At 47.6% G+C, this 69,620-nt stretch overlaps 4 protein-coding genes and 1 long non-coding RNA gene across 7 annotated transcripts in view; 1 reads left to right on the top strand and 4 right to left on the bottom strand.

Annotated features, from left to right (window-relative positions):
- Window positions 1–12,239: 12,239 nt before the first annotated feature.
- On the bottom strand, window positions 12,240–42,195 carry LOC122372808 (prophage side tail fiber protein homolog StfR-like). Of its 2 annotated transcripts, none has more exons than XM_043350403.1 (9): window positions 42,028–42,195; window positions 41,293–41,439; window positions 39,882–39,991; window positions 38,211–38,321; window positions 14,806–16,112; window positions 14,184–14,275; window positions 13,745–13,854; window positions 13,107–13,186; window positions 12,240–12,712 (listed from the first exon to the last, which is right to left on the bottom strand). In XM_043350403.1, the coding sequence occupies exons 2-8, from the start codon at window positions 41,355–41,357 to the stop codon at window positions 13,134–13,136; spliced, it is 1,848 nt and encodes a 615-aa protein (XP_043206338.1). In that variant the 5' UTR covers window positions 41,358–41,439; window positions 42,028–42,195; the 3' UTR covers window positions 12,240–12,712; window positions 13,107–13,133. The 2 variants fall into 2 exon arrangements, with proteins under 2 accessions (XP_043206338.1, XP_043206337.1); XM_043350402.1 differs by having other exon boundaries at window positions 41,293–41,570; window positions 42,028–42,123.
- On the bottom strand, window positions 18,241–21,018 carry LOC122372809. Its single transcript, XR_006254935.1, has 2 exons — window positions 20,749–21,018; window positions 18,241–19,062 (listed from the first exon to the last, which is right to left on the bottom strand). It is a non-coding gene; the product is annotated as an uncharacterized LOC122372809 (long non-coding RNA).
- A 1,319-nt stretch (window positions 42,196–43,514) lies between the features above and the next one.
- On the bottom strand, window positions 43,515–46,442 carry LOC122372813. Its single transcript, XM_043350409.1, has 2 exons — window positions 45,079–46,442; window positions 43,515–44,434 (listed from the first exon to the last, which is right to left on the bottom strand). The coding sequence occupies exons 1-2, from the start codon at window positions 45,633–45,635 to the stop codon at window positions 44,092–44,094; spliced, it is 900 nt and encodes a 299-aa protein (XP_043206344.1). The 5' UTR covers window positions 45,636–46,442; the 3' UTR covers window positions 43,515–44,091.
- A 17,102-nt stretch (window positions 46,443–63,544) lies between these two features.
- Window positions 63,545–68,449, top strand: LOC122372810. The gene is made up of 3 exons (XM_043350404.1): window positions 63,545–63,838; window positions 66,836–66,964; window positions 67,448–68,449. Exons 1-3 carry the CDS (start codon window positions 63,796–63,798, stop codon window positions 67,600–67,602), a joined length of 327 nt encoding a protein of 108 aa, XP_043206339.1. The 5' UTR covers window positions 63,545–63,795; the 3' UTR covers window positions 67,603–68,449.
- A 54-nt stretch (window positions 68,450–68,503) lies between these two features.
- The window catches only part of LOC122372807 (putative nuclease HARBI1), a 5,958-nt gene continuing 4,841 nt past the window's right edge, over window positions 68,504–69,620 (bottom strand). For both annotated transcript variants that reach the window (XM_043350401.1, XM_043350400.1), the window contains exon 4: window positions 68,504–69,620. This exon is cut by the window's right edge and continues 101 nt beyond it. In XM_043350401.1, the coding sequence (XP_043206336.1) occupies window positions 69,100–69,620 (521 nt within the window). In that variant the 3' untranslated portion in view covers window positions 68,504–69,099.

The raw sequence follows: 69,620 nt of genomic DNA, 5'->3' as shown, positions 1-69,620 counted from the left end.
CCCGTAAACCTCGTAAAAAATCCGTGATTCGCCCTTGTACGGCCAACAACGGGGCGCTAGGTAAAAATGGGTATCAATCGAAAGCTCTCGTTTACCCAGACACAGTCCTGCAGGAAAATTCCACTTTTTCCCCATAGGAAAGTTTTTACGGGAAAATCAAAATTTTGGGTCAATGGGGGGTCCCCCCCGATTTCGTTCAAAATCGGCACACAGGTGCCCCACCACCAGCCGAGAAACTTTCCCCAAAACGGTCCCCGTTGCATTGACGTTTAAGGCCCGTAAAGCCCCCTAGACTCGTAAAATATCCGTAAAATCGCCTTTGTACGGACAAAAAAGTGGTGCTATGGTAAAAATGGGTATCAATCGAAATCTCTCGTTTACCCAGACACAGTCCTGCAAGAAAATTCCACTTTTTCCCCATAGGAAAGTTTTTACGGGAAAATCAAAATTTTGGGTCAATGGGGGGTCCCCCCCGATTTCGTTCAAAATCGGCACACAGGTGCCCCACCACCAGCCGAGAAACATTCCCCAAAACGGTCCCCGTTGCATTGACGTTTAAGGCCCTTAAAGCCCCGTAAACTCGTAAAAAATCCGTAAATTCGCCCTTGTACGGCCAAAAACGGGGCGCTAGGGTAAAAATGGGTATCAATCGAAAGCTCTCGTTTACCCAGACACAGTCCTGCAGGAAAATTCCACTTTTTCCCCGTAGGAAAGTTTTGACGGGAAAATCAAAATTTTGGGTCAATGGGGGGGTCCCCCCGATTTCGTTCAAAATCGGCACACAGGTGCCCCACCACCAACCGAGAAACTTTCCCCAAAACGGTCTCCGTTGCATTGACGTTTAAGGCCCGTAAAGCCCCCTAGACTCGTAAAATATCCGTAAAATCGCATTTGTACGGACAAAAAAGTGGTGCTATGGTAAAAATGGGTATCAATCGAAAGCTCTCGTTTACCCAGACACAGTCCTGCAAGAAAATTCCACTTTTTCCCCATAGGAAAGTTTTTACGGGAAAATCAAAATTTTGGGTCAATGGGGGGGTCCCCCCGATTTCGTTCAAAATCGGCACACAGGTGCCCCACCACCAGCCGAGAAACTTTCCCCAAAACGGTCCCCGTTGCATTGACGTTTAAGGCCCGTAAAGCCCCCTAGACTCGTAAAATATCCGTAAAATCGCCTTTGTACGGACAAAAAAGTGGTGCTATGGTAAAAATGGGTATCAATCGAAAGCTCTTGTTTACCCAGATACAGTCCTGCAGGAAAATTTCACTTTTTTTCCCATAGGAAAGTTTTTACGGGAAAATCAAAATTTTGGGTCAATGGGGGGTCCCCCCCGATTTCGTTCAAAATCGGCACACAGGTGCCCCACCACCAGCCGAGAAACTTTCCCCAAAACGGTCCCCGTTGCATTGACGTTTAAGGCCCTTAAAGCCCCATAAACTCGTAAAAAATCCGTAAATTCGCCCTTGTACGGCCAAAAACGGGGCGCTAGGGTAAAAATGGGTATCAATCGAAAGCTCTCGTTTACCCAGACACAGTCCTGCAGGAAAATTTCACTTTTCCCCCATAGGAAAGTTTTTACGGGAAAATCAAAAATTTGGGTCAATGGGGGGTCCCCCCGATTTCGTTCAAAATCGGCACACAGGTGCCCCACCACCAGCCGAGAAACTTTCCCCAAAACGGTCCCCGTTGCATTGACGTTTAAGGCCCGTAAAGCCCCCTAGACTCGTAAAATATCAGTAAAATCACCTTTGTACGGACAAAAAAGTGGTGCTATGGTAAAAATGGGTATCAATCGAAAGCTCTCGTTTACCCAGATACAGTCCTGCAGGAAAATTCCACTTTTTCCCCATAGGAAAGTTTTTACGGGAAAATCAAAATTTCGGGTCAATGGGGGGTCCCCCCGATTTCGTTCAAAATCGGCACACAGGTGCCCCACCACCAGCCGAGAAACTTTCCCCAAAACGGTCTTCGTTGCATTGACGTTTAAGGCCCTTAAAGCCCCGTAAACTCGTAAAAAATCCGTAAATTCGCCCTTGTACGGCCAAAAACGGGGCGCTAGGGTAAAAATGGGTATCAATCGAAAGCTCTCGTTTACCCAGACACAGTCCTGCAGGAAAATTCCACTTTTTCCCCATAGGAAAGTTTTTACGGGAAAATCAAAATTTTGGGTCAATGGGGGGTCCCCCCCGATTTCGTTCAAAATCGGCACACAGGTGCCCCACCACCAGCCGAGAAACTTTCCCCAAAACGGTCCCCGTTGCATTGACGTTTAAGGCCCTTAAAGCCCCGTAAACTCGTAAAAAAATCCGTAAATTCGCCCTTGTACGGCCAAAAACGGGGCGCTAGGGTAAAAATGGGTATCAATCGAAAGCTCTCGTTTACCCAGACACAGTCCTGCAGGAAAATTTCACTTTTTCCCCATAGGAAAGTTTTTACGGGAAAATCAAAATTTCGGGTCAATGGGGGGGTCCCCCCGATTTCGTTCAAAATCGGCACACAGGTGCCCCACCACCAGCCGAGAAACTTTCCCCAAAACGGTCCCCGTTGCATTGACGTTTAAGGCCCGTAAAGCCCCCTAGACTCGTAAAATATCCGTAAAATCGCCTTTGTACGGACAAAAAAGTGGTGCTATGGTAAAAATGGGTATCTGGGTAAACGAGAGCTTTCGATTGATACCCATTTTTACCCTAGCGCCCCGTTTTTGGCCGTACAAGGGCGAATTTACGGATTTTTTACGAGTTTACGGGGCTTTAAGGGCCTTAAACGTCAATGCAACGGGGACCGTTTTGGGGAAAGTTTCTCGGCTGGTGGTGGGGCACCTGTGTGCCGATTTTGAACGAAATCGGGGGGGACCCCCCATTGACCCAAAATTTTGATTTTCCCGTACAAACTTTCCTATGAGAAAAAAGTGGAATTTTCCTGCAGGACTGTGTCTGGGTAAACGAGAGCTTTCGATTGATACCCATTTTTACCATAGCACCACTTTTTTGTCCGTACAAAGGCGATTTTACGGATATTTTACGAGTCTAGGGGGCTTTACGGGCCTTAAACGTCAATGCAACGGGGACCGTTTTGGGGAAAGTTTCTTGGCAGGTGGTGGGGCACCTGTGTGCCGATTTTGAACGAAATCGGGGGGACCCCCCATTGACCCGAAATTTTGATTTTCCCGTAAAAACTTTCCTATGGAGAAAAAGTGAAATTTTCCTGCAGTACTGTGTCTGGGTAAACGAGAGCTTTCGATTGATACCCATTTTTACCCTAGCGCCCCGTTTTTGGCCGTACAAGGGCGAATTTACGGATTTTTTACGAGTTTACGGGGCTTTAAGGGCCTTAAACGTCAATGCAACGGGGACCGTTTTGGGGAAAGTTTCTCGGCTGGTGGTGGGGCACCTGTGTGCCGATTTTGAACGAAATCGGGGGGGACCCCCCATTGACCCAAAATTTTGATTTTCCCGTAAAAACTTTCCTATGGGAAAAAAGTGGAATTTTCCTGCAGGACTGTGTCTGGGTAAACGAGAGCTTTCGATTGATACCCATTTTTACCATAGCACCACTTTTTTGTCCGTACAAAGGCGATTTTACGGATATTTTACGAGTCTAGGGGGCTTTACGGGCCTTAAACGTCAATGCAACGGGGACCGTTTTGGGGAAAGTTTCTCGGCTGGTGGTGGGGCACCTGTGTGCCGATTTTGAACGAAATCGGGGGGGACCCCCCATTGACCCAAAATTTTGATTTTCCCGTACAAACTTTCCTATGGGGAAAAAGTGAAATTTTACTGCAGGACTGTGTCTGGGTAAACGAGAGCTTTCGATTGATACCCATTTTTACCATAGCACCACTTTTTTGTCCGTACAAAGGCGATTTTACGGATATTTTACGAGTCTAGGGGGCTTTACGGGCCTTAAACATCAATGCAACGGGGACCGTTTTGGGGAAAGTTTCTCGGCTGGTGGTGGGGCACCTGTGTGCCGATTTTGAACGAAATCGGGGGGGACCCCCCATTGACCCAAAATTTTGATTTTCCCGTACAAACTTTCCTATGGGGAAAAAGTGAAATTTTCCTGCAGGACTGTGTCTGGGTAAACGAGAGCTTTCGATTGATACCCATTTTTACCATAGCACCACTTTTTTGTCCGTACAAAGGCGATTTTACGGATATTTTACGAGTCTAGGGGGCTTTACGGGCCTTAAACGTCAATGCAACGGGGACCGTTTTGGGGAAAGTTTCTCGGCTGGTGGTGGGGCACCTGTGTGCCGATTTTGAACGAAATCGGGGGGGACCCCCCATTGACCCAAAATTTTGATTTTCCCGTACAAACTTTCCTATGGGGAAAAAGTGAAATTTTCCTGCAGGACTGTGTCTGGGTAAACGAGAGCTTTCGATTGATACCCATTTTTACCATAGCACCACTTTTTTGTCCGTACAAAGGCGATTTTACGGATATTTTACGAGTCTAGGGGGCTTTACGGGCCTTAAACGTCAATGCAACGGGGACCGTTTTGGGGAAAGTTTCTCGGCTGGTGGTGGGGCACCTGTGTGCCGATTTTGAACGAAATCGGGGGGGACCCCCCATTGACCCAAAATTTTGATTTTCCCGTACAAACTTTCCTATGGGGAAAAAGTGAAATTTTCCTGCAGGACTGTGTCTGGGTAAACGAGAGCTTTCGATTGATACCCATTTTTACCATAGCACCACTTTTTGTCCGTACAAAGGCGATTTTACGGATATTTTAAGAGTCTAGGGGGCTTTACGGGCCTTAAACGTCAATGCAACGGGGACCGTTTTGGGGAAAGTTTCTCGGCTGGTGGTGGGGCACCTGTGTGCCGATTTTGAACGAAATCGGGGGGGACCCCCCATTGACCCAAAATTTTGATTTTCCCGTACAAACTTTCCTATGGGGAAAAAGTGAAATTTTCCTGCAGGACTGTGTCTGGGTAAACGAGAGCTTTCGATTGATACCCATTTTTACCATAGCACCACTTTTTTGTCCGTACAAAGGCGATTTTACGGATATTTTACGAGTCTAGGGGGCTTTACGGGCCTTAAACGTCAATGCAACGGGGACCGTTTTGGGGAAAGTTTCTCGGCTAGTGGTGGGGCACCTGTGTGCCGATTTTGAACGAAATCGGGGGGGACCCCCCATTGACCCAAAATTTTGATTTTCCCGTACAAACTTTCCTATGGGGAAAAAGTGAAATTTTCCTGCAGGACTGTGTCTGGGTAAACGAGAGCTTTCGATTGATACCCATTTTTACCATAGCACCACTTTTTTGTCCGTACAAAGGCGATTTTACGGATATTTTACGAGTCTAGGGGGCTTTACGGGCCTTAAACGTCAATGCAACGGGGACCGTTTTGGGGAAAGTTTCTCGGCTGGTGGTGGGGCACCTGTGTGCCGATTTTGAACGAAATCGGGGGGAACCCCTTATTGACCCAAAATTTTGATTTTCCCGTACAAACTTTCCTATGGGGAAAAAGTGAAATTTTCCTGCAGGACTGTGTCTGGGTAAACGAGAGCTTTCGATTGATACCCATTTTTACCATAGCACCACTTTTTTGTCCGTACAAAGGCGATTTTACGGATATTTTAAGAGTCTAGGGGGCTTTACGGGCCTTAAACGTCAATGCAACGGGGACCGTTTTGGGGAAAGTTTCTCGGCTGGTGGTGGGGCACCTGTGTGCCGATTTTGAACGAAATCGGGGGGGACCCCCCATTGACCCAAAATTTTGATTTTCCCGTACAAACTTTCCTATGGGGAAAAAGTGAAATTTTCCTGCAGGACTGTGTCTGGGTAAACGAGAGCTTTCGATTGATACCCATTTTTACCATAGCACCACTTTTTTGTCCGTACAAAGGCGATTTTACGGATATTTTACGAGTCTAGGGGGCTTTACGGGCCTTAAACGTCAATGCAACGGGGACCGTTTTGGGGAAAGTTTCTCGGCTGGTGGTGGGGCACCTGTGTGCCGATTTTGAACGAAATCGGGGGGGACCCCCCATTGACCCAAAATTTTGATTTTCCCGTACAAACTTTCCTATGGGGAAAAAGTGAAATTTTCCTGCAGGACTGTGTCTGGGTAAACGAGAGCTTTCGATTGATACCCATTTTTACCATAGCACCACTTTTTTGTCCGTACAAAGGCGATTTTACGGATATTTTACGAGTCTAGGGGGCTTTACGGGCCTTAAACGTCAATGCAACGGGGACCGTTTTGGGGAAAGTTTCTCGGCTGGTGGTGGGGCACCTGTGTGCCGATTTTGAACGAAATCGGGGGGGACCCCCCATTGACCCAAAATTTTGATTTTCCCGTACAAACTTTCCTATGGGGAAAAAGTGAAATTTTCCTGCAGGACTGTGTCTGGGTAAACGAGAGCTTTCGATTGATACCCATTTTTACCATAGCACCACTTTTTTGTCCGTACAAAGGCGATTTTACGGATATTTTACGAGTCTAGGGGGCTTTACGGGCCTTAAACGTCAATGCAACGGGGACCGTTTTGGGGAAAGTTTCTCGGCTGGTGGTGGGGCACCTGTGTGCCGATTTTGAACGAAATCGGGGGGGACCCCCCATTGACCCAAAATTTTGATTTTCCCGTACAAACTTTCCTATGGGGAAAAAGTGAAATTTTCCTGCAGGACTGTGTCTGGGTAAACGAGAGCTTTCGATTGATACCCATTTTTACCATAGCACCACTTTTTTGTCCGTACAAAGGCGATTTTACGGATATTTTACGAGTCTAGGGGGCTTTACGGGCCTTAAACGTCAATGCAACGGGGACCGTTTTGGGGAAAGTTTCTCGGCTGGTGGTGGGGCACCTGTGTGCCGATTTTGAACGAAATCGGGGGGGACCCCCCATTGACCCAAAATTTTGATTTTCCCGTACAAACTTTCCTATGGGGAAAAAGTGAAATTTTCCTGCAGGACTGTGTCTGGGTAAACGAGAGCTTTCGATTGATACCCATTTTTACCATAGCACCACTTTTTTGTCCGTACAAAGGCGATTTTACGGATATTTTAAGAGTCTAGGGGGCTTTACGGGCCTTAAACGTCAATGCAACGGGGACCGTTTTGGGGAAAGTTTCTCGGCTGGTGGTGGGGCACCTGTGTGCCGATTTTGAACGAAATCGGGGGGGACCCCCCATTGACCCAAAATTTTGATTTTCCCGTACAAACTTTCCTATGGGGAAAAAGTGAAATTTTCCTGCAGGACTGTGTCTGGGTAAACGAGAGCTTTCGATTGATACCCATTTTTACCATAGCACCACTTTTTTGTCCGTACAAAGGCGATTTTACGGATATTTTACGAGTCTAGGGGGCTTTACGGGCCTTAAACGTCAATGCAACGGGGACCGTTTTGGGGAAAGTTTCTCGGCTAGTGGTGGGGCACCTGTGTGCCGATTTTGAACGAAATCGGGGGGGACCCCCCATTGACCCAAAATTTTGATTTTCCCGTACAAACTTTCCTATGGGGAAAAAGTGAAATTTTCCTGCCGGACTGTGTCTGGGTAAACGAGAGCTTTCGATTGATACCCATTTTTACCATAGCACCACTTTTTTGTCCGTACAAAGGCGATTTTACGGATATTTTACGAGTCTAGGGGGCTTTACGGGCCTTAAACGTCAATGCAACGGGGACCGTTTTGGGGAAAGTTTCTCGGCTGGTGGTGGGGCACCTGTGTGCCGATTTTGAACGAAATCGGGGGGGACCCCCCATTGACCCAAAATTTTGATTTTCCCGTACAAACTTTCCTATGGGGAAAAAGTGAAATTTTCCTGCAGGACTGTGTCTGGGTAAACGAGAGCTTTCGATTGATACCCATTTTTACCATAGCACCACTTTTTTGTCCGTACAAAGGCGATTTTACGGATATTTTAAGAGTCTAGGGGGCTTTACGGGCCTTAAACGTCAATGCAACGGGGACCGTTTTGGGGAAAGTTTCTCGGCTGGTGGTGGGGCACCTGTGTGCCGATTTTGAACGAAATCGGGGGGGACCCCCCATTGACCCAAAATTTTGATTTTCCCGTACAAACTTTCCTATGGGGAAAAAGTGAAATTTTCCTGCAGGACTGTGTCTGGGTAAACGAGAGCTTTCGATTGATACCCATTTTTACCATAGCACCACTTTTTTGTCCGTACAAAGGCGATTTTACGGATATTTTACGAGTCTAGGGGGCTTTACGGGCCTTAAACGTCAATGCAACGGGGACCGTTTTGGGGAAAGTTTCTCGGCTGGTGGTGGGGCACCTGTGTGCCGATTTTGAACGAAATCGGGGGGGACCCCCCATTGACCCAAAATTTTGATTTTCCCGTACAAACTTTCCTATGGGGAAAAAGTGAAATTTTCCTGCAGGACTGTGTCTGGGTAAACGAGAGCTTTCGATTGATACCCATTTTTACCATAGCACCACTTTTTTGTCCGTACAAAGGCGATTTTACGGATATTTTACGAGTCTAGGGGGCTTTACGGGCCTTAAACGTCAATGCAACGGGGACCGTTTTGGGGAAAGTTTCTCGGCTGGTGGTGGGGCACCTGTGTGCCGATTTTGAACGAAATCGGGGGGGACCCCCCATTGACCCAAAATTTTGATTTTCCCGTACAAACTTTCCTATGGGGAAAAAGTGAAATTTTCCTGCAGGACTGTGTCTGGGTAAACGAGAGCTTTCGATTGATACCCATTTTTACCATAGCACCACTTTTTTGTCCGTACAAAGGCGATTTTACGGATATTTTACGAGTCTAGGGGGCTTTACGGGCCTTAAACGTCAATGCAACGGGGACCGTTTTGGGGAAAGTTTCTCGGCTGGTGGTGGGGCACCTGTGTGCCGATTTTGAACGAAATCGGGGGGGACCCCCCATTGACCCAAAATTTTGATTTTCCCGTACAAACTTTCCTATGGGGAAAAAGTGAAATTTTCCTGCAGGACTGTGTCTGGGTAAACGAGAGCTTTCGATTGATACCCATTTTTACCATAGCACCACTTTTTTGTCCGTACAAAGGCGATTTTACGGATATTTTACGAGTCTAGGGGGCTTTACGGGCCTTAAACGTCAATGCAACGGGGACCGTTTTGGGGAAAGTTTCTCGGCTGGTGGTGGGGCACCTGTGTGCCGATTTTGAACGAAATCGGGGGGGACCCCCCATTGACCCAAAATTTTGATTTTCCCGTACAAACTTTCCTATGGGGAAAAAGTGAAATTTTACTGCAGGACTGTGTCTGGGTAAACGAGAGCTTTCGATTGATACCCATTTTTACCTCCTTGTGACGTCATTTCTAGGGGAAAACGGGTCATAAAGGTTTCCCTCTACCGGGGCCTTTTTTCCCCCTACCGAATCTGTGCTGTGCTGAACCTGTGCTGAATCTGTGCCAACTTCCGTTACATCAATTTTTCAATTATGGCTTACGACGAAGATTAGGATGCCACGATGATACGATTCAAACGACATATAACCGAATTCAATTATGATTGTGATAAGTGATAACGATATTAGCCGTTTTCACGACGGCCATCTGGTACACATTTGGTGCAGATTAGGTGCAGATTCGGTCAATCAGCTTCATTGTATTTCTTTAAATCTGTCTGTTTGGGTTGCACAAATGCTTATTGAACATGTTTTCACATTATCAAAGTTCAAACATTATTTTCGATGAAAAAACGGAATTAAATTCATGATATGAAGATATTTGTTGTAAAATATATTTGGTGCAGATTTGGTTAAATTAGGTGCATTCGCCAGATAGCCCGTCGTGAAAACGGCTAAGCGGCTATTATTCGAACCAAACGATTGCTTTAGCAGTTAGCTTGTGCTGCATGGAAGTTACAGGCCTTTGATAGTACGAACCATGTTTGTGTGTCGCCACTGTTTGCATCGTCTTCTTGTATTTTGATATTGCAAATCTTGAAAAAGGCAACCTGCTTAAGTCGAAATATTTGGTTTTTAATAATCTTTCACCTCAGTGTAGCCCGAAACTAAAACGAAAAATCATTTACCTGAGGAAGATATAAAAATGGCACATGGTCAGTAGTTGTTCACCGTTCCATGCTTCTATCCTCAGGATACTGAAATCCTTCTCCTCCACACCGCCACCCCCCTCCGGGCTGGACAGGCAACTTTATCTCATGCGGGCTGCTCCCTTGGAGCGGCACCGCTGCTCCCGAGGGAGCGCACCCCGTAGCCGGGTGCAGTGAGTGCTTTGGGGCTGGGTGGCCTGTCTTCGGACGGGCTCAGCCCCGGCGACTCACTAGGGTGCCTGCCCAGACCAATGTCTCCCCCTATATCCTATCATCCTCCCGGCTCTGAAATGGTCTTACCGGACCGAAAGGGCCTAACCCAACAAAACAAACAAACAAACAAAGTAGTTGTTCGCTTGCATACCAGGGCACACACGAGAAGGCTAATGGGCTCCTGCCCCACCCCCTTGCCCAGCCTTATTGACGGTTCAACAAAACCATGAAATTTGTTTGACTTTTGAAAGCATGGAAATTGTGCACACGTGGGCCAGTCACGCAATGGCATTCATTTTTGTTTTAGTGGGGTCACTTTCCAGGCGCGTAACCACCACTGGGGACACTGGGGACCGGTCCCCAGTAACTTTTGGGTTACTGGGGACCGTCCCCAGTAAAACCGACGACCTCAATTTGCTTGAATAGCCAAATATTGTCTCTAAATCGACGTGAAGAGTAATATGTAGTCAATGGAAAACAAAACTGGATGTTTTGTTTAGCCAGCGCCCGGGTGGACCTCTCAACCAACTTAGCCATGGTGGGGGGGGGGGGGGCCTTTTGGCCACACCAGATTACCTAAGCAAGCTAGAAAGACGCGGTAAGAAGCAGCGATAGCTCGCTACAGTATCTTTCAGAATTACCTATGTCATTTTTGATCAAGTCATCGCTCAGGTCACTGGAGGTCACCAAAGGTAAAATTTTCACAAACTTTTATTCCCAATTTTGACAACTTTTCACAAATTGGCGCATACGTCAGGAACCAATAGAGCTGCAGTGCTGCGGGAAAGCGCATTTGATAGCTTTTTCAAAGACCTTTCTGAGCAATGTTCTCAGTTTTGACCTAAGGTCAACGGTTTAGCACCAGGTTGGCGTTTTGCGGGAAAGGTTTTTGTATCATAAATTTTGACTCAAAAATAGCATGGCGCTGATTTTACCGGCATCGCGTTGGTCTCGTCGAGACGCATGGAAGGAAAAGGTCATGTTGCATGTCATGCGATTGGTATTGTTGAGTTGAACACATCCATGGTGTTTGCGCTCTAACATGTTTCTACCTAAAGTAATGGTAAAAAACTGTTGGAGATGTTTCATTACCTGAGATGATCTCAGAGGCATAGAAGGGGTCACAGGTGCAATTTTCCGGTTCAGTGTGTCATGTTTACCTGTGTCGGTGGCGGTGCGCGCCGCGGTTGTGCTTACACGCGCAAAAAAAAATGGCAGGTGTGGCCAAAAACGCCCCCCACCATCTCCCCCCCACACACTCGGGCGAAGGCTGATCCTGAAATATTATATTTGGTCTTCGCGGCCTTCCACGTGGTCCCCAGTAACTTCAGACTCGTGGTTACGCGCCTGAAAGTGATAGGCCGTCTGTCCTCTGTGAATAATGTATGTATCGCTGTGAATTTTCGAATTTTGCTGAGGGCGGGTGCGTTGAAAGAAATACACGTGTTAATGACATGCAAAATGAGGCAAAATATTTTTGTTAAGCGGAAGAGGTCAAGGATGATAGAAAATCGAATGTTAATTTGCGCAGCAACCTAAACATTCAACCGCAGCATGGGTCGTCTCAATAAGCAGGACACTTCAGGAACGTACCCAAGGGGGGGGGGGTCCGTAGGGTATTTTGGCCAAATACCCTACGGACGAGGCGCGCGAACCCCCTCCGCCCCCTTGGGGTTTTCATGGCCCCCGGATGGAATCATGGCCCCCGCGGGCCGAAAGCCCGCGTTGGCCAAAATGACGTCGGGGGCGAACGAAATTCACGGGAATCCCAAAAATCATGTCAGGACAATCACGGCCCTCTGATCAGCCTGACAGCTAGGGTCCTCCTTACTTCCTGAGGCCTCCTGTGAATGACCGCTAGGGTCTCTGTCTGACTGCTAGGGCCCCTCTGACTCCTCAGTAGAGAGGAGGCCCTCTGTAGGTAGAAGGCCCTCTGTAGAGAGGAGGCCTCCGGGATTCCCCCGCCCCCTCCCCCTGGCCAAATCGTAGTTATGCGCCTGGAACACTTTCTCTGTAAGCATTTCATTTACATACCATAATTCATGGTTTATCAGCAGACATCGGAGCCTCCATTCTTACAGATGACATCTCAAATAACCTGACACCCCACTATGACAGTCGGCCTGGTTCCATGGCTCGGTTCCTGGCCCCAGTAAATGTTCGGTAAATGTAGGGTTCGATCAAACAGGACCTCAGTACACCCACTGTACGGGAGCGCGGCCATCCGACACGTCAGCAGCAGCCAGCACCCCCTTCCTGCGACCAGGGACGGGGCGGGGTAGACACATTATGTGTTTTACAGCTCACACCGCAGGTCACGGGCGACAGTTGGCGATTGCACAGGCAGTTTGGTTCTTCCAGTGGCGCCACTCCTCAGCTCGGAACTTATGTACCGTGTCTTAACACCAGCGCTTAGCGTAAGACGAACACGGCGTCATCTTCGAACGATGAGCAGACGGATGGCCCGGCGGATGACACACTGAAAAAATGTCATTAGCGGTAAATGATTGCCAATAACTTTGGGTTTTGACATAATTGCTCTTGGTGCTTCTCATTGAACTGAATCTAGCGAGTCCTCTTGTGAGAACCATACGATATAGGTAAGATTAGAATTGGAAACAAGCCGTAGCAAACTCGTACTCAACGTAACTCTAGCACAACAGAACATCCTGTATAAGTTCTATCATAGACCACTATATATCTATATATCTGATATAGATATATAGTGTTCTATGGTTCTATGTGTAATGTGTATGCTCATAGGTATACAATGTGAAGAATAAGATACACCCTGAGGTACCTAAAACACTACCAAGCTTAATGAAATCAGCCGCGGGTCGCGGATAACACTGCTGACATCACATCACACTTACATCACACTGCAAAGTTTGCACGGGTTTCTAGTCAGACGACGAGGCGCCAGTGAGCTGGTCGTAAAGTCTTCGTTTAGTCTCTGAGAATGAAATGGAGTCACTGTAAAAATATGACTGAAACATGGAAGCGTATATCATAAGAACATCCTACGATTCTAAAACCTTAGCCCGCGCTATCATGCATAACTCGGATCACTCAACAAACAAGCACACATCCTTTCTCTCCTCCTACAGCACAGTGACGAAATCTATGAGCCCCGGGGCGCGGGTTAATGTTGCATTCTTTGGTCTAGACCCATCAAGTGACATAAGCGCGGGAATCGAACCGGGGGAAGGAGGGGGGCAGTGGGGGCAGCCGATCCCCCCTCCCAACTCTGGGGCCGGTGCCCCCACAACTTTGAAACGGTATACCGTACTTCTTTGCAAACGTTTTCTTTTTTTTTTTTTTGAAAAAGCCAAGGGATGAAAAATAAGTGGCCTAAAACCGGTGAAAAACTAGATCTGGGGGTCCCCTAGGTTGATCTCTATTATGGTGTGCCCCCCTCCCCCCCCCCACCAGTCTGAAAGTAGTTCCAGCGCCCTGTCAAGTGATTTCAGACTTAAGTGAACTGGTTTTTACAGAGATCACCTAACATTACCATTGGACAGGACGCTGTAGGAATCTGAAATTTGCTGGAACTTTTTCGATGCCTCCTCCTTGTTGTTGCTATGCTTGTCTGGGTGCCATAGCCTCGCCATACGACGGTACCTGTGGCAGATTAATGCGCATACCTTCATCTTAAGGTCAGCCTAGGAATATACTCGTCACTTAAAGAATCTGTCATCAGGTAATTTGCAATCTTACGATTCATGTAACTTGTAAGCTTTCATGGCATTTGTATGGCGTGCAACATCACGATGCTTTCGATCGCGGTAGGTCATTTCATAGGAATCCGTGCATTTAGTCTTTTGTTTTGTAAATATTTAGCTGAAATAACAAATCGTACCCTATGGTCTTAGTCACCATAAGCTTGGCGTAGGGGCGGTTGTGAAACGGAGGTTGAATTTCGTAACACAATATAAGCAGACTGAACTTACGCTGTCTTGATCTCGTCAATAGTAGCAGTGCGTGGCACTTCAAGAACTTCATAGTGGTTGACGTCCAATGAAATACCGATAAACTTTTGTTCCTGAAACCGCAGGAACACCAATGAAACACTTGTCTTTGCGTACCCAGTGTAAATAGGAAATGACTAAAAACCTTTGAAACTGCACCTTTAGCTTTGAAAAAGCACGATTTACATTTCCAAAGAAAAGCATAAGCATAATGCATATGCTGTATGAAAATGTGTTATCGTTTGAGAGATGTCATCGCTGCGCACCTTTAAGTGTTTTTATATATACATATATATATATATATATATATATATATATATATATATATATATATATATATATATATATATATATATATATATATATATATATATAGGATATGTTTTTTAGCTTATGATTTGAGTTGCTAACAAAAAGTGCAATTTTAAGTGTGGCGGTTTACGGACCAGCATAGCTATATAGTTTGTTCATTTTCACTAACTCACAGTAGCATTTAGGGAGTACTTACGAGTACTCACAGTAGCACAGTAGCACGTACATACAGCATACAAAGCCCTATCAAATACCTTCATTTATTTACATATGGGATGTTTGCGGGGCTAACCTGTTGCCTGCGGGGAGCTCCGATGCCGGCCTCAGCCGCTGCCCGACCTAGGGCGGCGGCTATGTCTGCTCCCAGCTGACGGTCGCCGTTGGCAGGGGGAAGGCCTTGCAGCCCGTCTGCCATTGCCCGGCGCAGCGCTTTGTCCAGCCAGCTCCACTCCGCCAAGCCCGTCGTCGAGCCCGCCGCCGCAGCCGGCGCACTCGCCGCAGCGCCATCAGTCTCTTTCTTCCGTTCGTCTCTCCTTTTCCTCTCTCTGTCCGTCTTATCTGCCTTTCTATGCTTGTCCTGTCGCTCCTCTGACATCGCTCTATCCTTTTTCGCCGACCTTTTGCCTTCCGAGTTTTTTGCCGCTTTATCTTTATCCGTCCTCTCCGCCTTCCTCTCTCTTTTCGACTTTTCTGCCGTTTTATCTCTTTTTGACTTCTTTTCAGCTCGTTCTCCATCTGATTTCCTGGTCACTCTGTCCTGGTCTGCAGCGGCCGCTGCCTTCCGTTCCGTTGTTTTATCAGTCACCTCTGCTGAATTGGCCTTCATCCGCGCCTCCGCAGCCGCCGCCAGCCTCTCGCGGCGCTCCGCCAACAGTCGCGCGGCGCCAGCGTCACGGTCACCGGCGGCGGCTGTGCTGGAAGTCTGGGCTGCGCCGGCTGTGCTGGATGTTTTGGCTGCGTCGGCTGTGTTGGAAGTTTTGGCTGGGTTGGGTGTTTTGGCTGAGTCGCCTGTGGTGGCGGTGGTGGTGCTGGCGGTGCTACTGCTAGTGGAAGTTTTGGCTGCATCAGCCGTGGTGGTTGTAACGGTTGTTTTGGGGGCGTCGGCAGCGGTGGTGGAAGCTGTGGTGGCAGTTTTGGTGGTGGAAGTTTTAGTTGCGTCAGCAGTGGTGGTTGTGGCGGTTGTTTTTGCACCGCCAGCCGTGGTGGTTGTGACGGTTGCTTTGGAAGATTCAGCTGAGGCGGCGGTTGTGGTAGCAGCTTTGGAAGGGTCGGTAGCAGTGGCGGTGGTGGTGGCTGTTTTTGGGGCGTCCGGTGCGGTGGTAGTAGCTTTGGTGTCGGGGGCCGCGGCGGACCTCGCTTCGGCAGCCGCGGCGGCGGCGGTAGCGTCGTTGTCTTCGATGTCACTGTCGCTGTCGCTTTCGCTTTCGCTGTCGGACTTTTTAGGAGACGTCTCTCTGGTCTCTCTGGCGCTTCTGCTCGCCGCCCTGGCTAGTTCTGAGACGTCCAAGCCGTCGACCAGCCCTTTCAATCCAGACACAAGTTGCTGGAGCTGTGATGGCAGGGTGCCATTTTCCATGTCCTGCATGAACTGTCTGAAACCTGAAAAACAACAAAAGGTCGGCGTCACAGTCAGATGCCGTGTCGCAAGTGAGTTCCGATTTCAAGTCGATAAGCAGAGGCGCAAAATTACATCAGAGATTATGAAGCTGAGCGAGTTTGACATTCTAGTTGCACAAACACACTGCGTACGAGTATTTCTTCAAATTAATTGTATGTTATCCAATGGCGAAACCACTGAAAACAAGTTGAAAGAACGTAATGCAAAAGCATCTTAAAATATTCCACACTTAGGTTTTTTGGGTATAAGGGTAAACTGGCTTAGAGGCGAAGCAGAATGTCTGGTTCATGAAGAACACACGCAGTGTTTCACATAGACCGAAGACACGTGCTGCTTCTTCGCGTGCAGTCTTAGCGGCCCCAGGGGACTTCAACTCGACCAACACCGGTTCTTCTTCGTTCTCCCTAGTCACGTGATATTACGTCACACAAAGCGCGCGAAAGATAAACCCTTTGAAGGTTTTGCACGAACTAGCATCGGGTTTAAGAAGAAGGGGTTGTGGTTTGATCAGTGTAATGGCTTTCATCAAGACCACGCCCGCGGTACCACGTTCTAGCGTCCACCGGAAGCGATCGCCATTTTTCGATCGCGTTGGATCACGCTTTGTGCAGTGACGAGCGGCTGGTGCAAGATTGGGTGAATGGCAAGTAATCGAATATTGAAGAACTGAAATAAGGTTAATTTTTGGCTTATCAAGTGTTGTGTATTATCTATATTACTTGTGATTGACAATGATAAGCAATATCACAACGCTCTTCAAATGCATGGATGAATGCGTTGGATGAAGAAAATTCATATGCAAGACCAATCAATGCAGTAAGTATTTATATGTTGTATAAATGCCCCATAGCTTAAATTATGCAAGTGGTACGATAGGCGGCGGCCGCGGCCATAACGGCCGGAGCGACACCAGCGCCACCATCGGCGGCTGGTCGGAACTATCGCAACGGATCGCACGTTAATTCAAATTATTTAGTAACGATACATTATGCGTCAACGAAACCTTTACTGAAAATTTAAGAAAAATGCATTTCATATTATAACTTAATTTCATGATACATCTCGCGATGTAAATAGGTATTTTAATGGATAATTTGATTAGTAAATAATTGCATCCCTTCAATTAACTAATAATATCATTGCACATATTTCGCATCCGATAAATGCCCCACCGGAATATGAAAGCCCACAAAGTAAGCTTTCTAAAAATGTATATTAGTCACAAGTCAGTGATGGCTTATGCTACTTTTGACGCGATTGTTTTCGTTATCGGTCGATATAACATACACTTTTACTATATTCCAATGCGTACAACTCAGTCAAATTTGAATATTACGTTAATGCCCCAGTAGATAATTAAACATCAATTAATTGCCGTTCGAATGATGTTACGCATGCCTCAATGGTGCCTACCCTAAGCTACTTTTTTCTCGTGTCTTGATAAGCAAGCACTAGGCAAAATTGTGGTATCACCATAATTAACTAATAAAATTAATGAATAAATGACACCTTCGATAAATGCCCCACCGGAATACGAAAGCCCACAAAGTAAGCTTTCTAAAAATGTATATCAGCCACAAGTCAGTGATGGCTTATGCTACTTTTGACGCGATTGTTTTCGTTATCGGTCGATATAACATACACTTTTACTATATTTCAATGCTTACAACTCAGTCAAATTTGAATCTTACGTTAATGCCCCAGTAGATAATCAAACAGCAATTAATTGCTATTCGAATGATGGTACCCATACCCCCATTGCGCCTAGCCTAAGCTGCTTTTTACCCCCTGTCTTCATTGCCAATCACTGGGTGCAATAGCGGTCTCAGGCCTTATCCGGGCAAAAATGATTTTTAGGGTGAGGGGACAAACGCTAAAGCTATTTCTTTCAAATGTGGCTACTTAAGCGTTTCAAATAAGAGTAAAATTGGAGAACTTCACTCACCTGAACATAATTTACTTAATCTTAAAAATTGACTATCTAATCAAAGTATCAGTAGGCATGATCCAAACATGTAGGTACCTAGGCATGGCGGCGATGGGAGATACCTGTCAGGGTGCGGGCCAGTTATTTTCATGTTCAATCTCTTCATATTGACGCAATCAACGTCACGTAAATAAAGAATGTATATTCTTCGCAAGTAGCGTATCAATACATTTATCACAAATCTAATGCAGTCACATAAACACATTTTGACACGCACGCTCACGCACCAGATTTTGATGCGCCAACATTTTGATAGGTGCACATTCGCTCGCAATTCAAGTCACATAACAATTTTTAGCTGCCTTCAACAGTCGGCGGCCGTCCTGCGTCAAGGCATGTCGCATTCCGTCCTGTTTTTCAACAGGTTGTTGGGTAAACACTTGCATAGATTCTGCCCGCCCAGTAGTTAAATCGCAAACATGAAATAACTGAATACGAAGAAGAAGAAAAAAAACGGGCCGATCATGGACAACAAGAACACCGACAGGAACATTTTCATTAAGTTCGCAACCTCGTGGCGAAGTTAATCGAGATCACGACTTATCGTCCTATAGGTTCATGACTTTTACACACTTTAGAAGTAGCAGTCGCAGCTGCATCCCGCTTTGGAGGCCGAGGAAATCCATGGCAGGAGGGCAAAAACAAGAACAATATTATTTTGTGACGGCCGGCTTTATCTAAATTACTGAACTCCACTTTTCGTCCCGAACAGTGATTTTTCCTCGGCATGCTATTTTACTCTGAATGAACTCGTGGCTCGAGGTTTAGGAATTTCGCGCCGATTGAAGTTCGTCGGAAGCACGGAGGACGTTTCTTTGTCTAGGACGAGTGGTACGCGTGCCTCCATTGCGTGTAGCCCCACTGCGTTTCCAGCTGGCAAATCTCGGTGCTGACGATGTCCTTTAGGTCCACTAAACGTTGATGCACGTAGGTGTCGCACTCATCTGTAAAGAAAAGCCAAATTGTCACAAAAACATTTTCTTCAGTGTCACTGTCATTCACCAGAAGGCTCATATTTAAAACCCCTTAGCCCTAGGTAAAAAGATATTATGAGGAATTTCGGTCCCCACTAGTGAAACTTCACATTCATGCGTGAACAGCCTGATGGTAATATTCTTATTTGTAAAACAATAAATACAAACTGATAACTGACACTGACACTACTATAAATCAGCCCAGAAAAAGAGCATACTACCTAGGTACTTGACAAATGGGATACCAATTTCAAAGAAAGTAAGTCAATTTTTCAAAGCAGCCTGAATTAATATATGCAGGCTAGAAGCATATGCCTACTATCTGAGGAGTTAACAAGCAGCCGTTTAATGAAGTGGATTGCAGACTGCAGAGCCACCACAACAATTCTTGAAACTGCACATGAGTGACACATGTTCTGATTTCAGCAGCACATTGTAATGGCATTGGGTGGTAATGGCATACTAATAAATTTAGTAGGCACTACTTGTTGCATCAATGTTAAATAGGGAAGATCAATACATACTCAGGAAGCTGATGTCAAAGGTAGTTATGAAAGAATCACTTCAAACAAGTTATGAAAATGCTGTGAAAGGGTTCCAAATAATTTACAAAAGGGCAGTGTCGAATGACTCATCACAAAATTATAATAATGCTTGGGTGTTAGAGGGGAAAATTCCTCTCCAAAAAAAGGATGAGGGTGGTATATTCTTGATAAGGTTAGCCCCGCCCCCCCCCCAAAAAAAAAATAAAGAACAGAAGAAGGAAAAATTGCACTTTCCTGTACAATGGTAGAATCTGATGCGATCATGCAATTAGATGCTCTTTCATGAGTGGTAAATTGCTATTGAAAGTTGGAGGTGGGAGTGGAAAATTATTTTCATTTGGATGTCTTGTTCCACCCAAATTGACAAATTTTGGGACACTGCGAATGAGTTATGAAAATTTTGCCAAAGGGTTCAACAAGTAAACAAAAGTGTTGTTTGAAATGAGTTATGTAAAGGCTGTGAAAGAGTTATGAAGAATTTGCAAAAGGGTTCCTTCAAAAGAGTTCCGAAAAGGTTCCGAAAGAGTTACAATGAGTTAATGAAGAGATTTTACGAATGAGATATGAAAAAGTTGTCAGAGGGTCACAAATAATCTATGAGAAATTTGCTTTAAATGAATTATGAAAGGGCTGTGACAGGGTTACAATAAGTTAATGAAAAGCCTCTTTAGAGTGAGTCAGGAAAATGTCGCGAAAGGGTTGCAAATAATTTACGAAAGGGTTATTTTGAATGAGCTATGAAAATATTGAACATAGTTAAAAAAAAAGTTATGAAAGGGTTACTCTGAATAAACTAATAAAAGGCTGAGAAAGGGTTACCATGAGTTTACGAAAGGGCTGTTTCAAATAAGTTGAGTTATGAAAAGGCTGCGAAAGGGTTACGAAGGGCTTGCGTAAAGGCTTAGTGAAAGGGTTGTGACCTAACAAGTTGCGAAAAAATCACAGCAGCTTTAGGAAAAGAATATGAATGGATAAAGAAGTAACAAATTTTGTTGCAACAAGTGAGGAACAATGTCACACTAATGGGGCCATAATTATACTCAGAAATAAAAAGCATCTCAGTCTAGTCCATGAAGACTGAAGAGCAGGCTGCACTTAATTGGTGGCTTACCTCAAAATCACTGGCCGACTCACCCCTTCCACTAGATTGATCGGGCGATTAAACACCTTTTTTTCAAATAACGGAAACCCAGGCAATTGCCTAAAACCCAGAAGAAACGTTTGAACCGCTGGAAATGCCGAGAAATTGGCGGCAATATACAGTGAGGGTACACTGCGCAACAAATGTCTCATAAGCGCATGGAACGTATGCAGTTTCCAAAGCTCTTGATAATATCAAGAACATGTTTTTTTTCTTCTTATCCCCATCTGGCCAAATGTCCGCCTTTACACGGGGCCTGCACCCTAACGATTAAGACAAATCTTCCAAATGAAGATAAATCAAGACTAGAATCAGCTTGCCATTTTGGGGTCAACTGATTTAGGTATAAATTTGGCTGATTTTAATAAACACATGTTCTTGCTGATTAGTGCAATATTTTACCTAGCTGCACTTTATATGTTAAGTGCATTATTTTATTATTTTTTGTTATTTTATTATTATTTTATTTTTTATACATTATTTTTTTGGAGTAAGCTCATGGTCTCTGAAGTCAATCTAAGTTTCTTTACTCCCTGCCTGTTGAATAACTCATCCGTCCGACTCTTCATTCTAGGGGACGAGGCCATCTCCGCACTGATTGAGGCCCTGGAGTCTGAGGAGAGCGTCCTGGCGCGCGGAGACGTCGACATCGTCGAAAACGCTGGCTTGAAGCTGGTGGTGGAAGGAGAAACTGTATGTGATTTGGGAGAATGCGATATCGCCACCCGGCTGCTGACATGGGCGATAGCGCATACTGTGTTTGGGAAAACATCCACTTGCTAAAGCTAAAAATGTGTTCATATTTGTACAGAAAGCAACCCTGAGCGTGAAGCAATCAACCTGAATAATTAAACATGCCCGAAAGGCTCTGGAGTTCTTTGGCTTGGATGTGTAAGGCAAGTGACACGGCCGAGGGGAAAGTGTTCCTGCAGGCTGATTGCGGGCTGATCGCAGGCTGAATGCGGGCTGGTTGCGGGCTGATCGCATGGGCTGGTTGCGGGCTGGTTGTTCCTGACTGGAGACTTGCAGGCTGATTGCTCAGAGTAAAGAGGAAGGTAATACATTTTAAGGTGTATCAAATACTGTGTTTGCGCAGCAGATGTGACGGCGCAGGTCGATAGCCATGCATGGGAGGTTCAATAGGCGAATGAACGGGGATTTTGCGGTATTGCAATAGAACTGAAAGGGTTCTACAACCGATATTCAGAACACAGGGTGGTTTCCCTATAAACCTCAGGGACCTCTTCACAGACCCTTTGGGGTTCTTATCTAGGTGCTAAGAACGCTCTTATTATAAACCCTAAACCTCATAAGAGTCTTTGGAAGAATCGTGTGGATTCTTTTGATGAGAATGCAAAGCCGTCTACGTGAAGAACCATGGGGGTTCTGAAAAACGGTGGCATAACATTTTACCCCACAGGGTTCTAAATACCGCTGTACGTTCTTAACGTTCTTCCAAAGTGTTTTCAGTGTGCGAGTTACACATCGACTCCCGTGTTGAGCTGAACATTTATTATCCGGTGAATAACTCATTTGTTTCATTTCAGAGTTTCTCAATCTGTTAACCCTAAATAGCTATAGTGACGGTATTGAAAGGCAGTATTATTACGCAGAATTAAAAAAGAATAATGTGATAAAACCAGTAAAACGCCTTTTGGGCGAAGAACGAGCGAGCAAGATAGTGAGCCCTGCACGTGCGGAAGGGCGAGAGGGTACTTCCAATGGGCTTGTGCAAAGCACCCTTTTAACCGGTCGCTAGCAGTGTGCCAAATTTGAACGCAATCGGCCCAGCCGTTCCTGAGATCTGGAAACGGCATTCAGCACGTGCGCACGTGCAAACGGGGTCCAAACTGACTTTCGCACGGCACCCTACTAACCGGTCCCCAACCGTGTACCAAATTTGAGCGCAATCGGCCCAGCCGTTCTCAAGATCTGGAAGCGCCCCCTGCACGTGCGCACGTGCAGTAGCACCCCGACCGCAACACATGGGAATGCATTGCCTGGTGGATGCCTACCTGTATGCCAAGTTTCAGTGAAATCGCCCCAGCAAGTACCGAGTTATTGAAATGGGAGCAAATTTGGCACCTAATATAATCTAATCCGTTTTAATCCGTTATTGAAATGGGAACAAATTTGGCACCTAATATAATTATAATCCGTAACAATTAACATGCTGGATTGTGATTGTCATTACGAGCGAGCGAGCACAGCGAGCGAAGCGAGTCTTTTCAATACCGGGAGTTCCTAAATAAACAGTCGAATTATTTTTGCCTCTAGTGGCGTCACTAACAAAATCACAACAATAAAATTGCACGTGATGATAGCACGTGCAATGCCATTTTATTTCATACCAAAATCAATCACTTTCTATCATGCAGCCGTATAGTACAGACATAAAAACAAAAATAGTACATTTCTATTTTGAGACAAAGTCAATCGTTGCAACACAACGTAAGCTACGCCGACACTTAAAAAGGACCCAAGTGCCATCAAGAACCGTCATTTTAAGTATAGTTGAGAAGTTTTTGGCAAGAGGTAGTGTGGAGAACGTAAAAAAGGGTAAATGTGGCCGAAAAGGAACCAAGAGGACGCCTCTAAACGCCCAAAGGGCACGAGAAGCCCTCCAGAGGAGCCCACAAAAGTCGCTCAGACGGCTGGGCCAGGAACTGGGCTGTAGCAAAACCACCGCTCACCGTTTGGCCAGAAACGACGTTCAGCTGTTCCCGTATAAGGTCTCCGTTCACCAAGCACTGTCGAAAGTCGACAAACAGTCACGGCTTCTTTACAGAGGCTGGTTTTTGAGAAATTGCGAGCAGGACAATGAGTTCCTTCACCGAATCTGGTTCAACGACGAGGCCCATTTTCATATGGATGGCCGCGTGAACTCCCAGAATTTTCGATTCTGGTCGACGGAGCCACCCGATTTGGTCGCGGAAGCCCCTCTGCACAGTGTGAAGTGCACAGCCTGGTGTGCAATGAGCAGCAGTGGCATCATCGGACCTTTCTGGTTTGAGAACGACGCTGGGGAGTCTGTCACCGTCAACGCTCTGCGCTACCAGCAAGTCCTAGCCAAGTTCTGGACTGCGCTGAACAGGCGGCTGGGTGGAGACAGGCAGCTGATGGACCATCAATGGTTCCAACAAGACGGAGCCTCGGCGCACACGGCCGTTGCGACTCGAGAATGGCTGCGGAACCGATTCGGTGCGCGGGTTATCTCCCGCAGAGAGGTGCGGACCTGGTCCCCACACTCTTCGGATCTGACCCCACTTGACTTCTTTCTCTGGGGTCACCTGAAGTCACAGGTCTACAAAAGCAACCCCAGAACTACAGATGACCTCAAGAGGGCCGTGTCGTCCGCGGTGCGCCGAGTGTGGCCGGAGATCTGCCGGGCTGCGGTGGAGTCCGCTCGGCGACGCGCAGAGCTGTGTGTGGAGCGAGAGGGGGCTCATCTGGAACATGTCCTCTGTGGCCGCAAATGAAAAGACAGCAAAAAGAAGATGGTATCACGTGAAATGGCATCGACTATTGTGTATGTTAGAAAGTGATTCGTTTTTGTCATGCCTTCCATGCTGATAATATACAGCTTTTAAATTCGACTGTTTATTTAGGAACTCCCGGTATAACGGAATAAATATCAGTATGAGCGGCCCGGCCCGGCCCGGCCTGTAACGCTTTTGAGAAGCTTATATCTCAGCAACCGCTGAACCGATTGCCCTGCGGTCTTTTTTGCTGGGTAGCCCCATCCCTTCTACCCCGTAATTGACTACTTTTGATGCATCTCAGTGACCGACGTGGCATGTACCACGTGAAAAGTCAAGGGTGTTCAAGCTGTTTTCCAAAAGTAGTGATTTTGAGAGGCCCATATCTCAGCAGCCGCTTGGGCGATTGTCTTGCGGTAATTTTGTAAGGTAGATGCATCCCTTCTACCAAAGGTCGCATACTCTTGATCTATGTGAGTGACCCCCACCGCACGTGCAAAATGCAAAAAGGAGAGGTGCCAAATTTGTTCCCATTTCAATAACTCGGTAATAGCGACCGGTTAGAAGGGTGCTTTGCAAAAGCCCGCTGGAAGTACCCTCTCGCCCTTCCGCACGTGCAGGGCTCACTATCTCGCTCGCTCGTTCTTCGCCCAAAAGGCGTTTTACTGGTGATATTTTTAATGATAATAAATCGTTTAGCGGACTGACTGAGTGTAAAGACACTATTTTAGTCGCAGTCATATTTTAGTCAGAGGCTATCCCTGCTTTTTGAATCGCATTGCCCCTTTGAAGACCTGTCAATAAAGGTCGAAGTACAGGGTGTAACGAAATTATCCGGACATCTTTCTTCGCGCTGTAATTAAGAAGCAAGCCAATCTGATATTTTCCGTTTTGAATTATTATATAGCCACCTTTCATAAAAGCGCAGGTACAAATTTTTGGAGGATTCCCGCCACTGGGTTTTCCAGCACAGTGGGTTTTATATAGAGTAGCGCCTTACTAACCTGTGCCCACAGTTGGGCGGCGCTGGTGGCAGGTGTCCCCTCATTCATTCCTGCTGGACAATATAGTCCATAAGATATCGATGGAATTGCATGGGAACCATTTCCAAAGCCATAGCCCTTTAGCCCAGAAGAAAAATAGGTCCTCTCGGCATCACTTCTCATTCTGCTAGGGACTTGAAGGTGGTGCGCCGCCCCGCATGAAGACTGCGCGGCTTGAATCAGGCATCGGTACACGTTCAGAAACCGAGCCCTCTTGTGCCGTCTGGTTGAGTGGCTCCAACCAATCGCTAGCCAGGATGTTGCGCCGGTAATACTCGTCACTGATAGTGGTTTTCTGTGTCGTCATGAGCAACTTGAATATTACACAGCAGCTGAACATGCTCCAGGTCTGGATTTTGCCCGGATGTTTGACGCCGGCGACGGCCGGCACATTCGAGCTGCTGGCAGCCCACACATGGCCGATTTGACGGCTCAACGGATATCGCAGCTCGAACAGATTCCCATCCGACCAGGCCATCTCATTCATGTCTTCCTTCGACCAGTGGACACGCCATGACCTGAGGCCAAAGGTGGTGGACTGGTTGTTTTCCCGTCGATTCCATTGTCTTTTTCAGTTTGAAGGGTAGTAAAACCAAGCTAAAGGGCGGGTAACGGTGAATCATGATATGGGACCTCTTATTATCTGCCTTGGTAAGAATTCGAGTCAGTTTGTGGATTAATTGGTACCCTTTCCTTGTCGCTATCTTGACAACTCTCCTCACCACTTGGCAAAGGGCACCTTTTGCGATCGAGGCCGGGCTGACTCTGCCACCAAGTCCCATCTTATTACACCTCGGGCAGATGTGCTACTGGCTGCTGCTGATGTCCAGCTGCTGACAGACCAGCTTCTGACTCATGCCACCATGCCACCAACACGTAGCCTTACTACGAAACGAGAGACTGTACTCCCTTCTCTCCACTGCCTTAAAGGTAGTGTGCCAGCTTTCTTGGACCGTATGGAGTTAATGGCCCAGATAAGGAGAACCGGATTTTTAGAACTTATCCATACCTTCAAAACTCATGGAAACGTCTTAAATTCTTCAAATTTTGAGTACCCAGTGCGAAATTCGCCCCGACGGGTTGTCGGTCGTACCCCAACCACATTTCACACCACTATGAACAATAAATGCACACACTGAAATCGCTATTACCGATATGCAGAGGTCCAAAAATGTCCCCAGGTGTCCCCTACCATTTGAAAATGTCACGGTAGCTGTCCCACAGCCAAGGGCGCAGGAACTACTTTCAGCCTGGGGGGCACACCATAATAGAGATCAACCTAGGGTACCCCCAAATCTAGTTTTCTCACCGGTTTTAGGCCACTTATTTTTCAGCCCTTGGCTTTTTCAACAAAAAAGAAAATATTTGCAAAAAGTGCGATATTCCGTCTCAAAGTTGTAGGGGCATCGCACCCACGGTCCCAGAGTTGGGGGGGGGGGGGCAAGCTGCCCCCACTGACCCCCGGTCCCCGTGCCTACGCTCAGAGCAGACGTATTACATCTCGAAAAAAAAAAGAAACAGAACAAAGTAAGGCTTAAACACACATGTAATTTGCTAAATCACGCGAAAGTTGTATAGGTACATAATGCATGTTAATAATTAATCAGGAATCAACATGAAAATAAGGCCCCAATTTGACCCTGTCTGACCGTCATTACTCATTACCCATCAGAGTAATGCTTTGATAACAAAGATCGTGCACCTCAACGATGTGACATCTATTCAAGACCAAAGTCCATTGGAAGCAACAAAATGATTCCCAAAATCAGATCGAAAATTAACAGCGGCAGCACATCACCACCAAAGCCCTCATGATCTACATTTGGAGCGTAAAACATATTGCCAGCAAGTAATGTGTCGATCCCGACATCCTTCAACAAAAGAGCAGCTCAAATATCCGCTACATCACATAGTCGCGCCCATGCTAAACTAACATCATTCATTAAACTAATGCTCTGATGCTGACACACCTTCGCTATCGAGCAACTCAGCTACCTGACATATGACACTAGCAAACTGATACAGAGCAAATGTTTATCATCGTCATCGTCAAATCATCACACCACATCATCAAACTAATATTCCGCTCTTCCACTACGCGACATCTCGGATGAAACGCCTACCTACTATAGTCTGGCAAACCTAAGAAAGAACGGATTTAAAGTGCTACGGCCGTTGATGCATGTGCATTTATATTGTGAGAGTATATTTTCCCTCACAACTTTTCACACAACTTTCTCCGAACCATGCATTTCAAGTGATCAAAACACGTGCAAAGTGATTCAGGCGCTTTAACTCCATTCTTTCTTAGGTTTGCAAGACTATAGTAAAATGCCATTTGGGGCAACAAACGAGCGAGCGAGAGGGTGAGCCTTGCACGTGCGGAATAGCGAGTGGGTACCTCCAACTACCTTGTGCACGGCACCCTACTAACCGGTCTCAAGCGATGTGCCAAATGTGAACACAATCGGCCCAGCCATTCTCGAGATCTGGAAGCGGCGACCTGTATTTTTTTTTTTCAAAACAAAACTGACACCTCTTTGTTTTGCATGTGGCACGTGCATAAGGGGTCATACACATGTATCGAAAATAGTCCAATACTTGGAAGAAGGAAAAAAACTTCACTACAAAAAAATACCGCAAGTAAATCGGCCCAGCGGTTGCTGAGTTATAAGCCTCTCAAAAGCGTTACAGGCCGGGTCGGGCCGGGCCGCTCATACTGAGGTTTTCCCTTATCTTGAAAAGACTTCGCTTCGCTCGCTGCGCTTGCTCGCTCGTAACATACCGCCCACATAATGAGATAAGTTATAGTGATAATGAGATAGACTTTGCACATACTTAATCGAAAAAATGAGGAAAAACAAACACAATATACATACTATATAAAACAGTATACGGTCTTCCAGGCCCATGACCTTGTCCGGGCTGTACAGGCCAAATACTAGGGTTTACTATTAAATAATGGAAGTGCCCCTAGCAATGGTAGGTTTTTGCACGTGCACGTATTTGTTTCATGCCATCACATACGCCAATGTTTTGTTTTTCCAATGGTGAAGACCCGATGTCTTTAGCTTCATTCTGCTCTGAGCTATCAGTTTTTCCATGAGACCCCTAAACCTGTGGCGCACCATAAAAAAGCAGCCTGGAAATGGACAATGGACGTGCCAGCGCGGCGCCAGGTCCTCAGAGGTCAGTTAGTGGTACGAATAAGTTCTGCCGAGATAGGACGTGCCATATTAATGTAAGGAGCGACTGCAGCCTGTCCACAAATGATATGTAGGCGGTGTCATCGATTTCAAAAGGGGGAGAGGTGCCACTGCCGACATCGCGGACAGGCAGCGTCCGGGGGCACCCAAGAGCGTGCACATGGCGCATGCGCGAGACCAAGTGGGGAAAATGATCATAGGCGATAAGCGCTTAGGCATACATACGCGATATGACAATGAGGTATGAGCTAGTGAGATATGACAAAGCTCGGAGTTACATGAGCAGAGTCAATACGCATTACAAACGGACTACAATGGTGAGCGAATAGGAAAATCCGTTCCTGATACGCATTTACTTGCTCATGTAACCCCGGTAAAAGAGCTGCTGGGTTCTGATAACCTGGCGATGGCGCGCGATTTTGGCCATTGCCCGGCTCCTTTTTTATGGTGCGCCACAGGCCCACAGGTTTAGGCGGTCTCTTGGAAAAACGGTGAAAGCTCAGAGCAGAATGAAGCTAAAGACATCGGGTCTTCACCATTGGAAAGACAATCATCGGAGCATGTGTTGGCACTAAAAAGGTGCATGCACATGCAAAAACTTATAATTGCTAAGGGCACTTCCATTATTTGATAGTCAACCCTAGTACATACCAGAATCCATTTTAAGACATGGTCAAGGTATTGTAAGGTCAAGGGTATTGTCTGTGCGCTTGGGAACATCAGTAACGGCACACTACTTTAGTTTGAAAATATTGGCAGATCTGCAACCGAGTGAGAGGTGCTTTCTGATCACTGTGCCTTCCAGGTTGGTCTTGATGTCTAGCGTTCTGTCGAACCTATGCTGGTATTTTGCCTGCACAGCCCGGACAAGACCATCGGCCTGGAAGACCGTGGGCCCGTTCCATCGCACTTGCAGCTCCAGCTCCGCGTTCCGGTGATCGAGCTGTCTGTGCGTGCCGAACACGTTTTCGGCGACACTTCCCATCGATTCGACGACGGACTCCGGGGGACTCAGCAGCCACATGCGAACAACGAAGTTGTAATACGGCCGCAGCTCGTGCCGCACTGTGCATTCCTTGGCGAGAAGCTTCAGGAGTGATTGATTGGAGAGACCAGCCTCCTGCATCTTAAGGAACTTCCAGGCAGCGTGAATGGTGGCAAGTTCCACTGCACACGACTTTGGCACGAACTTCTCCTGAATAAGCTTGTCCATGCTGCGCTTCACACCCGAGAGGCAGTTTTCATGGAAGTTACGCTGCATGTCCGTGAGGTCGCCGGCCAGACGCACATCGCTCATCAGAGCATTCAGCTTCTGGTTCATGGCTCCCTGTTTGTGGCCACGGGCATCCACACCATCCATGCGAGCACCGCATGCCTCCAGCAGTGCCTCGATGAACTTCGAGACGGGTCGTGGCGCTTTTGACACGAGATCATCCTGTGCGGAGGGAAACGTAACAATTGATATTGTAACTTCTTCACTAATGACACATTCAACGGTAGGCTTGAATGGTTGTCAGCACTACATTGAGACAAAAATGAATGATAGACGTCCTCGCATTTTGAAAAGGGGTTTATTCAAGCAACAATGTCATTGAGCAAGGCACAAAGGCGAAATCCTAAGAAAGTTATGTTGGGAATTTTCCTCATTTTCCCTTTTACTTAGGGAACGATTAATTATCAAATACAATAATATCGTCTGCAATATCATCTGCATTAAAAAATGAGTGATATCTGTAACAGGAAGGCTGAAGAAAGTGGACCGCACCGCAAGCAGTGTGCATATTTGTTTAATCTCGAGTCATTACGCACCTCTAGTACAGCGTCGCCATACTTCGACAGTGTTGGCCATAGACCGCCGTGCATATCCTCAACACCATCCTGGATGGCGTCCAGCATCTTCATGAGCTTTGAAAGCATTGCTTGCATTTTTGTCGTGCGATCCCATGGCAGCGTTTGGAGCCCTTGCAAGGCTTTGCTCATGTCCGCCAGGACAGCGTATATGTCATTGAGAGCCGCTACTCGTGCAGGGAAGATGCTCCCTGAGCGAAAAAATCAAGATATGTTAATAAGATGTTAGGAGTTTTGTTTTACGGAGTAACAAATATATAAATATATAAGTATATAAATATATATATATATATATATATATATATATATATATATATATATATATATATATATATATATATATATATATATATATATAAGCGAAAACAAATAAAGGTAACGGTACTTATCATCCTGGTTGTGTGGTAACAATATTTATGACGAAAGTTGGTCCTGAGAGAAAGGCCAAAACAGCAATAGCAAGAAATTGAATGGCTGACCTCGCAAAAAGTTATAAAGCTCTCCTTAATAATGGTGCAACATACCTTCGAGAAGCTTCAGGTCCTTCCTTTCGGCGCTGTCCGCTTCTCCAGAGCGGACACGGTTTCTCAGGACATGGGTCATCGCTTCCATGTTGCGCTGGAAGACGCTGAAGGTGCGTGCAGCGTACGGCGCAAAACGCGTATCGGACCACAACTTTGGCCTGAGAGCTTCTGTTCCATGGTTGGCTGCAGCTTCCAGAAGCGTCTCCAGCCCCTTTCCAGTCACGTGCCGTTTGGTGATTCTGGAGACTATATCTTTGGTCTCCTGGACCCATTCGCAGCCAGCTTTCGTCCGAGCATCTGAGTCGGCAAGATTGAGCAGGTGTGACCCGTCCCACAGAGACACCACGCTCGGAGCTCTTTGCGTCGTCGGGTCGGCAGCCGACATGCATCGAAGCATGTGGTCAGGCACGCTGTTTTTATGGTACTGTCCATCAAAACAGGTTGCCGCGACTTGGTCCGGGTGGGTCACGCCCACCTCCCCGAGACAACGGGCGATCTCTCGGCCCAAGCCCTCTCCGCTGTGATCAGTGACCACTGGTGCGGCAACTACGTACGACTGCACCAAGTCTTCTGGCCGTGCCTCTGGCACAACAGTGATGACTGCTATGATGTCGATCGTCCTCCTCTCAATGGTCACCTTATCAGCACACACTGATATACAGGGCTGTTTGGCGAGATGTTTCGACAGCATCGCGCGCATAACATCACAAAACTCGGCGCGGAGTTTTGGCATGAGCCCTGCCGAGTGGTTGATGGAGCCCATGCGCACTCCATTCAAGTGTTGGAGGGTCACCAACTCTTCGAAGGAGACGTGCGGCAGCGACTTCTTGAGGACATGGTACCCAGTTCGCAACACGTTTACCGCCGTCATCGCGCTAGCAGCAAACTGACCATCAGTCAGGGCCTTGCGTTCCTCCCGCCGCTTTTTGTTTGCTGCGTGGTGTGTTCCTTTAAAGTGGTTTTTCACTGCCACCCTTAGGCACTTAAAGGCGCTTGGGAGCTTTTCCTTCCCATGCACAGAAGAGCGAAGACCAAAGGTGGAGCCCAGGCTGAAATCGTATTTGAAGACTCCTATTATTTTCAGCCCCTCCTTCACATGAACAGCTGGGTTGAACTCTGGGATGCACACTGCACAGAACAAGGCGTTGTTACCAGGGGATGGTTGCAGCTCCATGTCTGTAGCGGTTTGCAGCGCGGACAAACTCCTGCAAGATCTGAAGTAAATGTCTCGCGCCTCGTCGTTTTTACAAGGCTGTACCTTGCGATCCCTGGAGTGCTGGTTGGCTTCAATTTTGGCGACCCGTCCCTGAATATCTCGCAAGAGCGACAGTGCCTCTTTGCAAAACTGTCCCATAGCACCGGCAGGCTGTTTTACTTGGTCCGAGTGTTCATCATTGGATGACGGCGGCGCACTGTCCTCCTTCGGTGTCTCTGCCGGATCATCAAGGTCGGTATGCTGAAGATCAGCTGGCATAGTCTGGATAGGTGCAGGCGTCCTGTCATCCGCAGTCGGTTCTACCACGGAGGGAAGATCGGACATGTCGATATCTTCATCCGGGAGAGTTGATGGCTCCGGCTGAGGAATGAATGTTTGGTTAATGTTTGTTAACCCGCGCCCTGCTGGGGGGGGGGATCTCGGTTCACTTTTTCAAGGTATACATGCTTTTAGGCTAGTTTTTTTCGGAGCTGAATTCGAATTTAGCACCCGTTTCAACATTCACGAAGTAGTGTTGGTGCCTTCGTAACATGTTACGAAGCTGTCAGAGGCGGTTGACACCTACTACGAATACCCGGCAGGACCCCTACTGATTGACCTGACCCGACCTGGCCTAAATACACGAAGACATCATCGGTGATCAAAACTAACATGATATTCGTGATCAGCACCCCGTAAACCCCCAAATCTGCCACACTTTACGACGCTCTAACAGGTCCCGATTTTCCCGACTTTGGGGACCTGACCTGGAAGGTCAACCAATGACCTCGGACCTTAAAATTGGGTCATCATCAGATTTCTCTCTTCACGGGCAACACGCTCGTTTTTCCGCGAAGCTCTAGCTCGATAAGGGGCGAAACGGCAAGGGGGTCCAACTGACCCCCCCCCCCCTTATAACGTTCGCGGCTGGCAAAACACCAATACAAAACACCAATACGGGCGAGGGTTAACTTAACGGTACACAACTGGTGTTTAAAACTTATTTGAAAAATCGTATTTTGTGCAGGCACGTAACTAATCGGTCCCAAATTTGAGCGCAACTGACCCAGCTGTTTTCTAGATGTGGAAACATTATCCTGCAATTGCACACCTCGGATAAGTAGTAAAAAAAAACTCCCCAGCCCCGCAACCCTGCATGCATGAATATTTGTAACTATCATGTAGAATGTGGATTGTGGATACCTTATAGGCATGTATTCTTAAGAATATTTGGAAAGCAAGTTCCTCCTGATGCATTAGTCATTTAACCCGCGACCGCCTGGGGTGTGGGTCGGATCCTACCCCCCTCCGTTTTTCTCGAATAACTCATGAACCGCTTAGGCTATCAACTTGAAACTTGCCATACCTTATCCCCGATCAATTTGACGTCTTCTGTGTAATTTTTAAGAAGAAAAAAAATTCCAAAATTTTTGAGATATATCGATTTTAGTGATGTAACTACATGGCGTTTTCAGTCAAAAAGTGGTAAATGTTTAAAAAAATCGCCAAAAATCAAGCTTTAAAGCAAATTGCAAATTAAGGACATGAATAGACGCAGCTCAACGAGTTCTTAAAATGGCTATCTCGGATTTTCCATAAAATGCGTTTTTCACCGCTAAATAAAAAACTATATCTTTTGGAAAACAGCTAATAAAATCCAAAAATTTGAGACTAAAAAAAGGAATATATGTTATATAGCTCTATTCGAACATTAGATATCCCAAATTTCAACTTTCCATGTTGATTTTTGACCCCCAAATTGTAAAAAATAGCTCCAGCAAGCCTGGGACATGGTGACGTCACAAGCATTTTCGTGAATTAGAGGCACTTATGAACATCGCATGTGAAAACAAATGGCACCACTAGATTTCTGGAACAGAGCTCGTCTAGAAAAGGTCATTTTTATGTTAAAAATAAAAAGTTGAAAATTGACTTTTTTCTTAGCCCTCGTTTAGTTATGTATGGAATAAACGATTTTTTATGCTTTCAATGCACATTTATCACCAGCACAGTGACTTGGGGTCACATATAACCATTACCAGCGGATTCGGCGTGAAAAATAAGCCATAAAACACGTGTCGCACGCCCATGTAGCAGAAAGTGAAAACCGTGACCTTTCGTGACCTGACCTGACCTTGACCCGTACTTAGTATGACCCCTATACGCACATGGTACCTTCACTAGTTCTTTGAGGTCATTTTTGGTGAGTTTCGAGCAGCAGCTATCGATTCCCCTGTCCGTAAGCCTAATCATGCAAAACCCCAGAATTTGACCTTTGACCTGATCTTGACCCGAAAGTTGACCTCAATCTTAAAATCTTAAGAAGCCCCGCGAGGCGAACGCCGCCTCGCGGGGCTCGATACGACCGGTTCTCGAGATAACAGGGGGGGGGGGGTCGGATCCGACCCTCCCCCCTGGCTGTCGTGGGTACGGAAATAGCCCAGGCGGTGCCGGGTTAACACGACAGGATGTGGGGATGCTGCCCCCACCCCCACCCCACCCCCGCAGCGTCAAATGTCACCTTTCTGGATCCACCAGTGTTCGTCCTAGATATCGATAACTACTATCCCAGGTCAAGCCACGGCCTCTAGCCTAGTGTGTATAATAAAGACCGGTCTCGCATGTGACCACCATCGCTGATTTTCGGCGACAGCCATCAACTACAGTAGATAAATGTTCCGCCAGATGGTAGCATGAGTCATGTGAGGAGGCGGACTCCGATGACTGGCGCACTTAGCCCCATGCTCATTGCTCATGACATGACATCACATGTCAAGTGAACGTGCCAAGTCACACATGACAGTCTCAGAAAACTAAGGAGACCAGCAAATCACAGCTTTTTGTGAGAAACACATCTTGACCAACACAGTTTTTGATGTTGGTGCATTTTGGAAAGGCATGCAACAGGCAACATGGATGCGTGGACACTGGACCCTGAACAGTTTTCAGAAATGTACCTAATCCAGAAAACAAGACAGAAGTAATCAATTTTAGAATGAAACAAGGCTCCCACCAAGGAGTTCACATTGATTATATACAAGATGCTGTCAGCAACATTCATGCTGTAAAAATGCATTTGTCCAGCCTGTGGCCCTGATTCATTTCAAGGTCACCATTTAAGAAACCTATTTGTGCATTGATTGATGATTATGCCAGCATACATGTTTTCTCACCATTTCAGTGCAAGACATAAGCAAATGTTTTATTTTCATCATGAGTGTGGGTCCAGTGCATTGGCCCTCACTCATTGATCATGACAAAGCTATTGCAACTGATAAGGTGCAGCTTTAAGCCTGCACCAAACAAAGGGGACGCTGCAATGGTATTGCTATTAAGGCAACAGAAAATGTTGCAAAGCAGAACAATTCAATGAGCCTGCTAAGCAGTTTGAGTTTTATTTAGAATATAGTTAATAATGTCAAACTGAGACAGAACAGGATCCAAAGCCAACCAGCCCTTTGCATGAACATTCAAAATAAAGACAGTGAAAGCACATTGAAAGCAAAAAGTCATCAGGGTCATTTCTCAAAAATCTAGATTGAAGTTGCATGTGATGGGTCACTCATCACATCACCAGAAATAGACAAGTAAATAAATACTGCTGCCAAGACAGGTGGACAGATCAATACAAATTACAGCAAAATGAATTGATACTGATTACCTTATTAATAGGTATGCATGGATACCAGAAACAGAGGGAGAGAGAGAGAGAGAGGGAGGAAAGATAGAGAACGGATTGGACAAAGCGGACAAGGGATTCAGGAAAATTATCCAGTACTGACTAGTGAGTAGTGACTGTGATATAGGTAGTTTTTGAACAGAGTACACTTGAAATAAGGACATGCCCAAACAGGCTGTATTACTTGTAAGAGGCATTTTGGATTGATTTGGAATACGAGTCAAATTTTTCAGAAACATTGAAATATTGATTTTCCACAAAAATGCAAGACATTATACAACACACAAACATGGTCGTTTTACCTAGAGATGTCTACAAATAGGATACACTTGAACATTAAAGTCAACTTTATCAAATTGCCACACTTACCATGCGAGATGCTCCAAGCCACTGAGTCAGTGGTGTTATTATCTTTGGCTGTTCTCCAGGATGCTGGGACATCAGGTGTCTTGAATAATGTCTCTGCTGCCCATTGAACTTGCAGGGGCGGCCATCAGCAAGAAGCAGCCCACACTTCACCTTCTCTCTTGAAGGTTGCACCATGTTAATTGCCACAGCAGCAAAAAGGGAAAGGCTGTGACCTTTTAAAAATTAAACACACTGGTGACTAGATAAACTGGGAGTCCCTCAGCAAGTCTGCTAAACAAATCTACAAAAACTTTTCAGTCGAACCGCAAAATGCACACAAAAATATCAAAAATATGCATCCACAATCTGGCGAAAGTCCTCCGACGAGTCCTAACATGCGACCAAGACCACCGCGCGCCAAGAAACCGAGCTGCCCGGGCGGCCCCGATGTAGAGATGAAAAAGTCATTGGTTTTGGATTTGTTTTTTCAAATATTAGTATTTTGCCGACCTCAAATATCACAACTAATATTAATCCAGCTACAAACTATTTTTAGCTACGCCCACATAATTTCGTGCACTATAAATAGCGAAATTGATAAGTGAATCGCTTCCAGCTGAATTTTTAATAAATTCATTGTTCATTGTTTTTGTCACAAAAAATAGCCTAAAAAATGACATTTAAAAAATCAAAGTTAAATTTGACTTCTATTGCCTCAAAAAGGCTTCAATCAGAATATGTCCCAAAGTGTCCCCAAGGGACACTCAAAACGATTCCAGTTGTTGACCGTGGGACAAATATGGTAGCGCTAAAAAGGAAGTTTCGTTGGAAGCAGTAAACCTTTAACTTTACCTGACCGGTAACGGAAATAATGAAGGCTTTTATTGGTCTCTTCCCAAAAGAACCTTGCCTAGCGTAGTTCTCCCAGCAAGCAAAAACCTTGAAGAAATCAATCTATCTGCATTCAAGATAGCAAGATAGTAAACAGACGTGGTTTTGAAGTATCTGGGTATGGATTTGTTGCCTTGTTTTGTCCCATTGGGGTCGATGTCATATTGCTTTTTGTCCCCTACCCCGGCATGCAGGTTGTCACATTTTTGGACCTCTGCGCTCATCCAATCAAGTTTCGATAAACCCGTTCATCATCAGCTCCTGCGGTTTCGAACACGCCTGTTAGTTGGCTTCTGATGCTCGTCGAGGTCGGAATTTCCAAATACGCGTGGTGCGTCGGGCCGCGCGCTCTGACTTCGGCCAAGAAAAATGCGTCAGCTGATCATTGTCATTTCTGCCACTTGCGTGTGGTGAAATGGGGTCATAACTTATAAGACGGCTTTTTCATATCAATTATTTTACATAAAATCATATTTCAAACCATAAATAATGTTCGACAGCCAAATAAAAGAAACAATACCAATACGGGCTTACAGTTTAAGGCTCGACATTGTGTTGTCTACGATTAGACAGCTGATAACTCATTCCCGTACGTCGTATGGTCGTAACACTATAATGACCTTTGCTTATTGTCACAAGTGCGCCGCATTCGCGATTGTTGCCCGACGCCTGTTTGCAGGTGAGCCCACTACAGTTGTTATACATATCTAAAAACCGATAAACTTTTAGGCGAAAAAGGCACTATTCCAGGCCCATTTTTGATTTTTTTTTTTGCGATATTAGGTAAAAACAGAAGCTTCTTATCCTAGGAAAAATAAAATGGGAAATCTTTCAAAGGTGGCACACTACCTTTAAACGAAAACTATCAAATGAACCCGTCGGCGACTCGACTCTTACTCAGAGCAAGAGTCATTTCGCAAGGTCAGGTCACTGCTGAGTTGAGAGCAGATACCAGAGGTATGCATTCATCTGATTTTCCAGCTTCTCACATTAAAGAAGAAACTGTGCGAGCAGATATGGCGAAAAAATAGATGTCCGGATAATTTCGTTACACCCTGTACAGGGCTAAAATAGCTTCTTTCCACCCAGTCAGTCCGCTAAACGATTTATTACCATTCCTGGGTTTAAATATGACTTTACAGTCTCATGTAATTATATTTTTAATACCGCGATATGCAAAATAGTGATTATAATAGTAAAATGTTTCGCAACTGCTTACCAGGCATCTCACTTCCCCCTAGACCGTCACCAAGAACGACTCGCACGCTCTCAGCGAGCCCGCTGCCGCCTGTCAGGTCTTGGACACGATCGTAGTTTCGACGCTTCTCGCCTGAGGGCAGCCAATTGAGGGCAGGTTAGCCGCTTTGGCGGGTGTCAAGGCGGGTATGATATGCTGTGGCAGCTAGGAAATTTTTATATTGACATGTCAAATTGATGGAGCCGATGGTACTGAAAGTTTGGTATTCATCGTATAGGGCGGTTTAGAAGATATTGCAGAAATACTGGGGGGAGGTTTTGACTTTTGTAGAGCCCCCCCCCCCCGCTAGTGGGGCGCGGATTAAGGGGTCTGAAACACCAGCTTCCTATTGATCAAGAGCTTTCGGAAGACTTCTTTTTTCTTCTTCAGCCTGCGTGAAACGGACTAAGACACACACAGTATACAGGTCCAGACAAAATAAAAATTTTCATGAACTGAAAAAATACACAATATGACCCGTTTCGAATTTTGGTTGGTATCTCAGTGTAAACATCGTGCAACGTCTCAGTGTTCGAATTCCAGTGAAAATATCGTGCAGCGTTGCAATGCAAGAAGTGTCGCTTAATGTTTCGGATCGCCAATATCAAACTTGTTTCTGTATTTTAACCCTCGCATGTGTAGGGGGGGGGTCGGATGGACCCCCCCCATGGTTTTTCGCGAATAACTCGCGTAAAAAGCGGCCGATCGCGACGAAACTTTCAGTACCCTCGCATTGATCAATTTTACACCTACCCTGAAAATTTCATGACCCTGACCCAAATGACCTTTGACCTGTGACCTCTTTTCCGAGACCATGTTTGGCCGGAATCGCGATTTCGCGTATGTCGGCTCGCACTAGCCGCGTGTTTGCAAGCTTTTCGTGGTTTCAAACGTTCAAACATGTGATTTGATGTTACTCCCGTGTGTGTCAAGGTCACCTGAAGGTCAGGTCAGGTCATTGACCTTTGGTGACCTCGGGTGACCTCGGGTCATTTTTTCGAATTTTACATGTTTCTAGGCTAGTTTTTGGAGCTGAATTCGAATTTAGCAACCATTTGAACATTTACGAAGTAGTTTTGGTGACTTCGCAACATGTTACGAAGCTGTTAGAGGCGGTTGACACGTACTACGAATACCCATCACGACGCCTACTGGTTGACCTGACCTGACCTGACCCGACCTGGTCTAAATGCTTCAAGACATCATCTGTGATCAAAACTAACACGATATTCGTGATCAGCACCCCGAAAAACCCCTTAGCAGCCACACTTTACGACTTTCTAACAGGTCCCGATTTTCCCGACTTTGGGTCATTGACCTGACCTGGAAGGTCAACCAATGACCTAGGACCTTAAAATTGGGTATCATCGGCTTCCTCTCGTCGCGGGCAACACGCTCGTTTTTTCCGCGAAGCTCTAGCTCGATCAGGGGCCAAACGGCAAGGGGGGGTCCAACCGACCCCCCCCCCCCTACACATTAGAAGCTGGCAAACGCCGCACACATGCGAGGGTTGATGAATCCATAAATTACTGAAAGCCAAGGCATCAAGCTAGGTGCACGTCATTCAACGAGAGGTCATTCATTTTCTCGAGTCTACGACTGTGCTTGTGTCAGATCATGGAGGAAACGCCATCACTCTGCGCAGACACTGACCTTTGGAGAGAACTTCGTAAGACTCGGAGAGCTGGCGAAACTTTTTGGACGCCTCCTCCCGGTTGTTGGGGTTCCTGTCCGGGTGCCATTTCCTGGCCAGGCGGCGGAACCTGTCAAAAACAGCACGGTCTGTAGGTGAGTCTCAGCTCCCGTGTTCGAAAAGCTCGTGCCTGGTGGCACTCCGCGACGACGTCAGCCATACTGTATTATTAAGTGTTTGTATATACTTGACTGCAGAATGCCTCGTCAAGAAACCCATTTGTTTTATGTAATTGTTTTGTAGCGTGCCTTGCTAATCGGGGGAATGATGAATTCAGGACTTTTCCCGGTAAAAGTTGCAATAATAAGCGGCTTATGGCAATAATAGTCTTAAAGTGGCGTGTTATAAACATGAATGTTCAAAAATGTCACGAAGGGCTATTCCACGGGCGCCACAGGCGTTGGGTCATGAGTGCTGAATAAGATAAAATTTGAAAGAAAAACTTTAAGATCCCATGTTTTAGCCGCGCTGTTGCGACCCATTCAGAAAGAGTAGTGTGGGCAGAACGTGCTATTACATCTCGGGACCACTCCCATTCAGCCGTGTTCCTGAACCATAACAACAATAGGCAAACATCGTTCGAAAGCTCAGGAATCATCAAAGAAATTTACAGATTTACAGGTTAAATCACAAGTCACGTCACCGTCGGTCATCTGTTTTTTGCAGTCAGGTCAATTTACGTGACCTTCGGGTACAAACGAAGCTTGACGGCGGAGCTCATACAGCATATGTGAAAAAATATGTTCAACAAGACATGCTACAAACGGTTTTAGATAATTTGCAAAATCTGTGTTACTGATAGAGAAATAAGAACACGTACCCGCGTTTTTTTTTCTTCTTGTTACCTACAAAAATTACACCATGCATTCTGGCTATACATAAAAGCCGTTTTCACGACGGGCTATCCGGCAAGTGCACTAATTTGACCCGATCTGCACCTAATCTCTATTACAGCAAATATCGTTATTTTATGAATTTATTTTAGTGTTTTAATCGATGATACTCTCTGATAATACGGCAAAGCAGGCATATAAGCAATTAGTGAAAAACTAGCTGATAGCTACTCAGAGACACACTGAACCTAATTTGACCAGATCTGCACCAGATGTGCACCAAATGTGTACCAGACGGCCGTCGTGAAAATGGCTAATGTCGCATGAAAGTAATGAATCAGGTAATAACAGGTAATAACAAGTAATAACAGGTAACATGCATGAAGTTCTCAATAATATTTTAGAATATAGTGTTCGCATTCGTCCAAACACTCTGAGCGTTCGTGGGCTTTGAGCGTGCAATAAAAATCGAAATTCGGCGTGTCCATCCCACATTCCCCATTATAAATTACCTAACGACATCGGTCATCGGACTTACGAGCTCCTGATTTCTTCGGTGGTGGCCGTTTTGGAGACCTCCAGGACGGCATAGTGGTCGACCATGGTGGCGGGCGGAGTGCTGTGGCGGCCGGCGAGTAACTCCGACCGGGGGACTGTGACGACCAGCGAGGGTTCCGGACGGAACCTGTGGCGGCCGGCGAGTAACTCAGGACGGGGTCTGGGGCGGCCGGCGAGTAATTTCGGACAGCGAGCAACTCCAGGCGGAGTCTATGGCGGCCGGCGAGTGACTCTTGAACAGCGAGCGGCTCCGCACAGCTGGAACGGTCGTTGATCAGCTTTTGGCATTATTACACGCATCTGTAATCCCAGCATCCATGTGTGAGTTTGTCATATGTATGTGCAGCTCACTTTGCTCTTCTCTCGCTGCACAGATGACAATCAAACGGCTTTAACTTTTTTATCCGTGACAATGCTCGCAACGTCTGTCTCCACCAAACACAAACGCATACAGACACGACACAAACGCAAACGGCAAACGCACTCAGACACGGGCGCAAGTGCAGCCATTGCATGGGTCCAATGAGGTAACACAGAATTTAATTCAAAGACAGAAACAGGGGAGAGGAAAGGTTCATACCTACACAAACTCAGACAGAGACCGACCGCGGACAGACAGACGAACAGGGAGACCAGACCGACAAACACACAGACACAGACACACATACAGACGCACACACACTCACACACCTATCCAATCTGTGAGTGGACTCACCTCCTTCCCAGTATTTCTCTCAGCGGTCAGACAGTCGCCGTCACGCCGCGTTCGCCGCGGTGACACTCGCGGCGCAACCAATGCCGACTGAGTCAACTGATAGGGCACTCGAGAACGCAGCGGGGACGGCCGCAGCACCCCCGGCGCCCCTGCCCTGATACCACTATCAGCCACTGCAGCCCTGCACCACGAGCCTGCAACGTCAGTTGGCGGCGGCTGCTCTCTTCCGTTGAAAAGGCATAGTTTAACCCTCGCCGGCCGAGGGGGGGGGGCGGGTGCCGCCCCCCCATAGGGTTTTTTCGCGATAGCTCCGAACACGCTGGAAATAGAGAGCTGAAACTTGGCATACCTGACCTTTGATCCAAGCCGCATCTTTTGACACCAACCGCATTTTTGGGTCAGGTCAGGTCACTAACCTATGACGTCATAAGTGAACCTCTGCACGGTCTTCAGATGTCGCAACTTCGCAACGCCCTCACTGCCAGAGGAGATGTCACAGGGAAATGAAACTTGCAGGATCTAGTATCCATTATGAGTCTCACAACTTGTATATCTCGGATTTTTCCTAAAGGTCATATGAGGTCAGGTCATTTTCGTGACCTCACCATTATAAGTCAATGGGGAAAAATGAAAACTGCTATTCTGGCGCCGGGAACGATCTCCAACTATCTCAAGCACACAGAATCGTGATTTTATGCACTCCTTGCAAGGTTAGATGCGTCACTTTTGCAATGTTGACCTTGCGTGACGTCATTTATGACGTCATCAAGGTCATATTAGTTTTTCGTCAATAACTCTTGATCAAATTGAGCTAGCGAGTCGGGAAAGCCACCAATGGACTCAGGAAGACCTGCCGAATCGAATGATATGCGACATGACCTCTTTCGACCAACTTCGTGACCTGGGGGTGCTGACCTGACCTTGTCCTGAGGTCAACACCCCAAGTTGACCTGACCCGGACAAAAAGTATATCATTCGACGCGCCTGAGCGAGACGAACACGATGCTGCCAAAATCGGCGCTCTGCGGCCGTTTTTTGCGAAGTTATTCACCAAAAACTGAACCGTACCTTGGGGCACTTGACCTGACCTCAGAGGTCACCGGTTGACCTAGGACCTTAAAATCGGGTACCAATCTCTGCGTCTCGTAACGGCGCACACGCTCGTTTTTTTCCGCGACGCGCTAGCTCCACCAGGGGCGAAACGGCGAGGGGGGGGTCGTACCCGCCCCCCCCCCCCTCGGCCGGCGCGTATGTAGAAAACCAATAGGTCCGGCGAGGGTTAAACTCAACTTTAATGTCTGAAATCCAGTATTTTGTATCGACAGCACCCTTGACTTTGATCACCCGATCAGAACCTTCTACCAGTTCTATAACCTTCCTTCTACCCCGTTACCGACGTTGCTGAGACGAGCGATGATAAACAAGCTCAGAATATGCCATTCCACGTTGGGATCCACACTCACAAGCGAGTCACAAATCACCCCCAATAACGAGTTATGTGCGGTATATTGTGCGTCAAAAGTAAAGTTCCCAACTTAACTTTTTACTTTATAACCAATAGTCACGTGTTCCACACCAATTAGTTTGAGCAAAAGTTCAGTATTTTAACACCACATAGCATGCACAGCGTTTTTGAGTGAACATAATGACGGCATGTAGATGCTGAGTAAATAATGGCCTATACAGTTATGTTCAGACGGTGATACCAAGCTTCATTGCTACGGGTCATGCACAAGCGGTCCGGCGATTCATCGATTCGAAAAACAAAACAATTCGTCGATGCTCGCAGGCAACAGATCAAACTGTACTAAGTTTACAAAAACGGTTCACTGTACCAGTGCGGCTTAACTTCGGAAAACTGTAACTGGAACGTTGGTGTTAGCTGAGAGTCACAGGACCATCTAAATGGTCCTTGCATGCACGCTGAGCTGAGTGCTTAAATGCCACGGCCCACGGGTAAAATGCGCCTTCCGACCGTCAACGAAGCCTCAGCTGCATACGCGTCTAGTAAAGCGGCTATTTAACCAGTCACTGAGCCAGTGGCCAGTTTACCAGCCAGGGCGACTAGTTTTCGCGGACCCAGTAGAGAACAGTACCGGAGTCGGGCATTTCTCCTTCGATCCAGGGACTGTGCAGGAATTGACCTTCGTGTGGAGCGCCGACAGCGGAAACGATGGTGCCGAACTCGTCACGATTCGAGGTTCTCAGGAGCATCCCGCTCAATGAGGACTCCTGATCGATATACGCAACCTCGTTGCCAATCGAACGGTCGTTAAAATTCCATGTTCCGAATTGTTCGACCAGACTCCATCCGGGACCACTTCCTTGCAGTATGAGGGACTCGAGCTGCGGTGTGGTGAAGATGCCACCCCACTGCCGTCTGCCTGTCTGAGCCTGCGCCTCCAGTCTGCTCAGACACACAATGGTGCAAATTAATCATAACAATTAGTGCAAAAATACACGAGAGAGAGAAAGAGAGAAGGAAGGGAGAGGGGAGATGAAGAAAGGGAGGGAGAGAGAGAGAGAGAGAGAGAGAGAGAGAGAGAGAGAGAGAGAGAGAGAGAGAGAGAGAGAGAGAGAGAGAGAGAGAGAGAGAGAGAGAGAGAGAGAGAGAGAAGGTATACAAGTGAAAGAAATCGCATGTGTAGTAAGAAGGGTGAACCGTCAAAATCCCGGTATTTGTAGTGAAAACAATTTAACCCGATGCCGGCGAGTAAATCGGCGTCTCACGTTGTACCCCTAGCCGCAACCATTGTTAACGACGTCTCAGGGGTAGTTAGGTTCCATTGCAGGGTATTATCGCAACCGCTCTCAGCGGACATGTTCGCTGGTATGTCCGCTGAGAGCGGGCACGACTAATTCTGCAATGGGATCTTACATAACATTACTCTGGGAGGGTGGTAAAAATGGTTGCGGATAGGGGTACAAGCAAAGCACCGGTTTACTCGCCGGCTTCGGGTTAAATTGTTTTCACGGAAACTGAGCACTAAACTGTACTGAAACTCACTAATAAGCGCTGACCTGTACTAAAGTCACCCACTGAGCACTGACCTGTAGAAGATGTCGCCGCCTCGGGCGTGGTTCAGCAGGCGGTTGGCGCGCCGCAGCGCCGAGTAGTCAGCGCTGAGGCTGGGCTGTTCCTCGTTGCGGACCATCACCTGGACGTCTGTCCAGCCGGCGGTGGCGGCGGTCACCAGCAGCGTCCAGCCGCCGCCGTCCAGCTCCTGGTCGCAGTAGACGGGCACCGGCCAGCCGAACGGCCGCTGCACTCCGCTGGGTGCCTCGCGATTCAGCAGCAGCCGCTGGTGGCACGAGAAGGCCGGCACCGTGCCGGACACGGTGCCCGGCTCCTCGCGCCGGTACGAGAAGCGCAGGCTGTCGCGGAGCAGCGTCACGCAGCCGGCGGTCGGGCTGCGGTTAAAGCCGCCGCAGCCGGAGAGCCTGCTGCACAGCGCGGCGCACTGCGTCACCGTCACCGGCGGCGCCACCGTCATCATAGAGCCGTTGATGATGGCCTGGTCGGTGAGCAGCTCGAACCGTCTGGCGGCGGCTGGAGACTGGCACAGACAGCCGCAGAGCAGAAGCAGCAGCCGACACGGTAGCGGCATCGCCCACACGTGAGATGCCAGAACCCCTGGAATGGCAGAACAGCCGGCACTGCACAGTACCCAGCCAACCAGATAAGTAGGTACCGTTGCGGCGCTTACTTTTAGTAAAGGTAGGCATGCTATTCACTCTTGTGTAGCTACAACAGTTCACCAAGACATGTCTATTGTAAATATTCAGACAATGAAAATGCCAAAGCGATAGTTGCCTTTTTATTGTTCAATCATGAAGTAATGTCAATAAAAATCGGCTTGTCCCTTCTTACCTTAACGACAGCAGATGTCACACTGGCATATTTATTTTGCTGAATTATATTTTGCGCATTATGCGTGTTTATTCACGCCGCAATCGGTGATGGTAAAATGTAAGCTGCTCAGTGCACTGCTCTGATTATGTTGACAACATTGATCACGTTGATTGATGTTGATTATGCTGCATGACTGATAACTAATAAAAAAATCAATTTATATAAGCAACGCCGGTTAATGAGGAAACCTCCCGTCCGAATCAGTGTTGGCCACGGGCCGCAAAAGCCCAGTCCAGCCCAGCCCAGGCCCATGGGTCCACAGCCCGGCCCAGGCCGAGCCCATTCATGGTAAAAGCGTCATAGCCCAGCCAAACAAAAAATGAATGGATTAAAAATTATTGACACCATACAGGTATCCAAAGGGAGCAAAGACTAACAATCTTTTGCGAGCGGCGTGCACAATGCACATTACTTGCGTACTTTATTGACTCGTTTTTGAGTCTTGCACAGTAATACGCTATGAAGTTATGGATTTTGTCTCAGTCGCGAACCCCTGACTCCACTTTACAGTGCTTGGCCCAGCCCATCCACAGCCCATCGATCCTTCATATTTGAGGACCCAGCCCAGCCCAGCCCGGCCCGTAGGCCAGCCCAGCCCATCGCCCATTGGACTGGCCCGGCCCATATGGCGAACACTGGTCCGAATGCAGACTTCAGTTGTCTCTTCAGTATCCTTTGTAACGTTATGGACTGTGGCTGGCAAAGATCGTAGTTTCATTGCATTCAAAATCATAAAGGATGAGTTAAAAGGAATGTGAAGTGATCACCATCTTTCATGTTAAATTCATTGATGGAAGGGGTCTATATCAATTTCATGAGCTCGGAAACGAAGGTGTGTAGATGGTGTGCGCCTGCTTACCTGCCGTTAACCTCTCACTCCAGGATTCTCATCGGAGTGTGCCACCGCGCTGAGCCCTTCGCCGGTACACGTCATGTTGACCGGTCGCTCGGGATACCGTCCCACGGTCTCTGCACGCCACATGGAGAACAGGGAGCCCATAACCGGCCACTTCTCGGTACAAACAAAATCGAGGGGATATACAGCAATGCAATTGAGGAAGGCTATTTTTGCAATGCTTTGCACTAATTTACAGCGGCTACGCATGCATGAGGTTGTTGATGAGGTCACAGGACGGTGAGTTGACATGAGTCAAGCGTTTCGGAGTCGGGAGTCGCGACGAGTCAGGAGTAGAGATAGAAGTCGACTAAGCTTCCTCTACCCCTACTCCGGAACTGTTACAACAGAATCCCGTACAAACAGTACCTGATACGAACGTCTGCATGAGAACATCTTGTATACGAACTTTATCTCCCACGAACCAAGACCAGGCATGAGTAAGAATCTGATCTGATACGACTCTTCTACAATTTACAAACCTTATCCCACACGAACCTAACCCGAAACGAACCTTTGCAGGCATAACATACAGGGTGAGCCTTTGAGAATGAGGTAATCTGACACTTGATCGTAGGACGATTTGTTCACACTCTGCTTAGGAAAATGACACCGTCATTGGAAAGGCAGTATCTGATGGAAAAGATTGTTCTTACGCCCAGGGCCGTCGCTTGAAATGAAATGTCAAATAACGGTAACTCACATTCTTGCTCAACTCAAACATGTAAAACCTGCAGTTGCCCTTAAGAGCAACGCCTTCCGGCACCGGCGCACCATGACCCGACCTGACCTCTCCGGAGGGGCCGTGACGTCACTAGCGGACGGCCGAGATCCAGTCGGCTCCACTGGCGGATCCAGACTTGGGGGGGGGGGGCGGGCAGGGCCTCGTCTAACATGTTAACTGGGGGGCCAAATCCCCGCAGTCACCGGCCTGCCCCCCCCCCCCCCCAGTCAGGGCAAAATATCACTACTGGGGGAAGGGGGCGGCAAGCGAAAAGGCAAGCGATTTCTAATGCGAGTCGTCAGTGCACATAAAAACAAATGCGTAAATGAAACATGGAAACATGTATGCAATGTGGGCACATTGATATAACCTGATTTATACCTGTGGCTGTTTTTTTTTTCTTTTTCCAGTTGAGATTTATTACACTAACCATGACAATCACACGGCATAACAGCATTACAATTCGGCCCGCAATCCCCCGCTAACTGACAAACATGCACTCGGCGAGACGAGGCGCATTACCCTCATGAGCGGCGAACGAAGCTCGGAGTCGAGCCGCCAATTGCCATCACTAAAATGTCACGTTGCCACTTCCGCCTAACAATGCTTTCCATTTTTCTTCAAACTCATTTAACCTGCTGTGATCCCTGGCTGTTTTTTTTTCCGCTTGCGCATATCCTGCTATAACTAGTGGTGTCAATCGGAACCTGAATCTTCGGAATTCCGATTTTGTCCAATGTCCAATTTGGAATTCGGTTGGACAATGACAGCAGGCTTTGGACAACCTTGGACAATCGCTTGCTACACCTCAACATTTTTATAAAGTAATCGTGTTTAACATTGATTGGCTATTAGAAAGCTCAGCTTTCGATATGATTACCACTTTTGAGCTGGTAACGATACATTAAAAGCAAATTAAATAACGGTGTTGAGTGTATACTATTGCGTAGATGTCGGACATCTTTGGACAAATGGCTGGCTTGGACTTTTTTGGACGGACGGTTGACGTAAGTATTGGACATTGGACAGACATTGGACATATGTTTTCTGAAATTGACATCACTAGCTATAACACTCAACAGACAATGTTCTCCAGGCCCCCCCCCCCCCCAGGTTCAAAGGCGCCCCTCCGGAGACCAGAATATTCCGAGTCCCCAAGATCGATGATTCGATGGAGCCCATCAAGAGCCACCAGCGCCCACTTGAATGAAAACTACAGTCGCCCCATCCAAGGTCGACGGCGCCCCTCTAGAGCCTCCAGCGCCCTTCTGAAAATCATAGTCGCCCTATGCTTTTTACATACTGAAAAGTATTAGTTACTCTTTTAGGGACCCTTTGAGGACTATCAGAGGACCCCTTTAGCCCAACGAGGGACCTTGTACAGTAAACAAAGGGTCCTTTAGAACGAATAAGACCTGTCACGAACACTCCAACCAAGGCCCTAAATACAAGGTTGCACGGACTTATTTCTACTAAACCTACCAGAATATAGTTTCACGGTTGATTATTTAAATAATTATTCAATCAAAATTTCTTTATTATTATCTCGTAATCATTTATAAGCAATTTTATAAATCAACTTTCAATTTGCTTGCCTTTTACTAGCAAAATAACTTTTCTAGTATTGGGTCAACATAGTGGTGTAGCAGTAGGAACCACATCTGGCAAAACCCCAATGCCTACATACAGCAGAAAAGCAGCCACCAGGTGTCGCCAGTCGCCAATTGGTCGCCACACAGATGTCGCGCGCGTCACCAATCGCCACACTACCGATTTCCATAAGGACGCATATGTACGGATATGTATAGGAAAGTCGCCCTTAAGGATTACGCTTACATCCTTTGCTTATGAGGTCGGTGGTTGGAAATTGGGAGGGGCTCAGCTATTTTCGACCACGGATATGCCTTTATCACATGATGAGGAACATGCTGATAAGCGTTTTATGCGTCATAACAGCACAAAAGTATTTTTAATCATTTTTCAAAAATAGCCGTTCTGCCGTGTCTTTCAGTGCAAGGTGCCGTCAGTCATCCCCGACGTGACGTCACGCAGGGAATTTGCCAGATTTTCCTACTAGACTTCGACACCCCCTGACTCCAACGATACCAGCTAAAAAGAAACGGGCCCGCATCGAAGCTGAAAAGATCAACAACTTCGCTCAGAAGCACACCACCAGACCACCCCCTGAAGCTTGCGCGGCTGGGTGCCAGAAGCAGTGCATCAAACACTTCAGTCCGGACCAACGTCATCTCATCAACGAGGTCAACAGGCTCGGTTATTCAGCGCGGCGGCAGTGGTACCGAACCTATGTTGGAAAAAAAGAAATCCAGCTCGAAAGTCGCAGGAAGTAAGACCAGAGCGGTGCTGCTTCCCACAGGAAGCACATGACGTAGACTTGGACCCTACCCGTGCTGGACGACGTTAAAGGGACTATCCCACCTTCAAAAAAGTACCGTTTAGGGTTCGGAAATGGTACTCATGATATTTTGACGAATTCTGCAAGTTTTTACGCGTTTTCATCGTATACTTTTTGAGATATTGCGACTTTCATTTCATCGTGACGTCATTTATATCGAATCTGTGACGTAATGAAGGATTTACTTCATGCCAATGTGAGGGGAAATTTGGCAGCAAATATATTTGCTCTCAAATATGACGCGGCTCATACAATAACAAGAGTGTCTCTGATTGGCTTATTCGTAAATCAAGTGATACTTCACTTGAATGTGTGACAGGCGTTCAAAAGGCAAATGAGTAATGACGTCATCAAATGGCCGTTAATAGTTAAGAGATAGGGCCTTAGCTAAGGCCCACTTTTCAAATGAAGGGAACGAATTTCTTTAACACCACGAAACTGAGGATATTGCGACCAGGATATATAGTGGTTTCTGAACCTGGCCGCTAACTTGGCTATCTCAACTCAGAACTAATGAAAAGGTGGGACAGTCCCTTTAAGATTGTCAACGTCTGCAAGGGATTTTTCCTAACAACACTCGGATTCGCACAGAACAACGGAGATGCTGTCTTGGCGTGCATACGTGAAGATGACGTCTGCCCCACCGGAGATGGCAGGGGACGTCACGGGTCGGCTCTCAAGATCGACAAAGCTGCCATCGTGCAACACATTAAGATGTTCCACCCCAAGGCCCTAAATACAAGGTTGCACGGACTAATTTCTACTAAACCTACCAGAATATAGTTTCACGGTTGAATATTTAAATAATTAATTAATCAATCAAAACTTCTTCATTATTATCTCGTAATCATTTATAAGCAATTTAACAAATATACTTTTAATTTTCTTGCCATTTACGGGCGAAATAACTTTCTAGTATTTGGTCAACATAGTGGTGTAGCAGTAGGAACCATATCTGGCAAAACCCCAATACCTACATACAGCAGAAAAGCAGCCACCAGGTGTCGCCACAGTCGCCCCACAGATGTCGCGCGCGTCGCTTATCGCCACACTACCGATTTCCATAAGGACGCATATTATGTAAGGGAAAGTCGCCCTTAACCCTCGCCGGACCTATTGGTTTTCTACATACGCGCCGGCCGAGGGGGGGGGGGCGGGTACGACCCCCCCTCGCCGTTTCGCCCCTGGTGGAGCTGGCGCGTCGCGGAAAAAACGAGCGTGTGCGCCGTTACGAGACGCAGAGATTGGTACCCGATTTTAAGGTCCTAGGTCAACCGGTGACCTCTGAGGTCAGGTCAAGTGCCCCAAGGTACGGTTCAGTTTTTGGTGAATAACTTCGCAAAAAACGGCCGCAGAGCGCCGATTTTGGCAGCATCGTGTTCGTCTCGCTCAGGCGCGTCGAATGATATACTTTTTGTCCGGGTCAGGTCAACTTGGGGTGTTGACCTCAGGTCAAGGTCAGGTCAGCACCCCCAGGTCACGAAGTTGGTCGAAAGGGGTCATGTCGCATATCATTCGATTCGGCAGGTCTTCCTGAGTCCATTGGTGGCTTTCCCGACTCGCTAGCTCAATTTGATCAAGAGTTATTGACGAAAAACTAATATGACCTTGATGACGTCATAAATGACGTCACGCAAGGTCAACATTGCAAAAGTGACGCATCTAACCTTGCAAGGAGTGCATCAAATCACGATTCTGTGTGCTTGAGATAGTTGGAGATCGTTCCCGGCGCCAGAATAGCAGTTTTCATTTTTCCCCATTGACTTATAATGGTGAGGTCACGAAAATGACCTGACCTCATATGACCTTTAGGAAAAATCCGAGATATACAAGTTGTGGGACTCATAATGGATACTAGATCCTGCAAGTTTCATTTCCCTGTGACATCTCCTCTGGCAGTGAGGGCGTTGCGAAGTTGCGACATCTGAAGACCGTGCAGAGGTTCACTTATGACGTCATAGGTCAGTGACCTGACCTGACCCAAAAATGCGGTTGGTGTCAAAAGATGCGGCTTGGATCAAAGGTCAGGTATGCCAAGTTTCAGCTCTCTATCGCCAGCGTGTTCGGAGCTATCGCGAAAAAACCCTATGGGGGGGGCGGCACCCGCCCCCCCCCCCCCCCTCGGCCGGCGAGGGTTAAGGATTACGCTTACATCCTTTGCTTATAAGGTCCAAGGCTATAGAACTCCAGGTAAGGACACCAGCCGTTTGACCTTGAACGCCGCCGGCCGGCCGATGACGCCATTGGAGGCAAGCCGGCTCGGCGGACACACAAGGCGAATGCATAACGGAGGGGCGTTGGAACGTTGCGGGAGCCGGGGAGATATTTTAATGTGGTTGTATACCACCATTGTTATGTTTATTGATCTACAGACTGCATTCTTTTAAACCTCGATGCACTCTAGGCCTGGATGGTTCGTACATTCGTGGAACGATCACCCCGTCCGAAGTCCGTGGTCGAAGCTGTCATAGTATTAAAGACACTAAGACGGGTGCAATAACGGCGATCCGATCCCGTCTCTGGCGAATCTAGAGGGGTCGTAAGGACCCAGGCCGAATCTGACCGTCTATTTTTAGGGAAACGGGGTGGGTGAATTGACAACCGATGGCTTAAGAGATAATGAGAAGAGATCCCGTCGTCGATTGTTGTTTGACAGACAACACATGTTGTACTGGACGTATGACCATCAGAGGTAATGCCTGAACGTAGGCAAGCATAATTGTTCTGTCATACTGTTTAGGAATATAAAATGGTAATGGAGATTATTGAGGATATGATCTCTACATTACAGGAATTCGCTAATTACTACGGCCCATAGGGGCACCGCCGGAGCTGTTGTTTTGCCATCGGTCCCAGGCAACTCCAGGGAGCTGCAGTACCCGGCGGCCAAAGCGGCCCACCTCGTCGACTCGCAGGTCCTGTGGGATTCCGTGATGCTTTAGTGCTTCACCCACAGAAGCACGGGCATAGCAGTAGGATGTGGGGCTAGGTGTCTGTCCACCTCTTCATTGAAAGATCACAACGTATACAGCGCCTGGTCCCGCCGAAGCTCGGTATCGACCGTGACTTATTCACAACTGGCGGATCCAGGAAGCGGTCTTGGACACTGCGGGGGCTTACCCCAAAAAGGTTTCTCGGAATTAATTAAAAAAAAACTCTGATTTCGATTCCTTGCGCACTGCTGTGCAGTGTGATTAACCAACATTTCCTCAGAAAAGTTGTGAAGTTTTCTTTGATTCTCGAAAAGCGATTTCGGGCGCTGCCAATGTGGGGGAAGACATTTGCCCCAAATGCCTTCCCCTGGATCCGCCAGTGGGTTGCCCCACTCCGAGCTTGACTAAAACCATTTTCAAACCCCACCAGAAACCGATGGTAAGGTGAATTTAAATCCAATAACTCATCTCTGTCTGCCCGCCTAAATATGTATATGTTACGGGTCATATGCTAACTTGGGCAGTATGCAAACTACCCGGGCAGTATGCAAACTACCCAACAGCCCGGGCAGTATGCATACCGCCCGGGTAGTATGCATACTACCCGACCCCTTGGGCAGTATGCATACCGCCCGGGCAGTTTGCATACTGCCCGGGTAGTATGCATACTACCCACCTTTTCTCTCACGGGCAAGATGTTTACTCGGGCAATATGCTGACCGTGGCCCGTGAGACTAGTTCATGCAATAGCTCACACATACATGTCAATGGCAGACGCTTTAACCCGCTCCGGGGCGGTGCTCGGCGCCAGTCGTGCCGGGCTGGGGGGCGGGTTGAGCACCCCTGCTCAACTCCCGTGCCACTTAGCGGAACAGAAGTAAGCGGCATGTAAGATGCGGTAACCGGCATTCGAAATAGCGTCAAAGATCATGACGAAAGTGCCCTAGTCATTTTTAAGGCCAGGTCAAAGAATAGGGCAACAGAGGTTATCAAGGATCAAATTTCGTCTTTTTCATTTTTTTTTTTATAAATAAATTCGCCCATAACTCGAAAGATATAGGAGAGCTACAGCGCCGCAGAAAGACGCATTCGATAGCTCTGTTAGCGCTTTCTGGAATAACCTTACCTTACCTTAATATGATCGGAATTTTGACGCCACTTGGCCTGTAGGGAACCGCTCTCATCGAGCTCGTATCAGGTGGGACCTTTCTAACTCCTATCAGGTATCAGGTACCTGATGTTTGCCCAGTGGGCGTCCAGTCTTGATTTGAATTGATCGACTGAGGCAGCGCCGACGACCGTTGGGGGTAAACTGTTCCAGTCATTGACGACCCTCACGCTAAACGATTGTCTTCTTGGCCTGGTTTCCGCTCTGGGCTTCTGGACTTTCATCGAGTGGCCTCGGGTACGATTGTCAGTGGCAGCCGCAAAGAAATCCTCAGGAGACAGGTCGACCCCTCCATGAAACAGCTGATACATTTGGATCATGTCACCTCGTCGTCGGCGGTAGAACAATGAAGGCAGCTTAAGCACTCGTAGACGTTCTTCGTAGGGGAGGTGTCTGATGGAAGCTACCAGGCGTGTTGCTCTCCTTTGGACTTTTTCAATCAGGAGTTGGTCGGCCCGATTGAACGGGCCCCATGCCAGGTTTCCGTACTCTAGATGTGGGCGCACCAGAGTCTTGTATAGCAGCAAGGCCGTATAAGAGAGGTAGAATCATCCCGCAATTTCCAATGGACCGGTCGCTAAGCATTAGCGTGACGTCACTGGTGGATACCGCGCGGCGCCCGGCTCCAAGCCGTACGTCGGGTACATTTGGCACTTTATCGTTGCTATTACTGAACGTAACGACAACTAATGACTCTTAATAACTTTTTTACCCACCTAAAGCTGATTTCCTTGCCGATACATTGCCGACCCGAGCCCCAGGGTTGACAATCTTGGGATATATGGGTCGGATGCAGGCGACCTCGCGACGGGAGAAGGAACGATTGCAATCGTTGTGTCCCGCACCGCCGATTGCATTCTCTATCTGCACCCGGAGGGGGGCAGGGGGCACGTGCCCCCATCGGATCAGGGGGCCTCTCGGGCCCGAGGGGCCCTGCGACGCCAATTGGCGGCTGAGGGTCCACGCTGGCATTTTCGACTCAGAGGGGCCCCACAGGGCTGGAAGGAACACCTTGTGCTCCGAATAGCCACACAATAGCCACACTTCTCTCCATAAGAGCCACACACCGGCTTTTTATTGTTCCTTGTCTGCATTTGAGGGCCCCTTGCCGGCCTCTCAGGGCCCATTGGCGACCTCTGAGGGCTACTTGCCGGCCTCTGATCAGGGACCAGCAGCTCTAAGGGTTCCACACACGCCTGTGATGACCCCCTAAACCAATGGTTGAAGGCCCCCACAACGGCGCCTGCGAGGGCCCTCACCGGCGGCTGTGAAAGCCCCAAAGCGGTGCCCAGCTGAGGGCCCCACACTGCCACCTCTGAATTCAACCGACACCCCTGAATGAAGTTCCAAAGGCCCAAACCAGTGCTTCTTAAGGTCATATATCGGCGGCTCTGAGGGCTCAACGCCGGAGCCTCTGACGGCCTAAGACGGGACCTTCGCATCGGACGGCCACTAACCGGTGACTTTTGAGGGCCCCGCACCGACGACTCTGAGGGCCCTCACCGGCGTCCGAGAGTACCTTGCTGGTCTCTGATGACTCCACAGGGCTCCTGAAGACACCGCAGACCTCTTAAGGGCCCTTTGTCGGTCTCTGAGAGCCCCTGTCGGCTTATAAAGGGTTCGAGCCAGCAGCTCTAAGGGTCCCACACCCAACTGTGATGACCCCACACTGCAGTGTCTCTGAGGGCCCACAATGGCAACTGTGAGGACCCTCACCGGCGCCTCTGAGGGCCACACACTAGCACCTCAGAGGGCCCACAGCGGCACCTCCGGGACCCCGCACCAATGCCTCTGAGGGCCCACACCAGTGCCTCCAAAGGCTTCATAACTGGCGGCCCTGAGGGCACTACACCGGAGATTTTTGGGGGCCTACCGAAGGCACAACACAATCCCTTAGTCTCGCTGAGTTTCTATCCCAATCCCATACCGGCTTCTATCCCAATTCCGGCTCAACTAATTAGCAGCCTCCCCCCCATGGGTCAGCCGCGCCGGTGTCGGTGCCGGGGGCCAGCGCCATCAGTCGGCCACGCGCACTCAATGGTTAGCGCTTAGCACCGGCGGCTAGCGCACGCCAGGCGTGTTATCGGCCGTGAGCCGCTCCAAAACGGCTGCAGTAAGTGGTCGATATAGGCAGTAAGCAGATGAGGAGATGCAGGTGGATTGATAACCGGCAAGCTTTTGTATTTTACGAGGGCGAAGGGTTTAAGTCGGCCGGCTGCTAAGCCGTGAGCGGATTTTATCAGATGCCGGTTCACTATGACCTTTATCCTGGTCCTAGTCCGCTGACGCACTCTTGGAGAGCCGAATCACAGCAAAACTCCATCCACGACTGTATCTATACGGCTTACGCTTTTCTGAAAACGTCTGCGTTTGGCCTCTTACGGGCCCGGCCGGCGCGCCGGCCCCGATTGGTGATCCACCAGTGACGTCACTGGTAGTGTTAAGCTGATTGGCGAATAATACATGGGGAGAACCGGGACGACATCCCCCTGTATAGCAGTGGGAGTGTGAATTCGTCGATAAGTTCGAAGGAGCGCCTGATGACTGCCAAGATCTGATTGGCCTTCGCAGCAGCAGTGGTGGCTTGTTTGCGAAACTTTAGCAAAGAGTCGATATGGACACCGAGGTCGTGCTCTGTTTCCACCGCCTCTAGGTCGACTTCTCGCATGGTGTACTTGATCCGGGGATTGTTATTCCCCAGGTGCAGGATCTTGCACTTGCCTTCGTTGAATGGGAGTTGCCACCGGTCAGACCATGTCACTAGGGCATCAATGTCGCCTTGAAGAGTTGTCGCTGCCGTTGTGTCTCGCACCTGCTGTGGGGACGATGGTCGGGCAGAGTGGTATCTGACATCTCTGAAGTGAGAGACAGCCACCTCTCCCTCCTCGTCAACCTCAGGTAGGGCACCACTAGTGTTCCGACTCTGTTCTTCAATCGACAGCTGGGTGTGTTCAGTGGAGTGGTCTCTGCCAGCCCTTTGTTGAGCGACAGCCAGCCCCACAACCTCAGCGTCTTCTGAATGGGAGTCTCTGTCATGCCGCTTGGATACGTTTCGGTAGAGCTTCGTGTCGTCAGCGAACATCTTCACAGAGCAGTCGACCACAGAAGGAATATCATCCACAAACAACAGAAACAAGAGGGGCCCCAGAACTGAGCCCTGAGGAACCCCACTTCTGACGACCATTGAGTCTGAGTGGCTTCCGTTTACGACGAATTCTTGTTTACGACCAGTTAGGAATGCCTCGATCCACTGGAGAAGTTGGCCTGAGATCCCGAAACACCTCAATTTCTTCAAGAGTCGGCTGTGTGGGACAGAGTCAAACGCTTTACGAAAGTCTAAATATGCCACGTCGACGGAATCACCCTGCTCGAGCATCGTGGTCCAGTCGTCTAGTACCTCCAGGAGTTGAGTGCTGCAGGACCTTCGGGGACGGAAACCGTGCTGGTGCCTGGACAGCTGGCCAGTGGAGGCGAGGAACTCAACGATGGCATCGCGCACCAGAGACTCCATGATCTTACATGGGATGGACGTTAGGCTGATTGGTCGGTAGTTTTCTGGGATACTCCTGCTACCCTTCTTGTGTATCGGAACCACTGACGCTGATTTCCATATTGTTGGGATAGTTCCTTTTTCTAGAGATTCACAGTACAATGACGACAGTGGGCCGGCCAGAACCGCGGAGGCAAGCTGTAGCAGTTTTGGGTGCAAACCGTCAAAATAAGTACTCAAAGTTGATCTAAGTTCCAAATTTGACCTGAGGTCAAGGTCATGACCTGACATGAAAAGGTCATGTTGTTTATCAGCCGCTCCTTATCGTCGAACTGAACACATCTAAGGTTGTTTACCTGACCATCGCTCCAACACGTCTCCATTAAAAAATAATGGTCAAAGAACTGCTGGAGACCTTTTATGACCTGATATGACCTCATGGTCATAAAAGGGGTCACAAGTGCAATTTTTTCGATTCAGTGCGTCATGTTTACCTGTATGTAACCCGATGTTTGAGAGTGTTTAGAATGACGTTCAGCAAAAGGGGCGTCCTTCAATTTTCTCCTGTCAACTTTTTAGGGAGACTGTGCATTATTGACTTGACCTAAAAGTCATCGGTATGATATCAAAATTCAAATGCATGCCTTTTGAACCTAATGTTACTCTTATTAGTCGCTTAAAGTTTCAAAGCGATCGTTAGGTCGGTGTAGCTATGGCGAGCATTCCAACTTTTTCTGGGGTAAGGTCACTTGACCTGACCTGGTAACCCGGCCATAAGAACTTGTAACGTCTTACATGTAAATGGCTTCATGTAACATTAGCTATTGAAACTATGATAACGCCCTCTACAGGTCCAAGTGTCAAACCAAAGCCAGCGAGTGATGGCACTACAGATGTGTCGTCATTTCAGATGAAAGTGACTTGTTGGCCGCTGGCAATGAAATTCAATGAAATTCTGGGGAAATATTTTAAATCTTTATATTCAAAACATTATTTCACTCTTCGATCGATAAATCACGTTTGACGGCTAAAAAAGACTTCGCGATTAAACTACGTTACTTTTTTAAATTTACTCCGAACCTTTTGAATAGAAGGATTCACAGGGAGAGAGCCCCGCTAAGCGAAGCTTGTTGCGGTAACCCTGCCCTCTACCCTCCGATCGCGCAATGCCGGTTCTATGGCAGAATTTGGAGTCCAAAGTTTCAAGTGCGCACAGAGCCGCTTGGCTACGGGCTACGGCCTGCCATAAACCGTCATATCTGTAAGGAGGCCCATTAACCCGCGCCGCCGAAACGGCCCCCCCTGTCCTTTTCGGTCGATATCTCCTAAACGGCTGGAGATATCGCCACCAAACTTTCAGGACCCCTCCGGGCATCAATTTTACACATTGTGACCAAAAATTTTTCCAGAGGCTATGATAGGTTGGCCACACATGACGTCAGAGTGACGTCATGTTCTGTCATTTTCGACCGAAAAAAGACCTTCGCGAGAAGACCTATCAGGACTACAGCTTTGAAGATACAGAAAAATGATCAAGACATAAAAGGTGTAGAATTGACAGGGCTACAAAACTGCTATCTCGAATTTTTGAAATTTATGAGTTTTGACCCCCAAAAATCAAAAAAAGCATTTTTTTTATATATTCGCCAAAAAATCCAAAAAGTTTTTTGAATTTCGAAAAAACCGGAATATATGTGATAGTGCCTACCGTCTTCTATCTACATACCAAATTTCAGATCGATACCTCGTTTTTTGGCCAAGTTATAGCGAAAAAACTGTTCAAAAATGATGACGTCAAATTTTCAAACTCAATTTTTGGCAATTCTAGAACTCGTAGAGCAAAACGAAGACCTCCATTAGACTCCCCGTGACGAGCTGCATCGAATCGATACCCATTTTATGCAAAAATATCAACTTTGAAATTTGACCTAATTTGACCTGACATTGACCTGACCTTCACAAAAACGTGACCTAGGCTGGCCCCAAAGGCTGCCTAACCCACATAATCGCATTTGTCATGTAAAATGGACCATAAAACATGTATCACACGACACATTCATATTGTGACCCCCGGTGACCTGACCTCGCTGTGACCTGACCTAGTATCAGTGACCTCAGATAGCAAGGTATGTGTTTGACGAACAATGTACCATCGATGGTTTTCAATAAATTACCAATTTACTCGCTTTCACAGCACATTTCTTGAATTGCCTGTGAACGGTGAAAATCTGACCTTTGACCTGACCTGTGACATCATCGGTTTGACCTAGGTCAATGAAATTTGGTCACAAGGTAGTTCCCGGGTGGGGCTATCGAACGCCGTTTGAATTTTGAAAATCGTCCGGTAATTTCCGAGATCTTAGGGGGGGGCCGAAACGGCCCCCCCCCCCTACGGGTGGTAGGGTCCGCCGGTAGCCCTACGGGGCGCGGGTTAAACGTCAATCGCCCGTCGCGCTTCGAACCCGGACTGTTAAACCGGAAACGCGTGCTCTCACCACGCGGAGTCCAACGCTCTACCGACTGAGCTACGGGACCGGCAAATAGGTACTTATAGAGCCATTAATACTTTTTAAAATGGACATGGAATACACAACTTCAAGACAAGAAGCGGGCAGTATGCAAACTGCCCAGTTTTTGGGCGGTATGCATACTGCCCAAGGGGTCGGGTAGTATGCATACTACCCGGGCGCTATGCATACTGCCCGGACTGTTGGGTAGTTTGCATACTGCCCGGGTAGTTTGCATACTGCCCAAGTTAGCATATGACCCGTAACATATACAACACATGGTACGGCACCCGGCCCTGTCTGAGCTATGAGCCGATCGCGATATTTTCGGCTTTCCCCAACCCAAGCTCGATTAGGAACGTTCTCCTTCCCCACCCGATTGCTGATGTCAATTCAAATTCAATACCTCATCTCTGTCGGCCCGACCATAACCCATTCATTGCACACCGTTCAGCGCCCCGCCCCGCCAGAAGTATCCTAGCGCGCTGAGCAGTTGCCTCCAGCCGCGTCATCGCGAGGCCCCGCGCGGCCCATAAATTAATACATTGCGCGAATAGCCGTGTCGCCCCCCTGATAAGGTCGATGTTTGGAAATTGGGAGGGGCTCAGCTATTTTCGACCACGGATATGGCTTTATCACATAATGAGGAACATGCTGATAAGCGTTTAATGTGTCATAACAGCATCCAAGTATTTTTAATCATTTTTCAAAAATAGCCGTTCTGCCGTATCTTTCAGTGCAAGGTGCCGTCGGTCATCCCCGACGTTACGTCACGCCGGGGATTGCCAGATTTTCCTACTAGACTTCGACGCCCCCTGTTCCACCCCATCAAGCACCACTACCGATACGCGCACGCACCCGATCGATACTACCAGGCCCATGTCACTCCACTTTTGATGACATCATATGGGGGCCTCAGGACAATAATGGCGAGGCGCGCCACAATCGCTTCAAAGCTACTTGCCAACAGTTGCCATTTTTGAAAATATTATTTTGAAATAAAGTTCCAAGTAATAAAAATATTGTATTAAAGTTGTTGAATAAATCGATACCATATCTAAAAACTTACTGAAAAATGATTTATTCATAGTAAAAATATAAGCTCGATGCGTTTTTACGTTGCTTTCCTGCAACTGCAGAGGGTTTTTAAATCGTCTATCTTCAAAACCGGCCATTTCTTAGCATATTGCTGCTCTTTTTTATCGCTAGAAAATTAGTTTGACTTTCCACTGACATCAATGGTTGAGCGATATAAGTTGAGTGTCACCAACAATCTTCAAATGAAGTTAGTCATTTTTACGTTGTAAAGGAATGGAGTACCTACCCCTTTCGAGCATCAGGGGTGACGTCACTCAGGATCTGTCTCTGATTGGTCGGCGGGGGAGTGACTGTACCTTCTATAGATGGCCTTGGATACTACCTCCCAGCAGACCTGACAGTAGCCGCGATGCACCATGACTATATGGGGCGTCACGAGGAGACTCCCTGCTCATTCAAAACCTACCGACGAAGTAGTTCAAAGCATGAACATCGGCTTCACTCGGCTGGCCGGCGAAGAGTGTAGCAAGTGCTCGCTGCAGCTGCAGCACTCCGCGGACGATCATGCAGTGCGTGAATCAGAGCCGCGACACCATGCTGAGGGATGCCAGCAGTGCGATCAGCACCAGAAGCACATCGCCGATGCTACTAAAGCCCTTGTTACACTGCCGAATTTTGGTACACGAATGTGCACGAATATGCAAGTCATCCTATGTCGCGGACCGATTCGGGATCTTTCTTCCACGGTCTTGGCATTTCGCAGACCAGTCGGTGCCCACCGCGCGACTTTTACGGTTCGTCACGACCGCCACGAATATTTCATGAAAAATGAAAATTTCGTGGCCGTTCGCCGAACTTATAATAAACGAACATGATCGCCAAACACTCGCCGAGTCACCGCCGACATGTCGCTACGTGCGCCGACTTGTTGCCAAGGTATCGCCGACTATTCGCAACAGATTCGCCATTCATTCGCGATGTTCGCCGAATCATGGATCAGCTTCGACCCGCGCACGATTAGGGGGGGGGGCCCCCACCCGTTGTCTGCAAATCGGGCTCTGTCGGCGAACTGTTCGCCTCTGTCGGTGAACTGTTCGCCGATTTCCTACACGACGTGATTCGGCGACAGGGTCGTGGCCAAAATTCGGCAGTGTAACACGGCCTTAAGACTGCAAGGGAGCAGTATCGCGCTGACGCCGACAAAGACTGGGAAGAGGGGACGATATTCATTTCTGTAGATATGATAAAAGTCTTCATGCTTCCGCAAATCCCACTCAAGGACGCCATCTTCACCAGACGACTGTCATGTACAACGAAACATTCACACCAATCATCTCTTCAAGCAAGAACGCCAAAGCGCAGATAAAACAGAACCGTGTAAAGCACAGCACTTGCGTTCTCTGGCACGACGGAGAGGCAGGACGCGGGTGTGAGGAGGTATCGGCTTCCTTCCACCTGTACTTAAAGGGACTATCCCACCTTCTAAAATGTTGTTAAAACCAGTTAAATTGTGCCCGACTTTATAGATTGGATGACCAGGAACACGGTTCTGGCATTTATTTTTCATTAAACATCTTAGGCTTCCCGTATTCCAAACACAAACTTTCAAATATGTGACGTCACAGCCCAAAATTACCTAATTCCCCAGGCCACATTACTGTCATAAAGCTGATTCTTTGTACCTACTCTGTAGGCACCACAACAAAGCCCTTTACCGTCGGTGTGCCGGGACGTACGACACATAGTGATGTGGCTAGATAACTGCGCCGGACAAAATAAGTCGTGGACGCTGCTCTCCACTCTTCTAAAGGCTATCAACAGTCCTTCCACAAACACTCAGACCATCACGCTCAAATATCTGGAGCCGGGGCATACATCAATGTCTGCAGACGCCCTTCATCAGGTCATCTAAAAAACGTAAAAAACCTACGACCGGCTGGCCGCATGGAGGATTTAGAGGTTTTCAACGAAGCAACGACTGCAGCTGGCACAAAGACCATCCTCGTGCGGCCAGGTGCCAACATGGTGGCGACGGTCGATGGCGTGAGCCGCCACGCCCTCAAAATCTTGGCAGATGACGGGCAGCGCCCTTATCTGGCCAGCTTCAAAAGCATAAAAGTGAAGCGAGGGTCTGATGAGATCCTGACGAAAACGTCTCTTTTAGACCCGAACTGGACGGCATACAGCTTGATGAAGTCAACATTCCATGCTGACGAGGAACTTTGAACTGAGTGACTTCCCAGTCTCGAACGAGACCGGATCGAGGACATCTGCACGAAGTTAGTACCACACTTGGCTCCTCACAAGCGCCATTTCTGGATCAATTTGAGGAACAGAAGCGGTGGCGAGAACAAGAGGAGGCACACTATCGCAGCCGCGGAATGTGCAAAACGTCGGAAAGCGTGAAGCCATAAAGTCCGTTGTACACGGGCAACTCCCGTCGGCAATTCCCAGCAATCGGTTGCTCGGCAACAGCCTTTTCTGTTGCTCTGGGTTGCTGAAGTGCTGCCAAATGCTATTCAGGGTTGTTCAAAAATTGCCCAATATGTCGGCAACATCCGACGATCGCCGACGGTCGCGGAGCGTGACGTCACGATAATTATAACCAATGAACGAGCTGTTGCTCTCGATCGCCGAGAAGTTGAATATTTTGAACTTTCTGGCTGTCGCTGAGGTGTTGCTGGATGGTACTGCAGTACGAGCATGCAGCTATGGAGCAGCAAATAGGTAAGATATTTACAAAATACCGTCCTCTTTGCCGATTACTAGTCAGGATATATGAAAGGGATTTTTTCTGGTTGGATATTGGTCTCAATTTTGATTTATTGGTGGGGATCAGTGCCGGAGAAGCCGTGCGGGACCATCCCCCACCAGGCCCCATTAATTCCATTTCCTGGGGGGACCTGGGGGGCCTGATATATAACAAAAGTGGGCCCTTTTGACTTATGTTTTAAAGAAAATTAACCACTTGGGCATGTATTGGTGTAAACTTGGTGACTCTGTAAATTTTCAGCCCTGCTGCGGCTCCGTGAGCCCAATAAGGGCCTCTGCAAGTCGTACCAGGGCCCCTCCGTTATTGTCTATTTTGCCACCAAGTTCTTCATCACACATTAAAATTTGACAGAAAGGTGTTTGCTAGGCATAATTTCCTTCCAGACCAGACTGGAAAACATCCATACACTACACCGGATGCCGGTGAGACCCTGTTGCGCCGAAATTCGGCGCAAGCGATTTTGCGCTGAAATTTCTGTGTGATTTTCACCAAAAATTATGTGCCTATTTGTGCTAAAATTAAGCCCTTTTTATATAAAGCGCATGTCCACATCTGTCCGATCAAGGCTATATAAAGGCTATGGCGTCCGCCGCCATGCGCCGAATTCGGCGCATGCGAAGTTACGCAGGACAAATTTTGCGCTGAAATTTTCGCTGGACATATTCGGCACAATGTGTATTATTTCCAGTCTGGCTTCCAGACACCTATCTCCTATGTACAGCAAGTCATGGATAATGAAGGTAATATGATTTTGGGCCTTTTGAGACACTTGGGGGCCCTTTTCCTTCAGGGCCCCTGAAGGCCTAGTCCCCCCCCCCCCACCTCTGAAATCATTTCTCTAGCCATGGTAGGGAAGTGTGCTAGATCTGAAGCCCGTGAAGGATCTTACATCTTGCCAAGAAGCCTTTCAAACATTGATACATATTATTTGAATATGGATAATAAGTAGGTGGCAATTTTTGTTATGAATCATTCCTGATCAGTCTTGTGCCTGGCTTCTAGACAAACAAAAGCTAAAATCATGTTGACAGTGAAAACTGAAAGTAATTACCTTCAAGTGCTAAATTTCTGTGGAAGCAGTTATGCTTATGAATGCCTCCAAAGCATCTAAAAATTGTCTCATTTTGTCAGAGTCAAATAATCCAAGCTCTGCTCGGTCGCTGTTTTTATCAGCATGCCGTCGGTTTTTCCCATATGAGGAAGTTATTGCTGGCGCTTCTTGGCCTCTCATTGGTCAAATGAATAGGCCACGTGAATTTGATTAATGAGGATCCAAGAACCAGCAGCATGCTTGCAGCCTGCTGATAAAAAAACTGATTGAACAGCGCCCTGGAAAATTGCTCAGAATCTAGTCTGGATCCTGAGACCCTCCATGGTGGTCCATCCTGATTCTGGATTGTGTAGGATCTTCAGCCATTTTTGCAATGTTTCCGAAAATTGGGTGAGCAGAAATGCTTGTGCATTGGTTTGATTGCTTGCATTGCATTGGTTTGGAATGGTTATAGCTTGTAACATACCTATCACAGCTATCTTTGTTGAAGGACAAAACCACCGTACGGCAGGGACCACATCTACACCCAATACATAGCTCCATCTGTGTGCAACATTTGTAATATTTCATATGCAACTTTGGTATCTGCAAAAGTTGGTAGGCCCCATTTAATAAGTTTAAATGTAGCATTAAACCTCCATATATTACCCATATATTAACTTGGAACTGAATGAGAGTTCCTATTAGTACTTGGTTCAAAAATGATGTGGAGCTAAACCTACAACAAAAGCACTTAATTTGGCAATGGGATCTGAAAGCAGGCTGTCATAGGCAATAGCGGATCCAGGGGGCCGTGGGGGCCACATCTGGGTCAGGGTGCCCCCTGGGCCTCCTGGGGCACCATCCCGGAGGTCACCTCAACCTATAGGAGCTTTATTACAGAGGTAATGGGACATCATCTAGAAGGTGTGTTAGAATAGGGCACCATTTTTAGGTCTCCTGGAGGCACTATTTCTGTCCCTCAGGAGGTGGGGTGGGTAGGGGGTACTATTTCCAAGGTCTCCAGGGTCCCCGGTCCAGGGTCTCCACCTTCTAAAGTTGTCCTGGGGCACTATCCTGAGTTCTCTGAGGGCACCATCCTGAGGTCTGAGGGGGTACCATCTCAAGGGTCTGAGACACCATCCTGAGTCAGGGCGCACCATCACAAAGTCTGTCGGACATTATCCTGAGGTCTGAGGGGTAACCATCCCAAAGTCTCCAGGCTCACCATCCTGAGTTATCTGTGAGCAAGAACACTCAGATTGTTCACAAAATCTGTTTATTATGTCCACACATGACGTAGGATATGACATAATGTGGTGACCTGACATGACATCGACATGACCCCAAAATTTTCAGAGTAGTTGGAAAAGGATGGACGCATAGGTATACTTAATTTCAGCCAAATGTCTTTATGCCTTTGTGGGATGTGTGGAAAACATGAGGGTGCTTGCATCCTTGCATCCCCCACTTTGCCGGCGAGGGTTAAGCCACTTTGCGTCTGAGTACATATCACCTCAAGTGGGAGCCTGTTTTGACTGCCAATGGATTATGTATGCTGATTGTAATTTGATTGTACTTTTGCATGTGCAGTAAACCTTATTTTGTTATTGGGTAAGCTCTTGAACAACTAAAGCAATTGCATGTAGTTTACAACGATTGGTAATGGTGGGTGATGTCATTACCTACTGCATTTCTGCCTTCACCAAGTGACAAACTGACAGAATGTTAAAACAAATTTCATGTTTTCTCTACTGTAGTCCATCAAACTGGTTGTCAATGTCATCAGATTGTCATGCTCAAAATGATGTCGTAAATTGCATCTAGATATTACATCAGTCATAACTCAGAAGAGATGCGCCCCTAACCCCAATAAACAAGCACTGATGTAAGCATTGACCTGCATGTGCTTTGCCCACAGATACCCAGCAACTGATAGAGGAGGTGGAGCGGCGCCCTCTACTGTGGGATCTCAGTGTTCCACAGTACTCAAATAAAACAGTAAAAGATGGTGCTTGGCGTGCTGTCGGAGAGGCCTGTGGCTGTTCAGGTAGGCCCATGTTGCAATGGTCTAACAAGTATGTATTGCTGAGCTCTTTTTTAAGCTGTGAGTAAAGAAAATAGCCAACTTTACAACTGCGATATGGAAATCAAAACAATATTAATGCACTTGCAATGTAAATGTATGCATATCTAGTTCCTTGCTATCGTGGCTATTTAAACCAGCAAAGACAAGTGTATTGTGGATGGGCAAGGAAATGCATTGCACAAACTGAAAACTGATAAAAACGCATTAAGTTCGGCTACTTATCTTGTTAGTTGTCTACTGTGGAGATAACATTAATATATCTCATTCGCTGATATGTTGTATGAAAGGTTCAGACAATATTCAAATTAGAGTTGGGCACTCAGAAGTCATACCTACTGGAAAATCAGTTATCAGTTGATTGAATCTGTTTCTGTTGTAAAACTGTGCTCGTACTTACCAGTTTGCACAATGATCTATAATGTGATTTGTTTTACACTGTTGCAGGCGCCGCGGCGCAGGCGAGGTTCAAAAACCTGAGAACGGCGTACCAGAGGAGGAAGCAAAAGCTCCCTAGCGGGTCCGGGGCCCAGCAGACTCCCAGGAGGCCGCACCCGTACGACCTACCGTTTTTGGACAGGGTCAGGCGGCGCGCGGAGTAAGTTACACTACACTGTATTGTCATTGACAAATTGGCGACCTATGAGTATTTACCTAGCGTTCCGCGATGCTCATTGATTTAACCCGCGCATGACTGGGGTATTTTCCATAACGCGAGTGACTGACGAGGGGGGCTCTTCAGAGCCCCCCCCCCCCCCCTCCTATCTCCGAAACTAGGCGGGGCCGATCGTCAAAATTCAAACGCCATCTGATAGCCCTGCAAAAATTGTCGAGCGAAACCTATTTTCATTGACCTCAAGGTCACTGATGACCTCACAGGTCAGGTCAAAGTAAAAATTATCGGCATTTTTGCTTGTTCACAATTTAGGCTCTGGCTGCCGGCTGACAAGTCCGATCAGGATCATTTCTGGTTTACGCACTCCTTGATATATGCCTTAGATACCCTGAGGGTACCGAACCTTAACTGTGAATTTCCGACGAGCGACCGACGACGTCGACGGGCAGCTGGCCACCGAACTGGAGGAGATGCGGCGTGGGCGCACCCAGTTTGACCCCGAGTGTGTCCACTGGGGCAACATCATAATGAGCGAGATGCAGGCACTGGAGCGTGGGGGCGATGCCCGTCGGGAATTCCGCGGCAAGCTGGCGCGCCTTGTCGCCGAGCTTTACCAGTAGCTCTTGTGATCTGTGATGATGTGATGTAGACGCGCGTTTTTGTGATTGTTTTGTAGCTGTTTTGTTTTGTAGTTTTGCCATGAGCCTACTGCAGTCGGCTCATGGCAGCCATTGGTGCCACTGGTTACCTGTTGGTATTGTTACAACACCTGTTGTAAGGGTTACCTGTCGTTACAATACCTGTTGGTATTGTAAATGTAATAAAGTTCGCAAAATGTATGCTGTTGTTTTTGCCAGACGTTTTTGTCCACGACCACAAAAGAAAGATCAGTGGTGATAAGCATGTAATGACCAACTTTTTTAACATCAGTTCATCGTTCACATAATAAAATGAGCACATAACATAAATAAATCGCCAGTAGCTGGAGGCGTTGGTAGATGTGTGTCACGAATCGGACACCCGGTAAACCAGGGTATATTGAATCGGTAAAACGAACAGTCGGCTCGACGCTCAGCCAGGATCGAGCCGTCAGCGTCAACTCGACGCACAGCCAGATCCGCTCGAATAAGACGTTCAGTTCTTCGACATCTTCCGCGCAATCACGTGACACACCGCGACCAATGGGCGGGCGCGCCGAGTGTGCCTACCACACAATCGTCTGGACGGTAGGCTTTGGCCCGGCGGGCCCGCTGGCCGGCCGGGGAGCCGCCAGCGCGGCACAACGCGTAACAGCAAAAGACAATGAACAAATCATAACAGGTAGAGCTTGCGTATGAACTGGGCCCACAGTGCACACCGCCGTCACCACACGCCTCTCCATGCGACCCACGCACGGCGGCCACACCCACGACAGAAACACCCACGCCCGCGACAGCAGCACCCACAACAGATACACGAACGACAGTCACGCCCACCTCCAGCTTCACTGGTCAAGGCCAGCTGCAGCTCTCTGCCACGGGACGCTGCCGACGCCGTTCACATACGCGGTCAGGGCCTGGCGGACGCGGGCCGTCTCCCGCGAGTGATTGTTGGCGCCCATCCTACCGATGCCCCGCAGGGTGGGCGCGGCGTCACGCTCGGCGGGGACGGCTGCGTAGCTGCGGCTGACACTGTCGGCATCCACGTCTCGCTGGCGCAGGAGATTGTGCAAAGCACACGTTGCTTTCACCAGCAAGGCGGCTTTTTCTGGCGTGCAGCCCAAGCTCCCACGGTAGATTCGCCACTGTTGAGCCAGGATCCCGAAGGCGTTCTCGACGCAGCGGCGCGCACGACTCAGACGGTAGTTGAAGATGCGCCGCTGGTCCGCCTCCGATCCCACCAGCGACGCCCTCGCGTACGGCCGCATGAGGTGGCGCTGTAGCGGGAACGCCTCGTCTCCGACTAGGAAGTGGGGCAGCTCCTCGTCGGTGTTCGGCAGCGCCTTCGGTGGCGGCAGAACGTCGC

Source organism: Amphibalanus amphitrite, unplaced genomic scaffold (assembly GCF_019059575.1).
Source record: "Amphibalanus amphitrite isolate SeventyFive unplaced genomic scaffold, NRLGWU_Aamphi_draft 001403F_arrow, whole genome shotgun sequence".
NCBI lineage: Eukaryota > Metazoa > Arthropoda > Thecostraca > Balanomorpha > Balanidae > Amphibalanus > Amphibalanus amphitrite.
Note: the sequence above shows the minus strand (reverse complement) of the source record. Positions and strands in the feature narration are given on the sequence as shown.

Excerpts from the sequence above, each read along its gene's own strand:
- LOC122372813 (XM_043350409.1), bottom strand. The coding sequence starts at position 45,635 with ATGCCGCTACCGTGTCGGCTGCTGCTTCTGCTCTGCGGCTGTCTGTGC. Across the intron at positions 44,435-45,078 it reads GGCGGCGACATCTTCTACAG|ACTGGAGGCGCAGGCTCAGA; the intron begins GTCAGTGCTCAG and ends GTGTCTGAGCAG.
- LOC122372808 (XM_043350403.1), bottom strand. The coding sequence starts at position 41,357 with ATGGTCGACCACTATGCCGTCCTGGAGGTCTCCAAAACGGCCACCACC. Across the intron at positions 16,113-38,210 it reads AGGGGGAAGTGAGATGCCTG|GTTTCAGACAGTTCATGCAG; the intron begins GTAAGCAGTTGC and ends GTTGTTTTTCAG. Across the intron at positions 14,276-14,805 it reads GAGCTCCCCGCAGGCAACAG|GAACAAAAGTTTATCGGTAT; the intron begins GTTAGCCCCGCA and ends CTGCGGTTTCAG.
- LOC122372810 (XM_043350404.1), top strand. The coding sequence starts at position 63,796 with ATGGTACTGCAGTACGAGCATGCAGCTATGGAGCAGCAAATAG. Across the intron at positions 63,839-66,835 it reads AGCTATGGAGCAGCAAATAG|ATACCCAGCAACTGATAGAG; the intron begins GTAAGATATTTA and ends CTTTGCCCACAG. Across the intron at positions 66,965-67,447 it reads AGAGGCCTGTGGCTGTTCAG|GCGCCGCGGCGCAGGCGAGG; the intron begins GTAGGCCCATGT and ends ACACTGTTGCAG.